The sequence below is a fragment of the Vigna unguiculata genome, chromosome 1, assembly GCF_004118075.2.
Source record: "Vigna unguiculata cultivar IT97K-499-35 chromosome 1, ASM411807v1, whole genome shotgun sequence".
Lineage (NCBI taxonomy): Eukaryota > Viridiplantae > Streptophyta > Magnoliopsida > Fabales > Fabaceae > Vigna > Vigna unguiculata.
The window spans coordinates 30692182-30762183 of record NC_040279.1 but is presented as its reverse complement, the minus strand read 5'-3'; the positions used below and the strand labels follow the sequence as shown (position 1 = coordinate 30762183).

The 70002-nt window shown below is 32.6% G+C and overlaps 8 protein-coding genes and 1 non-coding gene across 13 annotated transcripts in view; 4 read left to right on the top strand and 5 right to left on the bottom strand.

Annotated features, from left to right (window-relative positions):
- LOC114173270 (BSD domain-containing protein C22A12.14c-like) overlaps positions 1-320 on the bottom strand; it is a 1708-nt gene extending 1388 nt beyond the window's left edge. The window contains exon 1 of the mRNA XM_028057549.1: positions 1-320. This exon is cut by the window's left edge and continues 1388 nt beyond it. Coding sequence (XP_027913350.1) covers positions 1-138 — 138 coding nt within the window. The 5' untranslated portion in view covers positions 139-320.
- Positions 321-4889: 4569 nt separating this feature from the next.
- Positions 4890-6761, top strand: LOC114173623 (exosome complex component RRP4 homolog). The gene is made up of 6 exons (XM_028058114.1): positions 4890-5226; positions 5302-5347; positions 5434-5523; positions 5733-5798; positions 5893-5958; positions 6301-6761. The coding sequence occupies exons 1-6, from the start codon at positions 4970-4972 to the stop codon at positions 6751-6753; spliced, it is 978 nt and encodes a 325-aa protein (XP_027913915.1). The 5' UTR covers positions 4890-4969; the 3' UTR covers positions 6754-6761.
- Positions 6762-7723: 962 nt separating this feature from the next.
- On the bottom strand, positions 7724-9223 carry LOC114180562 (protein RESISTANCE TO PHYTOPHTHORA 1, chloroplastic). Its single transcript, XM_028066873.1, has 4 exons — positions 8789-9223; positions 8412-8622; positions 8143-8312; positions 7724-8047 (listed from the first exon to the last, which is right to left on the bottom strand). The coding sequence occupies exons 1-4, from the start codon at positions 9089-9091 to the stop codon at positions 8021-8023; spliced, it is 711 nt and encodes a 236-aa protein (XP_027922674.1). The 5' UTR covers positions 9092-9223; the 3' UTR covers positions 7724-8020.
- Positions 9224-9979: 756 nt separating this feature from the next.
- Positions 9980-10061, top strand: TRNAS-UGA. Its single transcript has one exon. It is a non-coding gene; the product is annotated as a tRNA-Ser (tRNA).
- Positions 10062-13043: 2982 nt separating this feature from the next.
- On the top strand, positions 13044-15709 carry LOC114178411. Its single transcript, XM_028064289.1, has 4 exons — positions 13044-13916; positions 14754-14961; positions 15046-15175; positions 15275-15709. Exons 1-4 carry the CDS (start codon positions 13246-13248, stop codon positions 15544-15546), a joined length of 1281 nt encoding a protein of 426 aa, XP_027920090.1. The 5' UTR covers positions 13044-13245; the 3' UTR covers positions 15547-15709.
- A 10540-nt stretch (positions 15710-26249) lies between these two features.
- Positions 26250-29105, top strand: LOC114195687 (probable indole-3-acetic acid-amido synthetase GH3.6). 2 transcript variants are annotated; one of them, XM_028086235.1, is made up of 3 exons: positions 26251-26671; positions 27428-27541; positions 27626-29105. In XM_028086235.1, the coding sequence occupies exons 1-3, from the start codon at positions 26391-26393 to the stop codon at positions 28956-28958; spliced, it is 1728 nt and encodes a 575-aa protein (XP_027942036.1). In that variant the 5' UTR covers positions 26251-26390; the 3' UTR covers positions 28959-29105. The 2 variants fall into 2 exon arrangements, with proteins under 2 accessions (XP_027942043.1, XP_027942036.1); XM_028086242.1 differs by lacking the exon at positions 27428-27541 and having other exon boundaries at positions 26250-26671.
- A 55-nt stretch (positions 29106-29160) lies between these two features.
- On the bottom strand, positions 29161-51188 carry LOC114195701 (sugar transporter ERD6-like 7). Of its 4 annotated transcripts, none has more exons than XM_028086246.1 (18): positions 33006-33275; positions 32725-32787; positions 32419-32508; positions 32278-32337; positions 32122-32187; positions 31944-32009; positions 31684-31759; positions 31490-31554; positions 31303-31395; positions 31129-31209; positions 30879-30963; positions 30622-30665; positions 30442-30504; positions 30279-30338; positions 30151-30204; positions 30004-30063; positions 29621-29735; positions 29161-29461 (listed from the first exon to the last, which is right to left on the bottom strand). In XM_028086246.1, the coding sequence occupies exons 1-18, from the start codon at positions 33168-33170 to the stop codon at positions 29346-29348; spliced, it is 1422 nt and encodes a 473-aa protein (XP_027942047.1). In that variant the 5' UTR covers positions 33171-33275; the 3' UTR covers positions 29161-29345. The 4 variants fall into 4 exon arrangements, with proteins under 4 accessions (XP_027942047.1, XP_027942048.1, XP_027942049.1 ...); XM_028086247.1 differs by lacking the exons at positions 30004-30063; positions 30151-30204; positions 30279-30338; ... (11 more) ...; positions 32725-32787; positions 33006-33275 and adding exons at positions 44034-44093; positions 44181-44234; positions 44309-44368; ... (11 more) ...; positions 50753-50815; positions 51028-51188 and having other exon boundaries at positions 29165-29461; XM_028086248.1 differs by lacking the exons at positions 30151-30204; positions 30279-30338; positions 30442-30504; ... (10 more) ...; positions 32725-32787; positions 33006-33275 and adding exons at positions 44181-44234; positions 44309-44368; positions 47243-47305; ... (10 more) ...; positions 50753-50815; positions 51028-51188 and having other exon boundaries at positions 29165-29461.
- Positions 51189-53524: 2336 nt separating this feature from the next.
- Positions 53525-57534, bottom strand: LOC114178891 (sugar transporter ERD6-like 7). Its single transcript, XM_028065037.1, has 18 exons — positions 57203-57534; positions 56986-57048; positions 56499-56588; positions 56339-56398; positions 56175-56240; positions 56008-56073; positions 55781-55856; positions 55492-55556; positions 55318-55410; positions 55131-55211; positions 54879-54963; positions 54726-54769; positions 54581-54643; positions 54418-54477; positions 54299-54352; positions 54145-54204; positions 53928-54042; positions 53525-53812 (listed from the first exon to the last, which is right to left on the bottom strand). The coding sequence occupies exons 1-18, from the start codon at positions 57341-57343 to the stop codon at positions 53697-53699; spliced, it is 1398 nt and encodes a 465-aa protein (XP_027920838.1). The 5' UTR covers positions 57344-57534; the 3' UTR covers positions 53525-53696.
- A 2535-nt stretch (positions 57535-60069) lies between these two features.
- On the bottom strand, positions 60070-62384 carry LOC114194863 (probable LRR receptor-like serine/threonine-protein kinase RKF3). The gene has a single exon (XM_028085272.1). It carries the CDS (start codon positions 62124-62126, stop codon positions 60441-60443), a length of 1686 nt encoding a protein of 561 aa, XP_027941073.1. The 5' UTR covers positions 62127-62384; the 3' UTR covers positions 60070-60440.
- Between the last annotated feature and the right edge of the window lie 7618 nt (positions 62385-70002).

The following is a 70002-nucleotide window of genomic DNA, read 5'->3' as shown; positions in this document are numbered from 1 at the left end:
ACCGCCGATTTCCCACGCACCGGCGCCGGTGGAATCAGATCGGCGCTCCAGCAGTGAGGAATCGCGATTCGCTTCCTCTTGGGATTCGTTTTGGTGTGCATTGTCGGAGTCGGAGAAAACGGATGCGAAGAAATTCATGAGGAACGCAGACACAGATGAAGAATTGGATTAGGTTACGTAACACAGTGTGGAAGATTTGAACGTTTGTGAATGTGTATATATATGAAATGGGAATGAGGTAGAGTTCGTGTGGGGTAACCAGTAACTAACACACCGTAATCGAAGGTTAAGGATAAGGCCCAATAGCACCAAACTGTTAAACTGATTTTTAAGTGTGCTTAATAAATATATTTATAACTAATGCAAACACTAAAAAGATTAAATTTTGTTTGTTAATATTGTGATTTTGGTTGCATGCATGTATAATTTTTCTTAACCAAGGAGAGAAATTCTAAACTAATCGAAGTAGAAACGGTTAAGATGATGGGAAGTTATCTCCTTTTATCACAAACGAGGATTGAAAACCAATAGAGAAATAACGGCACACGACAAGGATATGTATTGTTTAGTCACGAAGATAGACATGTGCAGTTAGTTTCTGTTTTTATTGGTTGACTTCTAAAAAAACAACCAACGACTTCTATTTTTGTTTGTTCTCTTCGAATTGTACTTGGTGTGCACAAAACTTTCTTTTCGTAATTTCACATTATCGTTGTCATTTCACGTTATTTTAAACTGCAAATTAAATAAATTGATTTATATAGACTTTCATTTAAATGTAATATTGTTCTGAGTACAAATATAAGCACCCAGAATCGATTATATAAATGCTGTAATTTAATAATATATGCAAAGTTGGACCAATATTGAAAATAAAATAGCATTACTATAACCGAACTTGAGGTAATGTTGTATTAAATAATTGTCAATTTTAATATTTCTTGCATCTTATACGTGCATCACAAAATCTAATATTAAAATATTTGAATATTTTATAATATAATAATAATTGCCTAGTGTTACAAGCCCCATAATTTTTTTTTATCTCGTTACCCACTGGAAAAATATATATATTTTTTCTTTATATTGACAGATATTTATGATACTTGTAGATATACTTGTTTCCTATCCACACTAATGTTCATGTGTAAGAAGTGTGTTTCTGATTATTATCAAATTAATGCCACACCACACCTTAGAAAAATTAGAATCGTGTTAGATACTTGCATATAAAATTATTTAAAACAATTTAATGAAAAATACATCTAAAATGATTTTAAATAACTAAGTCAAAACTACATCTAAATGTTTTATTCTAATAGTTTATATTTTACAAATGTTAACACCTTGATTTTTGAATAAAATCATATTTATATAAAAATCAAGAATTTCCAACTAGTTTTATTTTTTAATGTGTATAACATCTAGGAAAGAAATTGATTGATACAAACACATTACAAGAAAATGTCTCGTAATAACCAATTTTAGTGATCAATTATAATTTTGTATTCAAAGTAGTGACTATTTTATTTGACTAATAACTTTTGATTACTAAAATTGATTGTTAATGAAACATTTTCTTAAAGTGAAAAAAACATCATTACAAGTTTTATGATTAGCTATATTTCATATTTCACTATAGTATTATTTTAAGCTTAAATACTCTTTTGGTTTCTATTCTCATAAGGTTTGTTCAATTTGATTCTCATTTATTTCGGTATTCAATTAGATCCTAATTTTCGTATTTTTTTTGTAAATTTAGTCCTTTTTTTATTGACGTTTAAATATTGACATTTGTGAACGCTGCATGTCACATGTCACTTCCTAACTTTTAATTTTTTTTAAAAATTGTTCACATGTTAAGTCAACATCGCGTCATGTGTCATTGTAAGTGGCACATGTCAGTTCGTAATTATATTATTTGTTCTTGTTCAATTCAGTCGATATATTTGTTATTTTTATTCAATTCGGTGCCAAATTTTGTTAAAATGGAAAAAAAAATTGTTCTTTCTAGATTGAGACAAAATTTATTTATTTTTATAAATGTTATAATTATATTTTTATTAAAATTGAAATTTTTATTAATTAATTTTGAAATTCAATTATAAATTGTTAGATTCAATTATAAATTTAATATAATTCATATATTCCATTATTAAATAGAATATACTTGTTATATTAAAATATAATTATTAAATATTTATTCTAATAATTATAATCTAAATATACTAATATTTATAAAATTAACATTTAAAAATACTAGAAATATATAAATATTTTTAGAAATATTAAATTTATGTTTTACTTAACATTTAAAAATATTAAAATATTTAAAAAATATTAAATATTTAATTTACTTGGCATTTAAAAATATTAGAAACATTAGAAATATTTTAGAAATATTAAATTTATGTTTTACTAATAATTTTGTTCTGGAATCTAAAAATTATATTTAATTTATAATTAAATCTAAAATTTTATAATTGAATTTTAGAAATAAATAATTAAAATTTCAATTTGGTAGGAGAATATACATACTGATAAAAATTTGGATTGAATTGAATAAAAATAATAAATATAGAAACTAAATAAAAAAAAACATAATCACAAATATTATTATATGACACTATTTTGATTTGACATATAAATAATATCTTTTTAAATTTAAAAAAAATTAAAAAATCACAAAGTTGACATGTAATATGCATTGTTTATAAGTCTTAATTTTATTGTATTTTTACTTGAGTGATTTAAATTATTATAAGCTTTAGCTCCGAAATTGCAACATAACCAGTTGTTAATGTCCGTGGAAAATAACCATACTTCTAGTATCATGATTAATGGGAAGAAATCAATTTTATTGAACTCATTTTAGAATGAGAAGAAAAGTTTTGAAAGAAAAAAAAAAAAACTGGTGCCAATAATTTAGTGTACACTAATATACTCACTTTTTAATTTCCTTTTAGAAGAGACATAAACAAATTGAAATCATGAGATTTTTGAAAAATCACATGAATGTGAATCCTGTAGATGCTTCCAATAACGTTATTATAACACATTTAATTAAAATTATTTTTAATTTTTCTTTTAAATAGTTTGTTTAAATAATAGAGTTCAAATTTATTAAATTTGTTTTTTTTTATAAAGTACTGTTTACCATCAAACATAAAAGCACATATTAACATTTAATAATATTTAATAATAAGAGATATAAGTGATATATGAATGTTTTGTATCTTAAGTAATTCTCTTGTATTCTTTTGATTAGTTGTATTTTATGGTGTATTAGGATTTTGACATGCGTAAAGTACAATTTATTCAAAATTAAAATTTATTAAAAACTTATAAGAATTATTTTACAAAAAATAATAATAAAATGTACGTAAGATATTCAATGAGTGGCACTCTCTTACGCTCATCTTCATATTGTATAAAAACCAAGACAAAAGTATATGAAGATATTAAATGTACCACTCTATAGTAACAAAACCAATAAAATAAGATAACATACGAAGATAACATCTAAAACATATGAAGCTAAGAAAAAAACCTTCTTCCAAAACGAAGATTATGAAAAACCTACCTTGATTGAGGTTAACACAAAAGAAGGAAAAAAGCATTAAAGAATCACTAATCAGTGCAGGAAATTTTCATAACAGGGTCTTGAAGTTATATCTCTGCGGACCTAGAAGAAACTTAACTCAAACTTCAAATCAATAGGATTGAAAGCTAATGCTTGTTTTAGACTATCATACAAAACAAACAAATAATTCATCAACAAAATCCATAACAAACACAAACCAAAGCTTTTTACAACAAAATTTAACAAACCCCTAAGTATAGAACAAAAACATAAAATTATACCCAACTAATCCGACAATAACACTAGAAAAAAAATACCCAACAAACCTCCGCAAACCCAAAAGAAAGTCGACTTAAGATCTAAGAACAGCAAGGATGTCTGGATATATTTCACCGAATAAAAAGTAAAAAAATACCCGTTGATGAAGGAAACCTGCAGAGACGAAATAGAAACAAAGTTCAGTTAAAAAGAATAAGAAGAAGAACCTCTAATGAAGAAGGAGAACTCAAGCTATTAAACAATACCTAATGTTCAATCGGATGTTAACTGATTAAGAAGCAGAAAAAAAAAACTTAGAGTAAGATAAAGAAGGATAGGTTATGAGAAGAAGTAAAAAAAACCCTTTATGAAGATCGAGAAGGAGAACTCGAAAACAAAGTTAGGTTATTATAACTTACCTTCAACTGGATATGACGGCAGAAGTAGGAGGCGAAGAAGAAGAAGAAGACAACATTGAGGGTTTTCTTCTGGTTCTGTAAATTTTTGTGGAAGAAGAAGAATGAGAATAGTTTTTTCTGGGGGAAGAAAAAGAATAGTAATTATTTGTCACACGTCAATCAATATTTTAATCAAGCATTGAAAGTGGGTCATTCAAAAATTTGATAAACTATCAAGGGGGAAGAAGTAGAAAATCTTAAAGAAAAGAGAAAAAACGAAAAAAACTCTTCATTTGTGACATGTGTCAATAAATTAGAATGACTAGTTCAATAACTTCATTATACTAACATTTTCTTATATATAAAGATATGCAACTTTTAGGGATAATTGTTAAACTTGTCTATCTAAAATTAATTTTCAAAAGTACTTTCTAGAATATATTAAATAAAATGGTTCGAGGAAATCTTCTGGAGAAGAGATATTTTTAATAAAAAATGATAAAAGAGAAGCATCTTAGTAATAGTGAGAGGTGTTAATAATAATTACCCTAAATTTGTAATACTGGAAAACCAAAATTGAAAGCCTGTTTAAAGAAGGCCCATTGAATGGATGGGCTCAGAAGCCCAAATTTCAAAGTTTGAAAGAGGGAATGGTGGTGGAAGAGTCAGTGAGGTTCAGGCTTAGGGTTTCTTCTTCCATTGCTCAGTGTTTGCAGAGAGAGATATCGTAATGAGAGGAATACAGTTACCGTTAAGCCAAACTCAGAAGGTTCGTCTTCAGAAGACTCTAGAACAGTTAGAATCTCTCTCATCCAAGGTCAACTCCGATGCTTCCGTTATCATCGCTGATTCCATTCCCGTCAACCACGAAGACGGCGTACTCAAGGGACACGGAACCGCCGATCTCAACGGCGAAGTCGTCGCCACCGTCTGCGGCGTTGTCGAGCGCGTCAACAAACTTGTCTACGTCCGCTCGTTACGCTCCAGGTATAATATTTCTTCTTAACTTCTCCAACTTTTTCTGTTGATACCTTTGTTAACGGAGTGAGTGATAACTCGTAGGTATAAACCTGAGGTTGGTGACATCGTTATTGGACGTGTTGCTGAGGTAAATATCAATAATTTCTCTTGGAAATTTGTTTTTGTACTTGTTGCGCTTCTCTCACTATTTTTAATTTAATCGCTGTTATGTAGGTTGCTCAGAAGCGCTGGAGACTGGATATAAATTTCAATCAGGATGCAGTTTTGATGCTTTCTTCTATGAATATGCCTGATGGCGTCCAGGTATTTCATAACACTTTTTTTTGGGGATATATCTTGTTATGGTTTATCTGAAAAGCATCTGTAATTTGTATAGCTCGTATAACTCTCTTCACAAAATTTAACTTGTTCCTTTTTAAAAGGAAATGATGTTTTTAGTTAAGCGAAATGTGTTTAGTTATATGAATGAAGCTGGAAACTCTCTCATTTAGAATTATTCTTATCCGTGCTAGAGGCGGAGGACAGCGCTGGATGAGCTAAACATGCGTTGCATTTTTGAGGAGAATGATGTTGTTTGTGTAAGTTGTTGTGTTGTTTTTACTGAAAATTAATTTCATTGGTTGAAGCAAATGATGGTTGATTAGTGTTCCTATACTATGTTTGTGACCTCAGGCTGAAGTTCGGGGTTTCCAGCATGACGGCTTACACCTTCAAGCAAGGAGTCGGAAATATGGAAAGGTGTGCTGTCTGGAAAATCCTAATAAATCACTTCGTTTTTTTTCGCTTCTGTTTTCATCTCGAAATGTAGTAGGCTTCTAGCACGTTGTATAAAGTAGGAGACAGTAGAAAATGAAATTTTTCTATGAAATGGGCATTGTTGCTAACAGATGTAGAAGTACATAGTTAGTCTGCTTCCATGTTCCGACTATGCTTTTCTGTTTGTGATACGAGGACAAGATTTTGAACTGAGGGTAAATAGTTTTCTGGGTTCTTAGAAGGTGTTTATAGATGACTTGAAATAGATTGTAGTTGTTCTTCAGTCTTTTACTGTTACTAACGTCTCTCGGTTGTGCAACACAGCTTTATAGAGGTCAGCTGCTTACAGTCCCACCTTATCTTGTGAAGAGACAGAAACAACATTTCCATCATCTGGAGGAGTTTGGTATTGATTTGATACTTGGCTGTAATGGATTCATATGGGTTGGGGAACATATTGAAGCCAAAGATGACATGGTAGAAGATCAGGTGAGCCAATCCGATCCGCAAGTTTTACTGCATAACAGCGCAAGTCTTGAAGAACAAGAAAGAAATTATACGATATTGGAGACCAGAAAATACATTTGCAGAGCAGCTAATGCTGTTAGAGTTCTATCAATCTTAGGCTTCAATATTACATTGGAAATCATCAAGGGAATTATTGATCTAAGCCTATCTATGAATCTTGATATACATGAGATGCTTGGTTCTGAATTCTGTGTTCTGGTTGCTGAAAAAGAAGCAGAAAGGAGAAGCTCAAATAAAAAGAAGCGGTAGATTGTGAAATGGCGGCTTTTTGACCGGGAACTATTTGTAATTTGGTTTTTGCTCGGGGAGAATTAATGTTCAATTTACAAAATTGGTTTAATTATAAAAGAAAAATTCTCCCACATAGTGTAATGCGCGTTTGAGATTAGCATAGTGTAAAAGGAATTTCATATGTATGAGTTATGAAGTGAATGTTTAAAATGAATTGTCCATGGTTGTGGCTTTTCTTTTCTGAAACATTTGTTAAGAGATAGCTAGCTAACTTTTAATAATAAAAAGGACGAAAGGCAGTTGTAATCTACCAAATACAGTTTTCATATATTTTGAATTGAAGATTAAGTATGATTTGGAAAACAGGACTTGATATTTTTATCGTAGAATGTATAAAATTCGACCCTTTGGAGTTTCAAAGCTGGATCATGTGCTGTGTTTACATGGCCTTGCAAAATTAGGTATTGGTATATCTCTGATATGAGCTTGTGAAATCGAGCCCACTTTTTTAGTTGAAATGCATTTGCTAGGGAAGTCAATCATGTAGCATTGCCTTGTTGAACTTGCTGTTTGTCATTTTGGTGCTTGGTCATTGTAGTGTTTGTTTGGCTGTACAATTTTTCTTATTTGTATGATGAGTTTGTCTAATTCTATACCGATTGTACGTGGGGAATAATACCGTGACATTGAGATTGAGAACTGAAGGAAATGGCTTGATTACATTGATCAAAGGGACCTAGTTTCATGAATTTCCTTTATATCAGCCAATGCCTTGATCGGAGATCTATCTGAAATTGTGTAGTTATCTGAATGCAGTATTTACCAATACATAAGGTGTATTCCAAAGACAATTTTTCTGTTTAATTATTAAAACATAATAAATTAATGTTAAGAACATATAATTTCGCCCTTACACTTCATTCAGCAGATGCAGACCAGAATACAACTGGTTTCTAAATTTTGATTTTCGTGCAGTTAAGAAAATAAGTTAAAGCCATAGAAAATCTCTGATATAAAATCCGTGTATAATGTGGCTACATTGTATTTCATCTTTGGGAGATTACTGCTATGACATGGGAATTTCAGTTCTCTGAAATGTGAGACGCGCAACACATACAAAATGCAAAACTTTTTAAAGAACGTATAACATCCTCTTCATTTGATAAAAAAGAAGAATGCATCTGTGACAATTAATTGTTGTGTGGCATATAGAATGAAGATCCATCATGTCAAGATGCAACAAGCCTTGAAGGTATACTTTTGATGATAACCAAGTTTGAGTTCCCTAATCCGTTCTCTGAAACCATCCAAACTGCAAGAGACACGCTTTAGATAACAAGTTACAAGAAACTAAAGCTAAACAGGTAACAACAAATATGGATAACTAGAAAGTAGATGTAGGTTTACCTTCCATGCATACATTCCAAGGAAGGCAACTACATCAGCCGACCAAACAACAGCAAAGGACTTCCAAAAGAAAGGGATTACAACATTGATCAATGGTATGAGGAGAAAAAGATAGTTGAGAGCTTCTTTCTCATTCTTTGAGCAATCTCGAGCTCGTAATGAAGGAATTGCTGCACATAAAACCATGGTCGTGAAAAACAATGAAGCAGCAAGTAAGCACTAGCTCTTTCATACAACAATAAATTCAAAATTGGGAGGTAGAAACTTACTGAACATCCAAATGGACCACATTCCCATTAATCTCCAAATGTCAGGTTCATCAGAAGGAAATATGAGATTAAAAGACAAAGCTCCACCCAACAACACTGAAACATACCCTTGAACCTCAAAAACAGTGTACAATACAGTACCGGGCACTGCAGGGTTTTTGGTGGCGGTGGAAGCCCTTGGCGCAAAGGTAGCAGCAGTTTTCTGAGCAACCTGTCACATAACAAAACAAACATCAAAATCCCCATCCACTTGCCAACATGGAAACTACAAATTTTCCAAGAAAGCATAGGTTTTAACGAAATGGGCACCCTTAAAATTTGTCTTAAATTGAAATTCTTGAACGACCAGAAGTGGGAACTTAGAACTCAGAACCAACCTTTTTAAGCTCTTTGTCAATTGGAGCAGAAAAAGTGGACGTGTTCTCCTGGTTGCTTTTCTCTTCCACGTTCGTCTCCTCTGCAAGTTCCTCGGCCACTATCTGCGTGTCTACTTCATCGGAGGTGGCACGTGCGGAGAGCTTGGCATGAACGAGAGAGTGTGAGAACAAGTTGGTAGTAACTGTGCAATGCAATCTTGTAACGTTAACCACGTTTGTGTTGTTGTTTCGAACCGGAGAGACGGAAGAGTAGGGAACCCCCCAAAGGTAACGGTTCATAGAAGGTGAGATTAACGTGTTCATGTTTTTGTTTTTGAGGGGTCTGAAATTAAGTTTTCATCGGAAACTGAAACTCCACGACGATGAGAAGGAGGAAGATAAGGAATGTGAGGTGGAATTGGAACCAAGTACAGCAATGACGGTGAGACGACAACGTTTAGAAACCCGCTTAAACTCTAACGGTCTGAATTTATTTATTTCATTTATTTTTCGTCAAGTAATTGCTATTTGGGTATATATTTAATTTTTTTTATCTTTTACATTAATATTTAAACATAAAAGTAAAACAAACTACTAAATTGACTATGTAATTATTTATGAAAATAATAAACAATAAGTAAAAATAAAATAAATACACATCTCAAAATTAAACAACCTTTTTATAACTTTCTTTTGTAATAAAAAATATTACCAAAAAGGAAGTTAACAGGTTTACTTAAAATAAAGGGTTTTGGACTTAGTAATAAGAAAAAATTATACTAGTTTTAGGTAAAGGAAATTATAATTATATAATGAGAAGAAATGTGATAAAATATTTCTTTAACTTTGAAAGTGAAAAAAGAAATGAATTAATTAATAATGTAAATTCATATTGATATATGAAAAATTAACAATATGATAATCATCCTAGTTTTGTTTTTCTATTTAAAAAATGGTCCCATAAGTATTTTTTTTAGAACAAATTATAGATTTCAAATGAAGATATCACAATCCAAGCTAAATCTCACTGCTAAAGATTCTAACTCCATAGTAGGATTATGTGAAAAGGAATAATACAAAGTGTGACTTGATGCTATATAAAATATTGAGCTACCAGATCTTATTATTGGATTAGACAATCCACAATGTATGCATTCCTTTTCGTTAATAAGTAATTAACTTTAATGAATAAATTAGCATTATATATCAAGAGTCGATATGTCCGAGTGGTTAAGGAGACAGACTTGAAATCTGTTGGGCTACGCCCGCGCAGGTTCGAACCCTGCTGTCGACGATTAAAGATTTTGATTTTTTTATTTTTTATAAATAATTTTGGTTTTCTTGCAGTAATGATTGTTTATTAAAATATTTTTCATTCTTGAATTACGTTTGACTTTCTTTGGCGTCTAATTTCTTTTTCTTGTTTTTTAGATCCTTTTATTTTAATTTTATTCTAATAACATTGTCAATTTACGTAGAATGGATAAACATGTGAACAAAAATATTTTTGACATAATTGATATAACCAACTTTTTTTTTTTGGAAAAAATAATCAATCTTTTTTCGAAAACCAAATAAAAAATATTTGATTTTCAGAAGCCAAAAGTTTTTTTTTTTTTTTTACAAAACCTATTTTAGAAAAAGAAAAAAAATATTTAAACCACGATAACAACATACAAACTGAAGCTCTGCCACGGGACCCATCTAGTAAGTGTTGTCTACTAAGAAGGAAACTTGTATTAAATTTTGGAATTCTTAACACTAGTATAATAGTACAGTTTTGGTGCCTGAGGAATTAAATTAGTCTTATGCATTATTTATCCTCTTTAACAACTGTGCATTATGATCGTTTTGAGGGCACTCAACAATTAACGTAGTTAGGTGTAGCTGACCCTGATTCGGACACAGTTGGTTTATATCATGAATAATGATGTCAATTTAGGTATCATGGTTGTAGTTTTAGCCCCCACTTAAGAACAATTTAAGCTAATACTAATCTTAATATTTCCGAATGATGAGAATAAAGAAGACGACTAAATAGTGTTTCTTTTCAGAAGAATCATAATGATTGAGATCCTGAGTTGATGTAATGAATGATTCACGAAATATCAAAGAATGTTTTGTCTCTGATTCATGTCACGTTAAACTGGGATCATAACAATTATCGCCAACTTTCACCCTGGAGCTCATGAAGTGTCTGCTATAGAACAATTACAAGGAAGAAATCCTGATAGAAAAAAAAAAGATACTGAAAGCTGCAGTATTAAAATTCCTTAGCATTAAATTCAAAAACATAGTTAATTAGGTGAGGATATTAATTAATATAACTTGGACATTCTAGCATTATAGAGATATAAAATGATCTGCTATAAATAGTTACAGTGAAAGGAACTTCCACATATAAAATGTTCTCCTATGAATAGTAACAGTGAAAGGAACTTCCAGCGGCCAGACCCAGAACTTGGTTTCAAGAACAAAAAGTTTGTGAATATGCCAACAACTTTGTGAGCTTGGAAAACCAGATTTATTCATTTGGTATTTGACAGGTCAAAAACAAGCAGACCCACATATTAGTTCATAACAATAAATATATATACATTACTTTTCCAAATCTTCTTTTTGCAAACAATGATTTAAGTGGGTACCACATTTGTCGATATTTTGGTGTATTTAAAATCATTTATACTACGTTATTCTAGCTGATAAGTATTTGTACCCTAGAACTCCAGAAACCTTGTTCCTTTCGATCTTAATCCCAAGCTTCATTTTCTTAAGAAATTGACACCACGTGATTTGCATTAATTACATTTTACATGTTAGATGTTGCTGATGTTTACCTTGTCACTATTACCTTGTACCATATGTGGAACTCATGTTTACCATGTCACTACATATACAAAATCAAGAAGCTTATCTTGCATACATCATCTTCTTTAAGGAAAGGTTAGTTGTCTTTTTCTTATAAGAAGCTTCTACTTATAACTTAATGTGTTACTTGTTATCTTCTAATGAAACCAAACAAGAAAGGAAAAAAAAAAAGATCCAAGGTTAATGTAAAATACTGAAGAACGCCAAGAAGGGAAAGGTGATGTGCTGAGGCTGGGTCCCCGCTATATACAGCTAACATGACATGATGGGTTTTATGTCATAGATAATCTCACTTATATATGTTTTTGATTGTTAAGAAAATTGTTGAAAGTCTCACATCGATTAGAGATAACGTCAATTCATAATATATAAATAGGTGCAATCTTCACTTTACAAACCGATTTTGTAGGATTGAGTTAGACTTAAAGTCCATTTCTAACAAAAATCGGAAGGGTACGGGTGAAAAAATTATTAATTGTTATTATTTTCAACTATTTCCGACATTCTTTTAAAATAAGATCACCAAGAAGATAAACACCAATAAAATATAAATTCAATGTATATATAAGAGATTTATATGGATTCTAATCCAAAACTTTGTTAAAATACAAAATTTATGAATCTTCGTCTTTATAATATTTAATTTTTCTCGACATCAGATTTCAACTCATATATGTAATTTAACATTACTTTCATCGATATAAAAAGTTAATATATATTCTCTCACGTATGTTATAAAATTTAAATATTGTTCAAGATTATAATAACCTTGATTTGAACCGTATGATAATTGATGATAGAGGGTTTCCACAGGTTTCTGTTGACCTTACGTTCTAAATAAGAATGTGATTCTATGGCAATGAGCAGAGTTGTTGGCTGAGTAAAGTTATTCCTATTAGACTTTGTTTTTCCCTCATTGGTTTGTTGCATCCTTTCAACCAAAGTAGGAAAACTAGAAAATAATATATAAGAGTTGTTTTAGCTAAAAAGGCAACATATTATGATCTTGATTTTATTGGCATATAAACTATGTTGAGAAACCTTGTTTCCCTATAAGGCTTAAAGGACATTTGTTTCATTACTTAAATAAAAACAATTGAAGGAAGCCAATTATCTTTTGTGGAGCAGTTGGGGCTCACACTCTAAATATTGCATGTTTCATTCACACTGTAAAAATTATCAAAAATTAGTTATTAAAATATTATTGTAATTTTTTTATTTTTTTTTTGTAATGAAGATGGTAGCTTTTTGCATGTTAGACATGTAGCGGGCATGCAGAAAACCTGTGACCAAGAGGCATGTGTCCTAAAGATAAGTGACATTATTAGGTTTCTTGTTTTCACCAATGCATGGAGCAATTTTTGTCCATTTCTAAGTTTTCTCATTAGATAGAGCCCACGTACAATGTCACTGCAAACTCATCTCTCATCGTCACTAGCCACTCACATCCAACTCAAAAATAAATTAATGCATCATTAAATTCATTCACTCACATAATTAACCTACTTAATAAGATTTAAGATTGTCGTGTTCTATTTTATTCAATCAACCCCTTCTATACCAATCATACAACAAAACTTTGGAACCACAAAATTAAAAATTTCTCCATCATGCTTAAACTTCTCAACAAGAACCTCCGTCGCCTCAGCTCCCTCCTCAAGTCCTCACTACGGCGTCGTTCCAAGTCCAAGCCTAGCTTCGACAACCCCTCTCCCAAACCTCCCACCGAACCTCCCTCTCCTCCTTCCAAACCAATACGAATCGCTACGTTCAACGCCGCATTCTTCTCTATGGCACCGGTGCTTCTCGAACCAGACAGAAGCACCGCCTCGGACGACGACAACGTGGAGCGACCAAAGTCAACGTACGACCGACCACCACGGAGCATTTTGAAACAGTCGCAGTCTCCGCCGTTGGGGAAGTCAAAGCTGCGAGTGTCGATCAACTTACCCGACAACGAGATTTCGCTGCGGCAGACGAGTTTTTCGGAGCACGAGAGAGCAAAAGGGTCGTGGAGTTTCAGCGAGGAAGTGGAGGGAGAGAGGCAGAGGAAAACGGTGCTTGAAGTTCTGAGAGAAGTAAACGCCGACGTTTTGGGGTTGCAAGACGTGAAGGCGGAGGAAGAGAACGGGATGAAGCCTTTGTCTGATTTGGCTCGAGCTTTGGGAATGAACTACGTCTTCGCCGAAAGCTGGGCCCCTCAATACGGCAACGCCGTTCTCTCCAAGTGGCCCATTAAACGATGGAAGCTGCAGAAAATCTTCGACCACACCGATTTCAGGTCATTTTTCAATTATTTAATTACTGTAATTACAATTTACTTCATTCGATTATGCAACTGGCACTCATCAGAAACACGGAAAACCAACTGTAATGAGAGCTTTTTGAAGGAATGTATGAACTGTGTACAGCGATGCAGAATGTCCCCACCTAAGCTTTTGTGTTGTCTGTCACCTATGCAAATTCATCTATGTTCATTTCAGATTTTACATTTTCCATCAACATTCTTGTGAACACATTTATGGATTATTCATTGCTCAATTTATTTACATTTACACATGCATTAATACTTAACTTCTTCCTTTACATTAAAATTATATAGCATATACATTTTCTTCAAACGTTACATGCGTAGTTTAAAACAGTATAATTAACAAAAATACAAAATTAAAAGTGTAGAACGTTATGTACAATTTCTTTAAACGTTTTCTTTATGTTTGGAGTGAAGCAAACTATGTTATGTACGTATGAAATCATGATCACTTTGTAATATTGCAAAAACTTAGTAATGTTGCCGTTTCAAGAAATAGCTTGACGCCCAATCTGTATGATATTGAAGGAGAGTAAGAATATTACATCACTGTTGTTTCTCAATTTCGTGATGATTGAAAGCAAGAAATTTGTCTTACTTTAATCCGAAGGTACTGGTTGTCCATGCCCTTATGTCACAGAATGATTATGTTATGGTAATAATATTAGTGGAAATCCAGCCTGTGAAAGGTTGGAACATGAAAACAATTTAGCTAATTGCAGTTAAAGGAAATGTGTGTTAAATTTGGTGTGTTGGAATGAGTTAGTAACAAGTGTGAATGAATGTGACAGCAATTTTATGCAACAGGAATGTTCTGAAGGCCACTATCGATGTACCAGAAGAAGGTGAACTACACTTTTACTGCACCCACCTTGATCATCTTGATGAGAGTTTGAGAATGAAGCAGATAAATGCAATACTTCAATCTAATGATGAGCCACACATTTTAGCCGGTGGACTTAATTCTCTTGATGAATCGGATTATTCCCAAGAAAGATGGACAGATATTGTAAAGGTATATATATATATATATACATCACAACCTCAATTTTCTCAAAATGCAAAAATGAAAACTGTGAATTGGTTCATTTGTGTGTAGTACTATGAGGAGATGGGAAAGCCAACACCCAAGGTTGAAGTCATGAAATATCTGAAGAACAGACACTACAGAGATGCAAAGGACTTTTCAGGGGAATGTGAATCTGTTGTCATGATTGCCAAAGGACAAAGTACAACAACAACAACAACAACCTCTTTTATTCTTTGTCTTTATGAAGGTTCAAGTTTATTCTCGTACTAAGTTTGTCAAAATTAAAAATTTGATGCAGGTGTCCAAGGAACGTGCAAGTATGGGACTCGGGTAGATTACATATTATCTTCCTCAGATTCCACATATGAATTTGTTTCAGGGTCTTACTTAGTCCTTTCTTCCAAAGGGACTTCAGATCATCACATAGTGAAAGCTGATGTGGTAAAAGTGAATAGAAATCCTCAAGAAAATCTGACAAAGAAGCAGGAACAATCAGGACACAATGTTCAGAGAATAAAATCAACTCCATCCAAATGTATATGGAAAACACAAACTCATGATATAGATTGAAATCTTTTCATTCCTCTTTTTTTTTTTCACTAATTTTGAAGATGGAGCAGTACTTAGTTCTGTTCCTGCTTACAGCTTCCTAATTGTGTTCTGTATACTATTCAAAGAATTAGACGTATGAAATAAAGGTGATACATGATGAGTTGAACATTTTTTTTTAAAATTCCTTGAATTTGCCTGGCCTTTGATTAGCACATCATACTCACTCAATTACTCTTGCAAGAAATAATGTCGACCAGGAAATTGGGACAACTTTTTCACCTACACCGAAGTTGTTCGTTTTTTGTAAAATTCTGGTGTAATTTCATTTTGAAATTATCAAATGGGGCAAGTTTTGCAAAAAATATTTAATTTAGAAAAGTCATGTCTCAGATGATTTTACATTAACTAAAATAAAGTCATGTCAAGACAATTTTCATGAAAAAAGTTGAAATTGTTACAACTCAAGACAACTTCACTATTATACAAAATGTTGTAATGCTGCCACGACTTCAAAGTCAAATGTACTGAAGTCATATAATGTTGACGCCTTCGGTTTTTTTTGTGAAATGTCTTGAAGTTAAATGTATTGAAATTGTATGATATTGTCACGACTTCAATTTTTTTATCAACTTGTGACACAACTTATCCGAATTCAATTTTTTCTTTTTAAAGTTATTTCATTTTTGTAATTTTATAATGAAATTAAACCGTAATGATAAAAAAAAACAAAGTTGTTAGCACTCTACTTTTACATTCAGAGTTATGCATTATAAATTGATGTTTTTGATGTAACCATTATAAATTGAAGTTTTATTGAATAAATTAAATCTGTTAACTTTTTAAAAAATTTTAAGATCATTTAATAGCGTATTAAACAAATTTAATTAACATGTAATGTGTTTTTAAAAATTAAAATAAGTAAATGTTGGCTGTAAAATATACCCATTTTGTCCAAAACTTTATGATCATTGAATTAATATACAAATATTTAATAATTAAATTAATAGAATTTAATTTTTCAAATGCTATTAATAAAAATAGGCTTAAGTTTTAAGTGATTCCTAAATTTAGATATTTTTAATTGATTTTTGTTGAATTTTGCTTTTTTGTTGAGTACTTAAATATTTTTAATTTTTGACTTGAGTTTTAGAGTTTACGTTATCAACTAACATGATGAGTTCGAGTTAGCTTTCTTTATCACTTTATTTAGTTATCTTCGTGTGTTCTTTTTGTATTAATATTAAACGATTTAATTTTTATCATTTTATTTATTTATTTTTAAAAATTATATTTAATATTTATTAAAAATAATTTTTTAACATTATTAGATATTATTAATCATGTTTTGTTAATTACCCAATTTGTTTTTAAAATATAGTAATATCGTCTCGTTCGAAGATGAAGTTTATTATTTGTATAAATTATATATTAATATTTTTTATTAAAAATGATTTTTTAACGTATTATATTATTATTGTATATTATTAACCCATTTTTTTTGTTAATCATTTCTTTTAGTACTAAATTTTAATATAGATATTCATACTTAATTTTGTAAAAATAATTATACCTAATTAGTTTTAATCTTTTAACAAAACATGAATTAAAAAAACATATTTTCATTATTTTAAAAAATTAGGACATAATTGAATAAAAAAGACATAAGTAGGGATTAAATTGAATTATAGAGATATAAGTAGAGACTTAATTGAATAAGACAATGACATCTGACAGTGACAATGTCACATGACACTTGACAAGGCCACATTTCACGCCATGTACTTGAAACGTTGCAAAAAAAATTTCGAAAAAAATTATTAAAAAATTATAAAATAATGAAAGAAAATTTACAACAAAATTTTAAAAAACTACATATTAACACGTGGTATACCGTTAACAATGTTGGTAATTTTTGTTTGAAAGGGACCTAATTGAGACATTTTTTCAAATGTTGGAATTGAATTAAAACTTTTTTAAAAGCGGAGATCAAATTGACCCAATCCTAAAAATGTGAAAATCATTCGAATAATTAAGCCTATCTATTATCTATTATAATATAAAAAATAAGATATTAAAAAATTTACTCTATTACCTATTTTATTTTGCTGACAAGTATTTTAAAAGTTTAGTTTTTTAGTCATTTGATATTTTTTTTTATATTGATTTTGTTACCACAAGTGTATATGAGTTATTTTACCTTTTTATCCATTTATTTAATTGTTTAGTTTTATTTATTTTGTTGTCGTGCATATAATTTATTTATTTTTATCTATTTATTTTATTTTAAACTAATTTGCTTATACTATTTTTTTATTCTTAACTTTATCCTTTTATAGCTTCTAATTAATTTTTCATTCAATAAATTATAAAAGAATAGCTTATATTTCAATTATAAACTTTTATACTATTTTTTTTTTATTTTTAAATTTATCTTTTTAGGATTTGCAGTGCTATATAAAAAATTCTCTCTTTAAAAAGTTATTTTAATCTTTTATCCATTTGATTCGATTTTAGACCGATCTATTGTAAAAATAAGAATGTGTTTCAACTCTATCATTCAATATCTAATAAATTATTATTTTAGCTCTTAAACAGATTATTACTTTCCGAAATATATCAATTATCAAAACGTCAAATATGTATAAAGTTTAAATTATTTTATTAATCAATTTAATCCATGATATACATTTCTAAAAATTAATTTAAATTTTTTTTATTTCTAAAATAAATAAATAAATAAGTTTAATACTTAAATATACAAAATAGAATTATTTTTAATATTACAAATTTTTATATATCAAAATAGTAATTTACTTATATAATTAACGCAATTTATTTGTTTGCTTTGATTATTATTTATTTATTTATTTAGCACTCTAATCTCTTACACAACTTACTTTTTGAAATTCTTTTGTCAATCAATATAGTTTGATTATTATAAAAAATATAATATATTACGTCAACTTCTTTTAAATAATAAATTAAAAATATACACTTTAATCCATATAACATTTTTACAAATTACTTTTAAAGTAAGTTGATTTTTAAAATAAATATATTATTCTTTTAAATAATAAATTAAAAATATACACTTTAATCCATATAACATTTTTACAAATTACTTTTAAAGTAAGTTGATTTTTAAAATAAATATATTATTCTTTTAACGGGTGTCCTTACACATATTTTAATCATTATCAAAAGTGTTTTCTAACATATTCTTGAACATATTTATTATGTTAAAAAATGACTTATATTTAAAATATTGATTTTTTAAAGAATGACCTTATCAATAATAATGATAAAAAAATCATACTTCTTAATATTATAATTTTGTTTTACATTATTTTGATTATTTTTTACTATTTTTAACTTAAAAAAATGTAACAACTAATTGTCTTAAAATATATCATTTGTTATAAATTAATGAATTAATGATTGCCCATTGATTTGATACATTTACTCATATGATTCATTACTTTTTATGTAAATATTTGTATTGACTACGTTGATTTGTTTCCTTTATGGAATAAATGTTGTATCTATAAATAGGATTCTTCTTATCAGTAATAAGAGACAGATGAGTTGCTCTCTATTATATCATTCTCTATTTTCTATTGTTTCTTTTCTTCTCTATCATCTATTATTCTCTCTGTTATTCGCTTTATTTCATAACACGTTATCAGCACAATGTTCCAACCAGCTGAGGACTAGTGAAAGCTTTTTCTCTCTAATGACAGGGCTCTGCGTGTCTCAATCCAAGCTCTTTCTAATCTTTTCTCAATTTATAATTTTACCTTATATTCTTCCTCTTGTGATAAGAATTGTTTGACCTTATCAATTTTCATCTCCGTCTTATTATTTACTTTTATTATGACGATGATTATTATTAATATTATTATTTTATGTGTTAATTTTAAACACGCGAAACATTGCAAATTTTGGATTTGTGACCCTTGATATTGCAAGGAAGAATTCCTTATATTGGATTTTAAATTTTGAAATACATTTAGATGCAATGGATAATTGGATACCATTAAATCAAGAAATAAAGCATCTAAGCAACTAATTTGCTCATGCGACAAAAATATTGTGAAAAAGGATTCACAAATATTATGAATTTATTTCATGCCTATGTATGGCTGGCTGGACAAAGCAATAAAGCTTTTGATGAAAAATCATGAGATCCGCCTAATCTGCTCCATTCCCAGAAGTGAATGCAGCAATCAATATTATGAATTTATTTCATGCCTTTGTATGGCTGAAAAAAGCAATGAGCTTTTGATAGAAAATCATGAAAGCTGTCCAAATTGATTCTGCTCCATTTCCATAAGTGAATGCAGCAACATTTTATTTATATTTTCATGATCGTGATCGTGATCTTGATTATGGACATGGTTATAAAGAAAATCTCAAAGACACATTTTGTCACCAGAAGTGGCACAATAATGTGAAAAAAAAAAGGAAAAGGAAAATGTGAAAATATTGACAAAAAGATGAAAGTATTTATTACCATTACGATGGTAAAGGTCATTTGAGTTGTACTTATTGTACACCAAAGCATCTTACAAATAATGAGAAGAACATAGAAACACATTTTACTTATGAAGATGGTGATTCTGATTATGGCCATATGGATGCTACTCATCTTGATATTGTTATTTTCTTTACTAAAGCAAATGGAAGCATTGATCACCTCATTGATTATGAGAGTGTTAAAAAAAAAATCTCATATTGATATTTACGTTTATATGAAAAACGAATGTTTGCACTAGTACCAAAAGATATGCGTCTTATTGATAGTGCAAAAACTTATACAATTCTCAAGAGTAATAAATTTTTCTCTTGTTTGATAATGTGAGACATCGATGTTAGTATTATTTATAGTACTACAAATATATTTGAAGACTCTAGAAGAGCTATTATACTTCTACTAAGAAGTTGAATAGAAACTTATTAAGTTTCAATGATATTTGTCTAAATAGATATTAAATTGAGACAAACAATGAAAAAGATATGAAATATCTTTATATTTCTATGATTGAGTTGAAAAAGAAAGTGTATTGGAGAAATTATCAACATTTTCTTATAGTTTGTACTACAAGTTTATTAGTACAATTGAAATGTATGTCATGGTAAACTAGAAGTTTACAAATCAAAATGATTGCCTTGTTTGACATGATCAATTATTATGATACGAAAAAAAAAGGTTGAAAAACTCATGTGGACACGTTTGAAGCGTGGCAGACCTATTGGTTCCAAAGATAAAAACTCTTGAATGAGAAAGGGAGCTAATATGCAAAATGACCTAATCGAAAAGGTTGAAATTCCAAAAAGATTCATTTGACATAATTAATGGTTCGGTTCCAGAAGAACCTCAGGTACCTGAAATGGTTGAAAATGATGAGATCTCAATAAATTATGTCATGAATCATATAATATGGAACCAAAATAAAGTTAACATTGACAAAACTTTAACTTATAACATAGCGATGAATGCTACGAATGACAATGAGGATCAATAAGCAATGATCATTGAAGATTGTTGGCGAAGAAAAGATTGGCCAAAATGAAAATATGCAAAGAAGCATAATTGTATTTGCTTACTAAACGAAAGGTTTTTGAACGTATAGTTTGCACACCTGAAATTGTGAAACTCGTTGGGTACATATGGATTTTTGCGCAAAAATCAAATTAAGAATGATGAAATTGTTAGATACAAAGCACAATTGGTTGCTCAAGGTTGTTTACAAAACCTTGTATTGATTTGTGAAAAAACATATTCACTAGTATTGGATGCAACAACATTGCAATATTCGATTATCCTAGTTGCACAACAAGGTTTGCATTTACATCTAATGGATGATGTTACAACCTATTCGTACGATTCTTTTGAGAATCATATTTATATGAAAATCCCCGAAGGATTTTATTTACCCAACAAGACAACTTCTAAAGAGGGTTATTCAATAAAATTGAACATGCTCTTTTATTGATTAAAGAAATCAAGATGTGTGTGGCATAACCGTCTTATTGAGTACTTATTAAAAGAAGGATATAAAAATGATCCTATTTATTCTTGTATTTATATGAAAAGATCCAGATAATGAATTTGCCATAATTATTGTTTATGTAGATGACATAAACATCGTTGGAATTCCTAATGAGCTCACAAAGGCAATTGATTACTCAAAGAAATAATTTGAGATGAATGATCTTTGAAGGGCAAAGTCTTATTTGAAATTAGAAATTGAGTATTTAAATAAAGGTGTTTTTATATGTCAAGAATCTTATATAATTAAGGTGCTTAAAATGTTCTAAATGGAAAGTCATGTCCATTATGCACTCCAATAGTTGTGAGGTCGTTAGATGTTGATAAAGACTCTTCTTAGATCTCAAGAAAATGATGAAGATCTTCTTGGTCTAGAAGCACCATATCTTAGTGTCATAGAAACACTAATGTATCTTGCTAATTATACTCGATCTAATATTGCATTTGCTGTAAATTTGTTAAGCAAGATATAGTTTTTCAACTACAAGAAGAAAATGGTTTGGAGTAAAACATATATTTCGTTACTTTAAGGGTACTACGAATGTGAGCTTATTCCATCCAAATGACTCTGATTCAGACCAATGGGTTATGGATATGCATGTTATTTTACATATTCTTACAATGTCACAATGGTTGATCACAAACAAGATGTTTGTTCACATGTGGTAGCACAATGGTTTCATGAAGGTATATGAAACAAACCATAGTAGCAACATCGTCTAATCATACAAAATTATGAGGAAAGTTGTGAATATGTTTGGTTAAGGTTTATAATTCAACATGTGCAAGAAACTTGTGACTATCCCCGAGAAAGATGGAATCAACAACCATATATGAAGACAATAATGTATTGTTCAATTGAAAGGATGATATAGATATCCAAAAATTCATTCATGTGAAAATATGGCAGGTCATTTATGAAGTTTTTGCCAAGGACAACTTGTGAGCAAATGATTCACAAGTTCGGACTCCGTCACCTTAATGATGTAATTTTACATGAGGGGGAGAAATAGAATATGTGATGAACAATATTGTATTATAGAATACAGAATGTTGTACTCTTTTTCCTTCACTAGGTTTTTTTTATCCCAAAGGGTTTTTCCTAGTAAGGTTTTAACGAGGCACATTCTTTTATCAATGGACACTCAAGGGGGAGTGTTATGAATTAATGAATTAATGATTGTCCATTGATTTGATACATTTACTCATATGATTGATACTCATATGATTCATTACTCTTTATGTAAATATTTGTATTGACTACTTTGATTTGTTTCCTTTATGGAATAAATGTTGTATCTATAAATAGGATTCTTCCTATCAGTAATAAGAGACAGATGAGTTGCTCCCTATTCTCTCATTTTCTATTCTCTATTGTTTCTTCTCTTTTCTATTATCTATTATTCTCTTTGTTATTCGTTTTATTTCATAACATCATTCATGTATTTACATTGCCAATAAATGAGTTTTTAAAAATATACATTAAAGATACATCGAAATGTGAGTCTAGAAAAACACACCATATGAGTATAAAAAACTTATGCTAATTTAATTGGATAATTTTGTCCATGCACTTATTAAATGAGTATAAAAAAATTTAGATAAGTCTACTTCTATATATATACTAATTAGATTATCATAACAAAAATATTAGATGAGCCATTATGTTCATTAATTAGACAAGTCTAACAATACACATTATACAAGTTTTTTCATATACTAATTAAATGAGCATAAAAAAAATTAAACAAGTCATTTGATTCACTGTGATAAAACAAATATAACAAAAAAAATTAAACAAGTTTGTCAATGCACCGACTAAATAAGTTTAACAATACACATTAGATAAGTTTATCCATACAATCAATAGACAAATATAACAAAAAACATTAAACGAAACATTTCATATTGATTACACGAGTTTAAAAATACTCATTGGAAGAGTTTGTCCAAATACTACTTAAAAAAGTATACCAATAACATACATTAAAAAGATTACCTTATCTGACATGTATCAAAATAAAAGACCAGCTAAATCATTTCATTTAATATATTATTTAATTCAATTGCTTTTTAATCATTTATACATTAGTAGTCACTTATTTAGCTAAATCATTTATAAGTTACTGGTAAGTTATTTTGTAATTTTATAATTTAGCACAAATAAATTCAAATCCGATGTTATTTTTCTAATCTTGATATTTATCGGTAAAAAAAAATATATTCATGATTTCATATGCTAATATATATATATATATATATATATATATATATATATATATATATATATATATATATATTTTGAAAGTGCTTTTATTTATAACTTTTAACGTTAATTTCATGTTACATTTATTTTGGACGGAATCATATATTATAATATTCATGTATTTTACTTTAACATCAATCCATACATATACATTTCATTTTAATATAATATATAATTAAAAAATTTAATTATAAATTTTAATCATATATTATTTGACTATAATTCCCTAATAAATTATTTTATCAATTTTATAATTTAACATAAATAAATTCATATCCAACTATTATTTTATAATCTTATTATTATTAATAGATTAATTATTATTTTTATTATTATTGATATTATTATTATTATTATAACTTTTAACAATATAGACATTATATTATTATTAACATAAACATAGACATTATCAATTTATGTATATTATTTTTAAATAAATATTATTATATTAGTAGGTGATAATATTGAAATGTTATTAAATTAATATTTATTAAAAATAAAGTAATATGAATGAAAAAAGATAAGTAAATAATTGTTGACAAATAAAAAAGATAAATAAAAAAAAGGAACAATATATAAACAATTTTAAGAAGAACTTGAATAAAAATATTCAAATTTGTTTTATATCTAAATTAACGTTCAAATATTTCAACTTAAATTTGAAAATTTAAATTTTAATAAACCAAGTCACGGTGAAGTACTTTTTTAAGATAAACTTAAATTTAATAAATATTAATTTTAATTTTAATTTTAAATATTAACATGCCATATTTAATATTTGCTCAGACTTTAGTTGAATTAACCTTTCAAATAAAATTATCATTTTAGTCTCCTCCAAAAAGTATGTAAAACTGTTACGATAATTTATTAAATTAAAACATTAATTATGAAATTAAGAAATCTGAATTAATTATTTGACATTTAATTGTTTTATTGAAGTTTCTGACTTCAACTTTTTCATTCTTAAAAAAAAAAAACACACACTCAAACGCACATTATATCAATGTTTATCTATACAAATTATTACAACAACTAAATGTTTATCTAATAAATAAATAAATTAACACAATAAAAATTGGAGTCTCCTCCAAAAAGTATGTAAAACTGTTAGGATAATTTATTAAATTAAAACATTAATTATGAAATTAAGAAATCAAAATTAATTATTTGACATTTAATTATTTTATTGAAGTTTCTGACTTCAACTTTTTCATTCTTAAAAAAAAACACACACACAAACGCACACATTATATCAATGTTTATCTATACAAATTATTACAACAACCAAATCTTAATATAATAAATAAATAAAATAACACAATAAAAATTGGAGTGTTTTCAAATATAAATTTTATACTTAATTAAATTTGAAGTTTTTGATAAACTTTTTTAATTAAATTCCGTCAACTTCTTTTATCTACTAGATATTTAAATTTTTATATTTTTTAATTAAATGTTTATGAGTAAAGAGATCATAAATGATGATAATAATTTCTTATCGAGTATGTTTTCTATAAAAAAATTACTTATTATTTTTCATTAATATATTACACGATTTTATAATTCTTAACCCATAAAACTAAATAAATAATTAAAACGATAAATCAAGACAACATTAATAAAAAAAATTAAACGATAAAAATAAAATATTTAATATTTAATAAATTAACAAAATCTAATATAAATTAATTACAAACATTTAAATTCATAGTGTAGTTGAAATTTAATCACGTCGTAATTGTATCATAGGTATGTGTTTGGGTTCTTGGTTCAAATGTCAACCCTGTCTCTATTTTTCTTTCATCAATTGTTCCCAACTTTAAAGCCATTTGAGCTTCTTCTAAAGAATTAAAACCTTTGTAAGTATATCAAAATTCGTCTTGTTTTGCCTCAGAGAGGTCTTTGAAGGAAGTATAAACTCCTTTATTTGGCCCTGTAATTAGGGCATAATGTGTAAATCCTTTTCCAGAGGGAGAGGCTGGTGAAGTTAACAGAACTCCTTTGTTATCTGCATTGCAGAAATTGTATTGTCTCTACCAGACAAATGATAGGTATTTATGAGTATTAGCAACTCTTAAATATTTTGTGTTTTTACCCTTCAATCTATTATTCAATTATGAGTAAAATTAATATATCACTGTTAAGAACATTTTAGTGTCCTCTTTTATGATCTAATATCAAACCATCATAGAATAATATGGTTGCTTTCCTAGTATATTAAATTTATTTATTTATTTTTAAAAAAATTTACCCTATAATATGATTGGACTGATAAAGTTGCCAGCAAATTACACCTCAGCTTGAACACGCTTTGGGTCTGTCACTATCATCGTTTGCGTAACAGCACAAAAGCTCACAAACAATTAAATAAATAAATAAAACCTTTTAAAAAACCGTGTCACGATTGCCCAAAGTCAAAACTCGACGACGACCTATAAACGGTTCAAGAACTCAAGAACCCTACAAAGGGTTGATTCTTGAAGTGTTGTAATCTCCAACCTTAACCCATCAAACATCATAGCAGAAACCAAACCAAAGCAAAACATGATGACAGACGAAGAACTGATGCAGAAACTTGAAGACTTAACTATCAACGCCCAACATCACCAGTTGGAGACTCTCCGTTCGATCCTTCTTCACAATGCCACCGTGCGATATCTTCAACCCTTCTTCAACAACTCTCCTCTTCCTCTTGATCACTCCACTTTCACACGTCTCGTGCCTCTCTCTTCCCATGGAGATTACGTTGACTACATTAACCTTATGGCAGACGGAAAAGATGACCCCTTTCTCTCCGTCGACCCTCTCCGCTGCTTCTTTTACAGGTTTCTTTCTTTCTTCCTTCAGATCTCATCATCAATCATCTTCTGTCACTCTTCCATTTTCGTTCTTTGTTTTCGCATTCTTGGAAATGGAGATGTCTCTTTATATTAATCATCGGCAGTATCACATATCGTTCAAAACGTTGTGCATCCAAGACGAGTGAAGGTTTTTTATTCCTCGGTTTTACTGATGATAACAGATTTTCTTTGAAATATTCACCGATTTAATTAAACTTTTTTCTATTCACGAGATTAAAGTCTGTCACCTTCCACTTACATCAATCAAATATATATTAGGATATGTTGGTATTGACGTTTGTTTTTATAAGATGTTTCAGTTTGTATTCTTAATTTTAAGAGGGAGAACTTTCTGACATTTGGGATCTTTTTATAAATTTTTATTTTTATTTAAATTGAACTTTATTTACTGAAAGAGAGTTGGATAAAATGTTTTCAATTTTGTGTGTGGAATGTCATATGTTGGTACCACTCTTCTCTCAAAAAATGTCAAATTTTCATGGTTTGAATAACACATTATTTTTCATTTTCTCTTAAAGATGATATTTTTGTAATTAAAAATAAAAACAAACCTAAAAACGTTTGCTTTTAACTACTCAGAATTTTCTCATACTGAACAAACAAACTTAGGATTCACCCTTGAGCATTCCTTACACCAACTTTTGTGTGGTTCTTGTACTTTTTAATGCTTTTGGGGCACTTAAATTTGTTGGTCTTCGTGGTCTTAATTTTCTTCCTCAGTTCGGGAACAAGTTCGAGCACCATGAGACCGAAATTGATCCCTTACTTCGATTCGAGCCTTTGTAAAGCTGCCTCCTTTATCGGTCACCGAGGCAGTATTGCTGTTCTACAAAGGTGAATCGATCAAATAATTTTAATTTCTGCCAAAATTCGAAGAATATAAGTTTGTTCGACACTGAGTTTCAAAATTCCTTGCAGGGTATTCCCTCCTAGACCTGAAGTGAACAAGATCCTATTCTTTCTCTATGCTGACAATACAACTACTACTAAATGTGGCTTGAAAGTCATGCCTGCTTCCACATACCCTTTGCAAAGTGGTAATGCTACCCCTCAGCAACTTGCTACTTTTTCCAGTCCCCTAGAAGTGATTCTTGGATCTCATGTTGAGCATCAAATGTACTGCCACCTTCTATGTGGCCTTAGGAATCTTGATGTTATAGATGGAATCGCAACCCCTTATGCCATAGGTTTGATCAAAGCATTTGGTCTACTGGAGTCCAAGTGGGGGCAACTGTGTGATGATCTTGACCATGGATTTCCGTGTAATGAAATTTCTGAGGGGGCAATGAGGGAAGCTGTGACTAAGACACTTGGTGGACCTCAGCCAGATTTGGCAGATAGAATAAGATTAATCTGTGAAGGTAACAACTGGGGTGGAATTGTGTGTAGATTGTGGCCAAACAGTCGTTATATCAGGTGTGTTACCACTGGAAGCATGAAGCAATACTACCAAAAGCTCAAATACTATGCAGGGGAGGTACCTATTTTAGGAGGAGATTACTTAGCTTCTGAATGCTGTATTGGTTTAAATTTGGACATGATGCAGCCCCCTGAGACAACACGGTTTGTGATACTTCCAACTTTTGCCTACTTCGAGTTTCTTCCATTTGACATGAATGAGGACAATGTTAGCAAAGAAACAGTGGAACTTTGCAGTGTGGAGGTTGGGAAGATGTATGAAGTGGTTGTCACTACTTACAGAGGACTTTATCGCTACCGTTTGGGTGATATAGTGAGAGTTGTTGGTTTCCATAACTCATCTCCAGAAGTTGATTATGTGATGAGAGCACCTAAAAATCCTGCTGAGATTGTGACTGAGAAGGACTTGATTTCAGCTGTAGAGGATTTTCAACTTGCACTTAGAGATGCTATGAAAATTGAGATTGTTGAGTATGCAAGTTTCTTGGACCAGGGATCACTGCAGAAACAGTTGAAGGTATTTGTGGAAGTTCAAGATGAATCTAATTTTCTGGAGGATAAGCTAGAGGAATCAGTTAAAGTGTTTAGAAGTTGTATGTCCACTCTCGAGAGTGGTTTGGGAGCTATATACAAGGTGCAGAGGGATAAAGGTCAACTAAGAAACTTACTGTTGTTCATAGTAAGGCCTGGAGCTTTTGATCAATTATCAGACATAGCCATTCAGAATGGAACATCAGCTAGTCAATATAAACCACCCAAGATTATAAGGAATCATGAAGTTGTCAAACTCTTGGAAAATTTAGCCATTGTGATAGTGTCGTTTGATGGTTAATAATATTTAGTGAATGGAATGAATTTCTACCAATACCTAGTTGATTTCAATCTGATTACGTACAGATTGGTGTAATTGAAAGATTAGTTAATGCATCTTTTCAAGAGGTTAACAGTAATAGATTTGAGTTCTTAGTTTTGAATGCAATACTAAAATCGTTTAGTTTTCCTCCTTTTGGAGCTAAACTGCAACTGCCTTTGGATACATTTCATGAATTAATGACATTAAGATAAACAATGAGAATTATACATCATGAGAACGAACTCAATCAGCAATACAGAAGCAAACCAACGACAAATTATATGACTTAGTGATTATTCAATCATCAAATTATCGATCTTCTTCGTTCTTTACCGTACACTGTTCAGCCAATCACAAAACTGCTTCTTATGAGTTAATGGCTGCTTGTAGTTGTTCCAAGCTTTTCCCCTTGGTTTCTGGCACCGCCAAAATTATAAATAATATAGCCAATGCATTAATCGCTGCATAAAGAATGAAGGTACCTGCAAATCGTACACAAGTGAATTTACTAGTTATACCAGTTACCTGATCTTCAATCTTCCCCAATTATTCCCAAGTGGTAAACCAATTATCATATAATAATAGTGATCATCACGCCTTTGAATGAAATAAAACTAAAATTAGTGACTTGTATTTATTACCATAGGAACTCCAGCTCATGAGAAAGTTGAAAGTATAAGAACATAACCATGCACCAAACCAGTTCGTTAATGTGGCCAAACTTCCAGCTTGCCCTTTAATATTGACAGGAAATATCTGTAACCAAAAGGTGATATCATAGTAACAGAGATAATGTTTTATAAGGGGAGGATTTATAAGTAGATTTTGGCTATTAACAGGCACAACTAGCTTCTCCCCGAATCAGGAAAATACATGCAACTAGAGCAGGGTATCAACCATTTCTTGCTCTGAAGTACCACAGTTATTATTGAAATTCCACAGTGTATCTTCAATTAATTTGTATCTCTTTTGTAGCAGGCTTAGTGCCATTAAAACTTGAAAGAAGAGAAAGGGAGGCAAGTACCTCGGACATCACAACCCATGGAATTGCTCCCATTCCTATTGAGAATGATCCTATGTAGACCTAATATCACCAAAGGAAAGATTAATGTGAAATGGAGAATGAGTTCATATTTATGAGACATTGAGAATGGAATACTAATGGCCATACCAGAATGCCTATTACGGCAAGTGCTGGGACAGCTGCAACACCCACCTCGTAGACCTGTTTCAACAAGGATATCACTTTCACATTATTATCAAAACCAAAAGCTACAGGGTTCTTAGTTTTGAATATACCTTGAGATAGAATGCAACTGCTAAAAATGTACACCCTGCGACCAATCCCGTTCCGGATAACTAAAATGAAACAGGAACCAACAATAAGAAAATGATACAGAAAAGGGATCTTTACAAACAAAGGAAAGTTTAATGATAAACTGTTTTTGGGCTTTGAATTTACTAGAAGTAGGGGCTTCCTCCCAGTTTTATCGATTAAGACAGCTCCAAGACCTGTTACAACAACCTGCAAGAAAAAAAATGAAAAACCATAAATCGGTTTGGGACTACGAAGTTAGATATCAATCCTTTGGCATAAACAAATACCAGATTTTCAAAGAGCAACTAGGTTAAAACTAAGAACCTGAAGGCAGGCATATGATATAGTTCCGATGGCGGGAGAAAATCCTGACATAAAATGCACAAAAAAAATTAAAATGCCTATTGAAATTTATTCAATTTTTTAAATATAGTTTCAATGGGAATTGTGATAATGAGTTATGGATCAGATGGAAATTGTGATGTGCAAGAACGGATGATGGTGTCATGAACTGGAATGCTGATACTGAACAAAATGTACTACTGTGATGATTGCAGCAATTCCAGTAAGTGCATACTTACCTGCTAGTTCAAAAATACTGCTGGTATAAAAGCAAATTGCATTGATTCCTCCAAACTGCTGGCAGACCATTAGGCCTATTCCTATCTGGTCAATGATGTATAAAAAATAGTTATGAAAAATAATTTTTTACTTTCATTTATTTTTCACCCCTAGACCTCGTCTATCAAAAGTTAAATTATAGTGACATTGGCCAAAAGAGAAAAAGAAGAAACTTCAATCAAAAGTTAGAATGATAAAAGGTATAGTTACAGTGACTGAGCGCAAATATCTTCTGTGAAACAATTCCAGTAGCCTAGATTTTGGGAGCTGCTCCAAAGTAGTTATATAGTCCTGTGTGCCAATGACAGACACACCCACTTAAACACGGTATCTTAAGAATGCTTTGTCTCAAAGTTGAAACAAAGGGACAGAGTTATATCTAACCTGAACTTCCTCTGCCTCCTCAGATATATCAGCTTCTTTGCCACGAAGTATTTGCAGTGCTGCCTCAAAATCTTTTTGACGTCCTCTCTTTGCCTGCAACAATTGTTTGGTTATAACTCATGATGTTGTGAAAACCACCACGCGTTTTCCTCTTACAAAAGCATGAATTTGTATGTTGGTTTCTTACTAGCCATCTCGGAGACTCTGGAATTAAAAACAAACCCAGTAGCAATACAGAAGTGGGAATGAGGCCTACAATTTCAAACACTCACATAGTTAGTTTTCCAGCAAAGTATATCAGTTCATTTCTAATTTTATTATTTTTTTCTCTTCTGCCCATACCCATATCAGTAAAAATATATTTAAATAGGGAAAACTCACCAGTTAAAGCCAAAGCCCTCCACGAAAGTACATTTCCAATGGTGAATGCCACTGACACAGCAGCAGTGATCATGAACTGCAGGGCCAAATGAAAAACAAAACTTAGGTTCCTTGTTAACTTTATTGCATACTGTTTAGTACAGATTCAATCAGTTCACTGTGAAGATACAGGAGTACACAGAAACATGCGCACAAAAAAACACAAACATGTATATAAATCGAATGTTTCCAAATTTACAAAAGTTGCTGCTGAGATCTACCTGATTTAAGGTAGTCAGTGTCCCTCGGAGTTCTTTTGGTGCTATTTCTGCTATAAAGACAGGAACCTTGTACAATCCATCCCATATATGGTAAAATTTTAATATTTTGAACATGCAAGTGTATGAAACGAAATCTTATGCATTAAGTTGTTTTTTGGAGAGTAGAACTATAACCAACCACATATGAAAAAACCCCCATTCCATATCCTGTTGCTAGCCTCCCAATGTCCAGAGGCACGGGCCCCTGTAAAGAAAAAGAAAAAAAGTTCTGGTGGGTTATAATTCTTGGACAATAGTTATGGCAAAACATGGTACTAGGTTTTGTGGTAAGCACCTCAGAAAAGTAAATAGCAAGCCACCCCCCAACACAGAAAGCACTTGACACTCTCATTGCCTGCAGATGTTCCAAAATCAACCTTTTCGCACCTGAACTGGTTAATCCCAAACAAAAGCATAATAATTTCCCTCAACTTACCCCTTTTCGTCCAAGAAAATCAGCAATAGGCCCACTTGTTATTGCGCCTACCATCGCACCAAAAGTCAAGATTGAGCCAAACAAGGAGTACTGCATATAAAATATCGATAAGGTTCTTGTAGAAACTAAAAAAATTGCTGAACTTTTTCTTTGAAGCCAATCAAAGATTTTAACATATTCATTTTAGTTCTAGTTAGATGAGTTCGATGCTCTCAGAAAGTTGTACATATTTGGCTATTGAACATTTTCAAAATTTGTTCCCATGATTCCACTAATCCTAGAAAAGGGTGAATAAAGCAGGCTTACCTCTGCCAAAGACAGATTGAATTCCTTCCTGATAGCATCTTGAGTGGGAGATGAATATCCAGCCTGAAAACACACACATAATCATTCCACATGGAAACATAGCAGTCAATCAAACTATAACTTTTCAGTTCTCAGATTTTTTTTTTTTTAATTTTTTCCTTGTAGAGAAAGCCACAAAAGTGCTTCCATTTTGGATTTCAACTTTACAACATCCTCTTTAATGGGAATGACAAGTGTTATTTGTGTTACATAGAGTTTTCAACTACAAACTAAACACTTACACAAGTGCCAAATTCATAAGAACCACACACTGCAACGAATGTACAAAAATAAAGCATCCATGGATGCCCTTTGCCTGCTGCATGGACCAATTGGTGGTCCGGTTTCTCCACCAGTGGCTCTCTGATTCCTTTCTCCACGCCTTCCTCCACATTTTTTATCTCCATGCTCACTTCTATACATAATCAATCACTAATTCCCCAGTATATATATTGAAGGAGTATGTATAGCAGAAAAAGTATGTTTTTAGTCTTATCTCATTGATATAATTGTGTCATGTCATGTGACCTTCATTTTATTTTTATGAATAAATGACCAAAAGATATGGACAAGGATGATTTCATTTTCACGAATGAGACTAAAACATAATTTTTTTTTTTGGACTAGAATCCAAAGGGTATCTTAAAATACAGAAGGAAGATGAAGTAGTATACCACACTAGGCTGGCACTTAAATGGCATTAATATTCAAACTACTGAATCTAGATCTCATGTTTTTGGATGGACGTGGGAGCTTCACTTACCCATCTAACTTGTGGACACAACAATGTACAAAGTTCATAATAAAATATCTTCAAAATTGATTGCTTTAAGATGTCTTTGTCTTGGGACATGATTGCGTAGGCGTCTTCAACTTGTCTAAGGTTTGGTGACTGCGAAAGAGGCTATGATATGATTTACCCAATTAACTTCATCTGTTCATGAGTTAAAAACGAGATGTCTCAGTATCAATGATAAGTGTTGATGACACTTAAAAATATTTTTAATATATTTTTCATCAATGTATTTCAAAGACATAATAGAGGATCAACACAGGAAAAATACATTAGAGAATAATCTAAATTTAGTGAGTTATGGTTCATCATGTGATAATTTAGGCTATTTTTTGATAAAAGTTCAGAAAATATTTGTGTGAATAACCTCATTTGTGAATTCCAGTACACAAAACAGAGAGAAAAAATGTTTTGAAAGTAGAAATAGTTTTCAATTCTCTGAAATTCAAAGATGTACTTCAACTTAAAAATTTTGCGTTTGAAATAATGGCTCAATAATTTTGTAGTAAAACCAGTCTCCTGAAACTGTAATCTGTTATTACTTTAGTTTCTAGAAATTGGTTTTTGTAAAAAGTCCATAAGACTATGATCGAATACGTGAAAGAGAATAGTAAAAACAACGACATGATGTCTAAAAACAACGACATTGCAACATACCATTTTTCATGTAAGATTTTTTCTCAAAATAAAAATAATAAGTGAGGTAAATTAGTAGCATTTGGTATTATAAAAATAATCAGAATCACTAGTGGTCCTTGCTAGTTGTCCACATGCATGAAGCTTGTTTCATTGACTTCCTTCCCAGAGGCTTAAGTAGTGAGAAGAAAAAGCTGGGATAGAAACTTACATTACTTTTGTTGGCAATTTTTTACCCGAAAAGATTGTTGGATTTATCACTTTTGAATATGAGTTATTTGGTACAAGAAATTTTACACCACTTTCCACTTGAGATATTTTTTTTTATAATAATATTTTAACCTGCCTTTTTACTAACTTTAATTCATTGTTCTAATCACCTTTAAATTATCACATTATATCATAAAAATCAAAATAAATAATTAAAAAATAATTAAAATAATAATTTATAAGTAAATAAAAAATAAATTAAAATATTATTAATTTTTTTATATGTGACTCAACTTTTTATATTTTAACTTAAAGTTTTCAACTCATATTTAAATTTCTAATTCATCTAATATTTATCTAATATTGAAATAAAAAATAAAATATGCAAAGTTACGTCAACACTTCACCACTGTCGAGTTCTAAACATTTTTCTCACACCTTGTATATCATGGCTAAAAATAATTTAAGAGATATATTATTGGGATAACTTTGCGAATTATTATTTACAATGTAATATAATATCAAATATTAATAATATCTCGACTTTAACTTTTTCTTTAATCTAAATAATAATTAACTATATTTTTATATATTTATAAAAAATTAAAAAAAGTAAAATAATTTTTTAAATTAATTTTTTAAAAAAATTGCCGCAAATATTCTTAACATTTATCTTTACTTTCTTAATATATGTTTATTGGAATTTCAAATTTAATTATGATTTCCTCTTCCTTTATTGTAACTTTCATTTTTCTTTTAATAACATCTTTATTTAATTTAGTATTTTTCTTTATATTTTCTTTATCATTTTTGTCAACCATGATTCTATGATTTTAACATTGAATTATGTTAGAATGTAGTTATTTATCTATTTTATCCTTTTATGCATCTTCCTTTTTTTGTCATTCTTTTATATCCTTTATTTTTCAAATCCTTTCTCTTGAAATTTTATGGTCAACGCCTTTCTCTTCAAATTTAAAGCACAAACTTTATTTTTTTTATGTAAACTTTGAGTACTAGGTTATTTGCATTTTAAATTACATACATTTTTTAAGACAACTTATAACCTTTTTTTATTCAACAATTGAACGACACTTAACCAATTTTCACCAATCTTAATAATATAAAAGACATGAAAATTTAATTTGACACCTAATGAATTTTAGTAATAATAATAGGTCTTCTTCTAATAGTCTTCTACAATGGAATGTTGGGATTTACATATCTTTTACATATATTTCTGTCGTTCATGTTTGTGATATTTTATATGTGGTATCTACCAACACTTGTTGTCTTGATGATTATTTTCATTGCAATAAGGATAAGATATAAAGATACATAAATTTTTTTTTGGTTATATTGAATATTTTATAATTTTTGACTTTGAAAGTACCTCCGATGATATAAAACAAAGTACTTTTAACAATATGATCTTCTTTCGTTATGATCTTCTTTCATTAATTGTTGTTTTTGTGCCAACAAGACATATATCCCTTTTATCAAAGTAATTGTAGATCGATTTTGTATTTTTCAACAAAGGAATAAAAAATTTGTATCTCTTTGACATGTTACTAGAACTTTCTTAACTATTTTGGAATCACAAAACTCCTTACCTTGTACTTTTCTTTGTCATATTCTGCTTTCAAATAATCTTACTTTTCTCTAAATGATTTGAGTTATGATTAAGATAATTTGTGAAATACTAACAAATAAACATGACTTTGACTTTATTTTTTTATTTTTTTGCATTTTTTTGTACTTGGAAATTTTTATTTGAATCATCTATAGCTTATCATAAATCTATCTCTTAGATAAGTTTTCATTATTATAATCTATAAATCACAACTTTCACATCTAAGAATGAAATAGTCTTGTAAGAAAAGCACCATCCATTCAAACAAGAGACATGTAAGAAAAATCTAAGAGCATGTTTAGTTATGCGTTTGCATAATTGATTTTAAATGACGTAAACAAATTGATTTTGTTGATGGAGAATATGTAATTGATAGCTCCTCTCATGACTGTGAATTTTTCTTCTTCAAAATTAAGTTTGAAAAACAACCAAATATGATTTGAATAATTTTATATGCTTTAAAATCGATTTTGGATGGTTGGGACGTGAAACCAAAAACACTAATACTACTTTTGCATCTTAGATTTTGAAAATATATTTTAGAAATATAAATAATAAATTCTATGGAGTAACCTATGATTTATTTTTATATATAAAGAAAAATATAAAAAATATTAAATATTAACATTATCTCAAATTTAATTTTCTAAATTTAAACCGTAATTAAATATGTTTTGATCTTTAAATAAAAAGTTAATTTTTTTCTAAAAAGTAATATAAAAGAAAGATATTGAGTAAATATTTTCTTCACTTCTGTCAAATTGGTGTAAAGAAAAAAAAAAGGTATACATTTTTTTTAGGGGATTAACTTTATCTTGTAAAATAATAACCATTGAGTCATTTCTTTTTAATAAATTTTACTTTTCTTTGATGTTTCACCGTTTCACTAACTCACACTAAAGAAAATCGTAGTTAATGGGTTATTTATGAAGGGTTAATATAACCTTTGTAATATTAATGGCGACTTTTGTAACCTTCGTTGAGTTCCAAAGGTTTATTGTTGAATCCCAGGGAAATACTCTAGGTTTGTTTCAAATCCTGGTTAACAAATAACTTTAATAAATTTTATTTACTTTTTCCTTCTTATTCTTTTAATGTTTTTTCCTACCTTCTATTTCTTTTTTATTCTAAACAAGTCCTCTTTTCTGGTTAACAAACCTTAATACTGTGTTTACTTGAACGTATTTTTTGTTCACAGAAAAGTGAGAAAAATGATTTAAAAGTTGATATAATTGTTCATTTATGTGGATTTGAGGGAGAGGGAAAGGAAGGATGAGCAAGATTACTCTATTTTTCAATCCTCTCTCCTATGTGATGATTTGAAAGGGATATCAGTCATATTACATTTATGCTCTCAGTTTATTTTTTGCTTTCTTAATTGAAAAGATCATTCACGTGAAATTTTTCATGCCAGCAACAACACTTGTATCCGGTTCCAATGGGCGATTATCCGGATCTATGCGTGCGAGAGAGGGAAATGTATCTAGATCCTTCTGTATCTGTATCTATTTAAAAGTAATTTTTAATTTTTTTATTAAAATGCTTTTTATAAGTATTTGTTTATTAAAATATGTTATTTTAATTTATTCATTTTAATACTTTTTATAAAATAAATCTAACTCATCTAATTATAATTTTAAATTACTTTTAATATTAAGGGCAATTTGGTAATTTTATTTTCTTTCCATTAAACTTAATTTTTAATCTATCACATCAATCAAATCACTCACCTACTTTTACAAATTTACTTTTAAATCTACTCACTTTCATCTCTAAATCTCTTAAAGTGAAAATATAAACTTCACCATTTAATCCACTCAAATTCATCCTCTCCCACTCTCTTAAACCAATTTTCACAAGTGAACACACCCTATAGGTGTTGGTGTGTTATTTTGGGAGGAATGATTTGAGGGAAAAGAATTTTGGTGGATTTGAGGATGAAGTTTATGTTGTTCTTTATAAGAAATTTGGAAGTGATAGTAAAGTTGATTTGAGAGTAAATTTTATGAAAGTTTGTGAAATATTTTACAAATGTGACTAATAAAAAATAAAATTTAATAAATGAAAAACTAAGATTATCAAATTGTCCTTGGTGTTAAAAGTAATAAAAATTAATATTTACATAAGTTGTAATTAATTTTGAATATTTTTATGATGAATAAAATTTTAAAATTTTGAAAAAGTAAAATTACCAAATTGTGCTTTATTTTTCTTTAATAAATTTAATATCATAAGAGATATTCACTCATTTGAAGTCATATTTTCTAAGCTTCCTAAGAAGTTTCTTATATATTGTTTTGGTATAGTAATATTCTATCTCCCTTATGATTCTAACTTCTAAAATCACACTGACTTCACTTAAAAACAACTTATATTTCAAAATTAGATCCTAAAAACAACTTAATTTTAGAAACTATCTCATTGCATATATCAATCATCAGCATGCACATATAAATATATAATATAAATATATAATGACATATTCTTATTCTCAAATTTAGAGTACTATCAATATCATCATGTGAAAAGTCATCACAAATCATTATTTTCTTTTTCTTTAAAAATGAAGGTTAGATTCACTCAAAAAAAATATATAATTTTTTTCCGAGTAATTGAGTAAAACTACCTACATCCCTATAATCTTAAATACTCCTACAATTTTAAATATTTAATATTGGTAAATGGACAAATACCTGATCGTGATCCTCTCAGTTAAGCTCCACTTTATCATTCGCCAATGTCAACTTCATCCTTGAAGATCAGCTATGGTCTATTCCCACTCTATTTCTCGTTCCTCCAAATAAGGAGCAATTTATTCAAAGCTCAAGAGAGTATTTTTTTTTTTTTTTAATTTGGATAAAGAGGTGTTGAAATTAAATGAAGGGGTGAATGAAGTAAGTGAGGCCCAAACATTCGGCCCATATTATTACTTTCTCAAAATAAAGAAACCCAAAAAGCGTTTCCTCCTTAATCATCTCATGCAATGCAAGGGGTTATGGAAGCCTACTCCTAACTCATCCTATGCCATGCCAGGACAGCCACCGCCAGCCGGAGTGGGTCCTCTTCAAAGGGAGATACCCCGCAGCCTCCGCGCTAGTCGCCGCAGCCATCTCGTGGTTCCACACCATTGCACACAACCCCTGCATCACTGGTCTCATCGTCGGACTCCATGCGCAGCCTCCAAGATCGCCCCTGGAAACCTCTGTCGTAGTCGCCTCACACGCGACTCACATCTCCTGGACGCTGATTAAGATCCGGCGGCCTTCTTCCAGCAGCTACGTCAAGACGCTCACGCACGTCAGGCCTTCGATCCTGCCCTCTCACCGCCGGGGAACACCGCATCGTCGCATGGAAGGAGAAAGAAGTTGATCGGAAGCAGCCTCCTTGAAGGTGATAAGAAGCGTGTACTCCACGCCCATGAAGAAAAGGAGCCCCAAGGCGAAAAAACACGGCATCCAACGGTGTATCGCCACGTGGACAGCATCGACCGCCGACCATTTCATGAACGAGGAGGCGTTGGAGAAGTGCTTAAAAACGGTTTTGGCCATGGCGTCATTTGCCACTCTAAAGCCGTTGGCCGGACCCATATCGTCATGTACGTGTAAATCTCCAATATACAACAAATTTCTCCAAAGATACAAAACTGACAAGAATATCTCTTTTAATAGTGTATAAAATAAACCGGGGATATAAAAAAAATGTAGCAAGTAAATGTGTAACTCTACGTTTTATTTTGAGTATTTTGATATATATAAACCTAACACAAATCTAACACAAGATTATGTACTTAATAGCGTACTAAAGTCAACATAAAAATTTGAAAATTCGTATCTTTAGGCTATTATATATCTTGACGATAATCGAGTGAGCACTTTAACTTGATGTTATGTTTAATTTTCTTGTTGAAAGAGACAGTGACTTGGGAACTAAACTCTTTCATTCGTGAGAAAAGAAATGTCATGGCTTCATGTGAATTCATGACGACAACTGTCGACGCGATGTCACTGTCAATTTCGGTTCGCCAGCAATCATTTAAGTTCTTTGGATATTGCTTTTGGCATTGAAGAAAAAGTTACAGGAACACAACCTCGTGAAAAGGAATAACAAATAGACTAAAAATATAAATTATGAAAGAAAAATATATCTTTCCAGTTTATTAGATTTTTTGTCACAAATTTATAACTTTAATTGATTGAATATACATTTCTATCTTTAAAAAGTTTTATTTTTACTCTCTCATATTCAAAATATATCTTTATAAATAATGGTTGAAATTCATTCCCCCAAAGGTTGCTCGGTATTTTACATCAATGTAAAATACGGTTAATATTGATTATATTTATTATTACTTGTGTGTTTGATTTTTTAATTTTTTTTAAAAAATTGAGTTGATATTAATAAAAATAAATAAATAATGTTGTTAAATATAAAATTAGAAAAATAAAATATATATACAAAAGAAAGTTTTAAAATAAAAGTTAAAGATAAAAGGGGTTTTTAAAATAACAGTTAAGAATAAATTTTTAAAATAAAGTTTATAAGTAAATTATTTATAAAATAATTCATTTTTAAAATAATAATTAAAGATAAAAATGAAAAAAACAAAATGTGAACATAAAAAATTGTATTTTTTTATATATGGTTATAGATTAAATATTAATAATAAATAGAAAAATAATATTAATTACTCAAAAATAAACATTACCGATTAATTATTACCATTAATAAAAAATATAAATTGTGACTTAATTGTACTAAATTGTTAATTGAAATTAGGTTTGAATTGTATTGAACTATTGAATATATTTTTTCAAATATACATTTAAGAAAAAAAAAAACCTGTTTCGGGTACAGGGATTGAGCGCCTATCTAAAACACTCGCTTGACTCCTTCTGTTCCTCTTCTCCTCTTCAACTTTCTTTCTCATGTTCGGTTGTCTAGACGATCGAGATACCTATCAATTAGGCTCTGATGCTTAAGTTAGTTCAAGTTCCTTCGAGAGTAGTAATTAATGTTGTAATAAATGCGAAGTAAAAGTCTTTATCAACTTACCTTGGGTCATTTTTATAGTTTTTTATATGGTATGTGATTAAAGTTTATTTAATTAAAGCGCAATTGCTTTTTAAATTTGATTACTGACCTGTTTTATTTTAACTACAGATCTTATCTTCTAGCTCTGCTCGACTGACGCTGACCGAACGTGCGTGCTCTGATGGTCGTGTCTTTGCACCCCAATAGTCGGATGAGAATGGCAAATCATAGCCGGTGTTGTAGACGCTCACGTTAAAAAGGATCTTAATATGATTTTCAATTAGTTGTTGATAAAGCAAATGTGGTGTTAGGCCGACCGACAGTTGCGACGGCCTTTGACTGCTTATCCTTGGGTCATCCGACCGACGCGCTCTTTTAATAACTCTAGATAAATTATCACATCAACATGTCACGACTTCAAATCCCAACTGTCAGATTGTCCGGTCATGTTAATCGGTCCTACGGAACAAAATCCTGTATAAACATAACCACACTTTATTTATTTACCTTAGTAGACATTCATTAATCATGATCAGAATTCAGATCCAGATCTAGATCCAAATGCAGTACACAGAACCTGATGTGATGTGATATGATAGAATAAGATTAATCTGTGAAGGTAATAACTGGGGTGGAATTGTTTGTAGATTGTGGCCATACACTCGTTATATTAGGTGTGTTAATTTGCTTTTGAATCAGTGGTAGAACTTGCTCGATATTTATGAGGGTGTCAAAATATACTTAAAATTTATATATTTAATTTATATATTTAATTAGGGATCCGTAAGATTATTTAACTTAATAATAATTGAATCAATACTAAAATTTTTAGTTATATTTTGTTTTTAATGTAAATAATCATATCGTCAGCAAAAAAAGTTCATCTTCCGTTTTATTTTGTAGTCTTATTTTGATAATTTTTATTGTAGAAAATTATCTTTTTGATATAGTTGTAGAAACAAGAAGAGTTAAAATAAGATGAGACGGATTAAAAAATCAATCAAGTAGATGTAATTGACTTTCTATTTTTGTCAAAGATTGATTTTTTCTATTTTCTTCCTCACAGTAGCTTCCATTTTATCACTTTTAAATAATTAATTTATTCTTTTATTTCTTCATCAATATACTTATGTTTTAAAAAAAATACTAAAAGATAATTTATCATAATCTAAATAAAAATTGTGATATGTAATTAATAAAAGAAAAATATATGATAATCAAGTCACAATTAAAAATCAGTTATTAAAAAACACTTAGTGCATTATTTTTTCTTCGATATTTATAAAAATGAATATACCAAATGCTCGTGAGATAAAAAATAATATTAATTATTAAACTAATATTTTACTATCAATTGAGAAAAAAAAGAATTACTTTTCTCTTCAATAATAGAAGAAAGCATACAAAAATGAGAGTACAAAATAATGAATTTGTGTTCAACTTTTTTTTTTCTTCATAAACAAAAGAAAACAAAACAAGTAAAAGTCTAAAGTGGATACAATATGTGAGAAACTCAAAAAACAGTGAGAGAGAAAATAAAAAATATCTTAATAAATTTATTTATTTTTTATTAAATTTAATTTTAATCTTTATTATTTATTAACATTAAATGTTATATTTTATAAAATAAATAAAAAGATACCTATTTTAATTCTTATCAATTCCCAATATATACTTTTATTATTTAAAAAATTCAAAAACATTAAATTTCTTATACATAATTTAAAAAATTAAAAACAAAAAAAAAAATTCATATAACATAAATAAATTAAAAAATCAAAAACGTTGGGGGCCACGGCTACCCTATCCCTTCCTTGGTCCGCCTCTGTTCTGAATGCTTTGTTGGTTTAAATTTGGACATGATGCAACCCCGAGACAACACAGTTTGCGATTCTTCCAACTTTTGCCTGCTTTGACATTCTTCCCTTTGCATGAATGAGGACAATGTTAGCAAAGAAACAGTGGATCTTCGCGTACAGATAGGTGTAATTGAAAGATTAGTGAATGCATCTTTTCAAGAGGTTAACAGTAATAGATTGGAGTTCTTAGCTTTGAATGCCATAATAAAATCGTTTTTTTTCCTCCTTTTGGAGCTAAAGTGCAACTGCAAATTTTACATTACTACCTTTGGATACATTTCATGAATTAATGACATTAAGACAAACAATGTACACCATGAGAACGAATTCAAACAGCAATACAGAAGCAAACCAACGACAAATTATATGACTAATGATTATTCAATCATCAAATTATCGATCTTCTTTGTTCTCTACCATACACTGTTCTGCAAATCAGAAAACTCAAGCTTCTTATGAGTTAATGGCTGCTTGTAATTGTTCCAAGCTTTTCCCCTTGGTTTCTGGCACCGCAAAAATTATAAATAATATAGCCAATGCATTAATTGCTGCATAAAGAACGAAGGTACCTGCAAATCATACACAAATGAATTTACTAGTTATACCGGTTACCTGAACTTAATCTTGTACAGTTATTCCCAAGTGGTAAACCAATTATCACATAACAATAGTGATCATCAGGCCTTTGAATGAAATAAAACTTAGACTAATGACTTATATTTATTACCATAGGAACTCCAGCTCATGAGAAAGTTGAAAGTATAGGTACATAACCATGCACAAAACCAGTTCGTAAATGTGGCCAAACTTCCAGCTTGCCCTTTAATATTGTCAGGAAATACCTGTAACAAAAAGGTGATATCACAGTAACAGAGATCATGTCTTATAAGGGGAGAATTTATAAGTTGATTTTGGCTATTAACAGGCACAACTAGCTTCTCCCAAAATCAGGAAAAATACATCAGAGCAGGGTATCAACAATTTCTTGTTCTTAAGTGCCACAGTTATCATATAAATTCCATTCAGTGTATCTATAATTAATTTGCATCTCTTTTGGGATAGGCTTAGTGCCATTAAAATTTGAAAGAAGAGAGAGGGAGACAAGTACCTCGGACATCACAACCCATGGAATTGCTCCCATTCCTATTGAAAATGATGCTACGTAGAGCTAATATCACCAAAGGACAGATTAATGTGAAATGGAGAATGAGTTCATATTTATGAGACATTGAGAATGGAATACTAATGGCCATACCAGTATGCCTATTACGGCAAGTGCTGGGACAGCTGCAACACCCACCTCGTAGACCTGTTTCAACAAGGATACCACTTTCACATTATTATCAAAACCAAAAGCTATAGGGTTCTTGATTTGGAATATACCTTGAGAAAGAATGCAACTGCTAAAAATGTACACGCTGCGACCAATCCCGTTCCAGATAACTAAAGTGAAACAAAAATGAACAATAAGAATATGATATGTATTGCTCATTGTAAAATACAACGAGTTTTTATACACAGAGTATTTATCTAAAAAGACTTATTTGACAACAAATTGACATCAAAGCTTGAGTGTCTAAGTGCTTAAGAAAGAGTGTTTGAGAGTTAGAGAGTTTAATTGAGATGGATAACTTAGCAAATAACATGCCGTGTTGAAGTTATAAAAAGGCATCAACTGTAACAATTAGAGTCTGCAGATGAAAGCCCTCCTTGGTTTCCAAGAAGTATGGGAAGTAGTTGAAAATGGACACCAAAGAACATACGATTGCCCAACTTGCTGCATTGACAACGCGAGTAAAGGACAAAACAACTTTGTATGTGCTACACCGAGCTGTCAATGAGTTTGACTTTGAGAAGATAGCTAATGCTAAATCTTCAAAATAAGTGTTGGGATATATTGGGGAAGACATATAAAGGGGATAATTGTGTGAAGCAAAACAAGCTTCAAACTCTCAGAGGTGAGCTTGAACCATGAGGACGAAAGAGGCTGAAAGGGTTGTTGAGTACGTCTCTCATGTTAAGACCCTAATGAATCAACTTAGAAGGAATGGAGAAAAGCTACTCACTTGCTGAGTGGTGGAGCAAACCTTACGGTCGTTGACTAGCAACTTTGAGAAAATTGTTTGTGCAATTGAGGAGTTCAAGGACTTGTCAATGGTCTCGATGGAAGAGCTTGTCAAGTCGCTTGAGGCACATGATCAATGGAGAAGGAAGAAGAAAGAAGATTCTCTTGATCAAACATTTCAAGTAAAGGCAACCATCAAGGAGAAGAAAACTCCTTATACTCAGAACACTCAAGGTCGTGTGATAGAGTCATAAAGGGTAGAGGTTGAGGAGGTCAGACAAGCAACTCAAGAGTTGAGTGCTTCAAATGTGGAAAGTATAGTCACTTTGCCAAGGACTGCAACTCAGGAGTCAAATGTTATAATTGTGGGAAGGTTAGTCATTTCGCGAAGGATTGTTGATCTAAGAGCAAGAAGGAAACAAACTTTCTCTCTGAAGATGCTGAGGAAGAAAAATTATTGATGATGTCAAGAATTTCGGGTGCCGAGCTAAGTCTGAGCTATTCTGATAACTCGGTTTGGTACATTGATACAAGAACAAGTAATCACATATGTGGGGACGAGAACCTTTTTAAAGGAGCTCACTAAAGTTGAGGTCGGGCACATGTCGTTTGGAGATGCATCCAAAGTAGCGGTTAAGGGTTGAGGAACAATATGGTACCTGCAGAAGAATAGCCGAATATGAGAAATTAGAGACATGTACTATGTACCCGATCTCAAAAGCAACATATTGAGCATGGACCAACTAATGGAGAAAGGTTATTCAATTATGATGAAAGATCGAGTACTACACTTGAGAGATAAATTTGTTGCTTGATTGCTCGAGTAGAAATGAATAAGAACAAGATGTACATGTTGGACTTGAAGATAGTCCATGAGAGGTGCTTGAAACTTAACGTGAAGGATGAAGCTATGATGTGACACTTTCAATTTGACCATTTGAATTTTGGTAAGCTAACTAAGTTGGTAAAGAAAGATATGGTGCAAGGACTACCGAGTATGGAGTTTTAAAAGAAGTTTTATGAATAGTGTGTGCTCAGGAAGCATCCAAGGACCTCGTTTGTAAGGATTATCGAGTATGATGCAAAGGAACAACTCGGATTGATTCATATAGATCCATGTGGATCAATTACCCTTGAGTCTTTTAGTGGAAAAAGGTATTTTTATTTCCTTCATCGATGATTTTTAAGGGAAAACCTGTGTGTATTTTTTAAATGAGAAATTTGAGGTGTTTGAGGTATTCAAAAGATTTAAAGCGATGGTTGAGAAAGAGATGAGCATGCCAATCAACTCTGTTAGGTCTGAATGAGGAAGCAAGTTCATTTCAGCTGATATAGATCGGAAACCAAGGTTGTAGATCACAAAAACAGTAAAGTATCCTATTATGATTTATGTATGTTAAATTTATGATTCTCTTATTACGATGTTTCTCCCAATTTTAATTTTTTCCAAATTTTTATGAATCCTAATTATGATATTTGGGATTCTTTTATAAAATTGGTATGAAGCCTAATTATATTTTTATTTCTAAATTAGTATAATCCTAAATTATGAAATTTAAGAATTTTTTGTTTTCCGCTGTGTATGGTTAATTTTTTAAGTTTTGAATTTATATAGTGTTGCTTATTTAATTAAAGTAGTAAGATTTTTGTTATGTTTTGCAATGAGATAATCGTGATTTGTGAAGATAAATTTTATTTTTTTTTTCTAAATAGGCAAGAGGTCATAAATCTATACTAGAAAAATTATGATAGAGTAAATGATATTCTGTTTTTAAGAAGAAGGCTTGTAATAAAGATGAAAAAAAAATGTATCTACATCAACTAAACTTGAGAAATTTCACGAGAATCAAATAATTGAAGAAAATGAAAAATAAATCTATAAAGTTCTTAAAGTTACATATACTGAACTTGAAAATTGAACATGATCCAAGAAAGTGTCCTCAAATTTGACATCAACCCACCATATGAAATTGATGAGGTACGAAGGGTTTATCTAAAATGAGTCCATAACGAATGCATTTAGAAAATTATTCTTGGTATTATGATATGAGAGTGAAAGATAATCATCCTTTTTTTTATTCTACTATCATGTGTGCTTGTTTTGAGTAGAGAAAATGAAGAGTTTTTTTTTTATCAAAAAAAAAATATTATATATAAAAAATCCAATTTGATATCTCTAAATTTTTTTGTTTAAGCAATAATTTATAAGCAAAGGAAAATTTAATGAAAAATTGTTTGTGCTTTGAATTTACTAGAAGTAGGGGCTTCCTCCCAGTATTATCGATTAAGACAGCTCCAAGACCTGTTACAACAATCTGCAAAAGAAATAACAACAACCATGAATTGGTTTAGGACTACGGAGTTAGTACATTAATCCTTTCGCAAAAACAAATATCATATTTTCAAATAGCAACTGGGTTAAAACTAAGAACCTGAAGGCAGGCATCTGATATAGTTCCAATGCTGGTAGGAAATCCTGACAAAATCCACAAATAAAATTAAATTGCCTTTTGAAATTTATTCAAAATTTATAAATATACTTTCAATGGGAATTATGATAATGAGTCATGGATCAAATGGAAATTGTGATATACAAGAATTGATGATGGTGTCATCAACTGGTAGAGTCGTCAATTTGGCCCAGTCCACAAGGTTTGGCCCTGACCAATGTGGGTTATGGCCAAAAAATCGCACAAGGCGAAAAAGTCCCCAATTAAAAAAGCCCACATGGCCAAAAAGCTCACAAAAGCGTTGTGGGTCAGGGTCAGCCCATGGGTTTCCTTTTTAAACATGAAAAATATATTATTATTTTTTAAATATATCATTAAACTTTCGATTTAGATAAGTTAGACACGATAATCAACCTTCGACCATCCATCTCGTTAATTGGCCCAACCCGACAAATATGGTCGTCAGGTAAGCCTGTCTTAGTCGTCGGCCTAGCCCGACCCGTCAAGGTCGTGGGCACGACTCATCACAATAGTGGGCCTAGGCTGACCCATCTTGAACGTGGGCTTAGGCCGACCAGTCTCGAATATCAACCTAGGATGAACCATCTTAATGGTGGGCCCTGGATGGCCCGCCTTTACTGTCAACTCGGGCTATCCTGTCATGGGAGTCGGGCTCGGGTAGGGCCTTCTAGGTTTGGGCACAAGCCGAACTGTCTCTAGCATCGACACAGGCCAACCGTCTCAGCCATTGGCACAAGCCGGGTTGTCGACCAGAGTCGGCCTGTCTTAACCGTGCAAATGGCTGGCTCGTCTCGGTTATGGGCTCAGTCTTACCCGTCTCAACCATCGACCCGGTCCGACCGTCTCGTCAGTATGCCCGTGTTGGCCTGTCTCGGTTGTGGGCCCAAGTTAGCATGTCTTGGTCATGGGCTCGTGTTGGCCCGTCTTAGTCGTCGGGCTAGGTCGTGCCATTTTAGTTGTCGGCCCATGCCAACCTATCTCGGTCATCAGCCCTTGCTAGAACGTCTCGATCGTTGGCCCCTCCCGACCGTCAGCCTGAGCTAGACTGTCTAGACTGTTAGCCCGTGTCGACCATTGGCTAGGGTTAGCCTGTCTTGATCTTTGGTCCGACCTGATCCGGTCGTCCAATCTTAACCTTTGATCTGAGTTGGCCTGAGACTACTTGACTCCATCTTTAATTAAAACTCAAAATATTGTTTTAAAGAATTAGTTAAAGTATTTTAATTGATCAAACCCACTTTAATCCCGACCTTAACCCACTTGAATGGGGGACTTCTGGAGCTACAACTTTATTTTTTGTCCCCTCATTTAAAGACCCCCTCAATGAGAACTTAACAAGAAGTAGGTTAGGATAGGCCCATAGACCATTGGCCAAATGAATGCCTATATCAACCAAATTGGCGATACTGAACAAAGTGTACTACTCTGATAATTACAACAATTCTAGTAAGTGCATACTTACCTGCTAGTTCAAAAATACTGTTGGTATAAAAGACAATTCCATTGACTCCTCCAAGCTGCTGGCAGACCATTAGGCCTATTCCAATCTGGTCAATGATGTATACAAAATAGTTATAAAAAATAATTTTTTACTTCATTTATCAAAAGTTAAATTTTAGTGACACTGTCCAAAAAGGAAAAAGAAAGAAAATTTCAATGAAAAGTTAGAATGATAAAGGTATAGTTACAGTGAGTGAGCGCAAATATCTTCTGTGAAACAATTCCAGTAGCCCAGATTTTGGGAGCTGTTCCAAAGTAGTTATGTAGTCCTGTGTGCCAATGACAGATACAACCATGTAAACACGGTATCTTAAGAATGCTTTGTTTTCAACATTGAAACAAAGGCACAGAGTTATATCTAAAAGTATATGAACCTGAACTTCCTCTGCCTCCTCAGATATATCAGCATCTTTGCCACGAAGTATTTGCAGTGCTGCCTCAAAATCTCTTTGACGTCCTCTCTTTGCCTGCAACAATTGTTTGGTTATAACTCATGATGTTGTGAAATCCACCACACCTCGCGTTTTCCTCTTACAAAAGCATGAATTCGTAAATTTGTTTCTTACTAGCCATCTCGGAGACTCTGGAATTAAAAACAGACCCAGTAGTATTACAGAAGTGGGAATGAGACCTACAATTGCAAACACTAACATTTTAGTTTTCCAGCAAAGTACATCAGTTAATTTCTAATTTTATAATTTTTTCTGTTCTGCCCATACCCATATCATTAGAAGTGTATTTAAATAGGGAAAACTCACCGGTTAGAGCTAAAGCCCTCCACGAAAGTACATTTCCAATGGTGAATGCCACTGACACAGCAGCAGCGATCATGAACTGCAAGGCCAAATGAAAAACAAAACTTAGGTTCCTTGTTAACCTTATTGCATACTGTTTAGTACAGAGTCAATAAGTTCACTCTGAAGATACACGAGTACAAAGAGACATGCGTGCACTAAAACACACACGTGCAAACGCGCACACACATATATCCGATGTTTCCAAATTTACCTGATTTAAGGTAGTCAGTGTCCCTCGGAGTTCTTTTGGTGCTATTTCTGCTACAAAGACAGGAACCTTGTACAAAGTACAATCCACCCCAGATATTGTAAAATTTAAATATTTTGAGCATGCAAGTATCTGAAACAAAATCTTATGCATTAAGTTGTGTTTTGGAGAGTAGAACTATAACCAACCACATATGAAAAAACTCCCATTCCATATCCTGTTGCTAGCCTTCCAATGTCCAGAGGCACGGGACCCTGTAAAGAAAAAAAAAAAGTTCTTGTGGGTTATTTTTGGACAATAGTTATGGAAAAACATGGTACTAAGTTCTGTGGTAAGAACCTTGGAAAAGTAAATAGCAAGCCACCCGCCGACACAGAAAGCACTCGACACTCTCATTGCCTGCAGATGTTCCAAAATCAACCTTTTCGCATCTGAACTGGGTAATCCCAAACAAAAGCATAATAATTTCCCTGAACTTACCCCTTTTCGTCCAAGAAAATCAGCAATAGGCCCACTTGTTATTGCGCCTAACATCGCACCAAAAGTCAAGATTGAGCCAAACAAGGAGTACTGCATATAAAATATCGATAAGTTTCTTGTACAAACTAAAAAAACTGCTGAACTTTTTCTTTGAAGCCAATCAAAAATTTTAACATATTAATTTTAGTTCTAGTTAGATGAGTTCGATGCTCTCAGAAAGTTGTACATATTTGGCTATTGAAAATTTTCAAAATTTGTTCCCATGATTCCACTTATCCTAAAAAATGGTGAATAAAGCAGGCTTACCTCTGCCAAAGACAGATTGAATTCCTTCCTGATAGCATCTTGAGTGGGAGATGAATATCCAGCCTGAAAACACACACATAACCATTCCACATGGAAACATAGCAGTCCATCAAACTATAATTTTTCTGTTCTCAGATTTTTTTCATTTTTGCCTTGTACAGAAAGCCATAAAAGTGCTTCCGTTTTGGATTTCAACTTTACAACATCCTCTTTACTGGGAATGAGGAGTGTTATTTGTGTTACATTGAGTTTTCAACTACAAACTAAACACTTACACAAGCGCCAAATTCATAAGAACCACACACTGCAACGAATGTACAAAAATAAAGCATCCATGGATGCCCTTTGCCTGCATGGACCAACTGGTGGTCCGGTTTCTCCACCAGTGGCTCTCTCATTCCTTCCTCCACATCTTTCACCTCCATGCTCACTTCTATGCGTAATCAATTACTGATGCACAAGTATATATATTGAAGGAGTATTTATAGCAGAAAAAAGCTTTTTAAAAGTAGTATACCACACTAGGCTGGCACTTAAATGGCATTAATATTCAAATTACTTAATCTCGGTCTCATGTTTTTTATGGATATACGTATACCCATATAACTTGTGGACACAACAATGTACAAAGTTCTTAATAAAATATCTTCAAAATTTATTGCTTTAAGATATCTTTCTTGGAACAGTGATTCTGTAGGCGTCTTCGACTCTTCTAAGGTTTGGTGACCTGCGAAAAAGGCTATGACATACCTGATGAACTTCATCTGTTCATGGGTTACAAACAAGATGTCTCAGTATCGTGATAAGTGTTGATGAGACACTTTAAGAGTGAATTATGGTTCATCATGTGACAATTTTCACTTGTGAATAAACTGATTTGCGAATTCCAGTACACAAAACAGAGAAAAAAAATTGTTTTGAAAGTAGGAGTAGTTTTCAATTCTCTGAAATTCAAAGATATACTTCAATTTAAAGATTTTGCGTTTACATGTTGGTATGGCTTTTGAATGCCTCGATAATTTTGTTGTAAAACCATTTTCATGAAATTGGTTTTTCTGAAAAGTCTATAAGACTATGATCGAAATACGTGACAGAAAACTACGTGGAAGAGAAAACGAACACAGTAACTACACATGATGTCTAAAAACAACGACATTGCAACATACGATTTTTCATTTAAGATTTTTTCTCAAAATAGATTAGTAAAACTGAGGTAAATCAGTAGCATTTAGTATTATAAAAATAATCAGAATCACTAGTGGTCCGTGCTAGTTGTCTTCCACGTGCATAAGCTTGTTTCATTGACTTTCTTCCCAGAGGCTTAAGTAGCGAGAGAAAAAAGCTGGGATAGAAACTTAAATTTAATGTCGGCAATCTCTTACATATTGTGATAAATTTTTTTGTTGACAAAGTTTGATAAAATATCTTTTTCAACCCACACTAAACTTTTTTTTTTCTAAGTCGCATCAAATTTTTTTTATCTATCAAGGTGTTATGTGTGCAATGTTAAAAATTTATCAACTAAACTTTGCAATGTTAAAAATTTATCGGATTAAACTTTGTTAAAAAATAATTAACTTTATCCAATAATATTGGAAAGATTTATCATATTTGAGACATAAGTTATCCATATAAAAAATTTTGATACCACTTTTTACTAAATATATTTTTTTTGTCACCCAACTTTTTTATTTTAACTTTCAACTCATATTTAAATTTTTAAACAATCTAAATCTAATGTTAAAATAAAATATGCAAGTTACGTCGACACTTCATAACCATATCGAGGTTTAAAAGCATTTTTCTCACACCTTGTGACACTATATATCATACAATGGCTAAAAATAATTTAAGAGATATATTATTTGGATAACTTTGTGAATTATTATTTATAATGTAATATAATATTAAATATTAATAATATCTTAATTTTAATTTTTTAAATCTAATAATGATTAAATATATTTTTATATTTATATAAAATATATTAAAAAAGTTAAAAAAGAATCTTAAAATTAATTTTAAGAAAATATTATGCAACTATTCTCGACATTTCTCTTTACTTTCTTAATATATATATATATATATATATATATATATATATATTTGAAATTTCAAATTTGATTATCTTTTAATATTTGATTTTTTATTCCTTTATTGTATGTAACTCTCATTTTTCTTTTTTAATTACGTCTTTATTTAATTTAATATTTTTTCTTTTATCAACCTTAACATTTTTGTCAACGGGGATTCCATGATTCTAACATTGAACTGTTTCTTTACTTTGAAATTTTTATTTGGGTCAAGATTTTCCTTCAGCGTATTTATCATACTTATTATAAGTCTATCTCTTAAATAACTTTGCATTATTGTTATCCATATCATAACTTTCACATCTAAGAATGAAATAGTGTTGTACGAAATTTCCTTCACCTTCCACTCAATATATATGTAAGAAAAGTCCGATACTCCTTTTGGATCTTGGATTTTGAAAATATATTTTATATAAAAAAATAAATTATATGAAGGACCTTGGGATTTATTTTTTAACTTTATAAATCTAAATGTTAAATGTGTTTTGATCTTCATATAAAAACTTCAAAAAATCTAAAAAAGGTAATTTATACGAGAAAGATATTGAGTAAATATTTTCTTAACTTTATCTTGTAAATTAATTATTACTGACCCAAGTCTTTAAAATAAATTTGACATGTTATTTTTAATGCTAGATTTTGCTGTGTTCCTTGCGGAGCTAAAATGCAACGGGAAAACTTTAACTAATGTCTGGAATTTATTTTCTGAATCACTGGCATTAAGAACCAATAATGAGAACAAATTCAATCGTCATTACAGAATGAAACATACCCACAAATAATATATGCCTAGTGATGATTCAATCGTTAAACTTTTCACACTGTTTTGCAAATCACCAAACTCCTGCTTCCTATGAATTAATGGCTGCTTGTAATTGTTCCAAGCTCTTGCCCTTCGTTTCCGGCACCACAACAATAATAAATAATATAGCCAATACATTAATTGCTGCAAAAAGAATGAATGTACCTGCAAATCGTACACAGAAGGGAATTCTTCAAATTCATTGGTTCTATAATTCTCATGAACTTCAATATTTGAACTAAATCTGAAAAAAAGAAAAAAAGGACTTGTATTTATTTACCATAGGAGCTCCAGCTGATGAGGAAGTTGAAAGTGTAGGAGCATAACCATGAACCAAACCAGTTCGTCAATGTGGCCACGCTTCCTGCCACCCCTTTAATATTCACCGGAAATATCTGTAACCGAAGGTAACATTTGAGTAAGTTTTTGCTAAAAATTAAGTCTTGCTGATTCCAGAAACAAAAATGAATTTTTATAAGTAGAGAATAGGTAAGCACCTCAGACATCAAAACCCATGGAATTGCTCCCATTCCTATGGAAAATGATCCTATGTAGACCTAATATCAACAAAAGAAACAATAATGTGAAATGGAGAATATGAGTTCATATATATCTCAGACACATATACAATATTATAGCAGCATCTCATACCAGTACGCCTGTGACTGCAAGTGCTGGAACTGCTGCAACACCCACCTCGTGAACCTATAATTTACATAATTATCAGATTAAAAACCAGAAGTTTTAGGGTTCCATGTTGAAAGGTATACCTTGAGATAGAATGCAACTGCTGCAAATATGCATCCTGCCACCAATCCTGATCCGGATAACTAAAATGTGACCAAGAAAAAACAATAAGAATGTTATGCACAAAAGAACCTTAAAAAGAAAAAGTTTGAAGATAAATTAAATTGTTTGGTCGTTGAATTTAACCAGAAGTAGGGGCTTCCTTCCAGCTTTATCTATGAAGGCTGCTCCAAGACCTGTGACCACAACCTACAAGAGGAAAAATTGAGTTGATTTTCGGAAAACAATATCTGATTTTACATGAGCTAGTGATTGAGTTGAAATTACGAACCTGAAGGCAGGCATATGATATTGTCCCAATGGCAGGAGAAAATCCTGACATAAAATCCAGAAATACTCATTGCCAAAATATTATAAAGTTGAATGTTTCATGGGAAATGTGGAAGTGAGTTATAGGTTAATGGAAATGGTGATTAGCACGTACCTGCTTGCTCAAAAATACTGCTGACATAAAAGCTAACACCATTGATGCCGCCAAGCTGCTGGCAGATCATAAGGCCTATTCCAATCTGTGTTGCATAGGTTCATAAAAATGAGAAGATGAAAATTTTGAATGAGCTCATTTTCAAACACATCCTTAAAGAAAGTGAAGTGACATTTTAGAGGAGTTATCCAAAACGAAAAAGAAATCAATCATGTTTCATTCAAAAGTTAGAATGATGAGAGTTATACTTACAGTTAAAGAACGCAAATATCTTCTATGAAACAATTCTAGCAGATTGGATTTTGGAAGCTGCTCCAATGTAGTTATATAGTCCTGTGTGGCAATGACCAATGCATTACGAATGCTTTGTCTTTAAGATCTCACTTTGAAGCAAAGTCACAGAATCATTTATATCTAAAACCAGCAACAGTAAAGGAACCTGAATTTCTTCTGCCTCCTCAGATATATCAGTATCTTTTCCACGAAGAACTTGCAGTGCTGACATAAAATCTTTTTGACGTCCTCTCTTGGCCTGCAATAATTGTTTGGCTTTTACTCTTGATGTTATGCAAACCACTCTTAAAGAACATGCATAGTTAAAATAATTTCTTACCAGCCATCTCGGAGACTCCGGAATAAAAAACAGACCCAAAAGCAATATAGCAGCGGGAACGATGCCTTCAAGTACAAACACTTGATTAGTTATCCAGAAAAGTTTATTTAATTTCTAATTTTATGATTCCTTGAATTTGGATTTGGCATAACTTGATGCCACAAAATTAGCTTGTAAGGAGGGTACTTTCAAAGTCTCATGCACTACTTAAGTCATATAGTGTCATAGTGGCTCCACACTATGATGCTTTACTCAACCTTTTTCTGTTCCTCAAATAGGGAAGACTCACCAGTTAAAGCTAAAATCCTCCATGGAAGTACATTTCCAATTATGAATGACGCTGACACACCAGAAACAATCATGAACTGCAAGGGGCAATTTAAACAGAACTTAGATGTCTTTGTTACTTTTATTTCATAATGTGTAAAACAGATTCAATCAGTTCATTATGTTGTGAAGAGAAATATATGTGGAAGCAATGATTCCAAAGTCACAACTATTGTCTAAGAAATCCACCTGATTTAAGGTAGTCAGAGTCCCACGGAGTTCTTTTGGTGCAATTTCTGCTATAAAGACAGGAACCTTGACAATACATCACGTATATGGTCAGTTTTTAATAATTTGAACATGCAAGTGTCTGAAATGAAATTCTGTGAATTAAGTTTTGGGTGAGTAGAACCAACCACATACGAAAAAACTCCCATTCCATACCCTGTTGCTATCCTCGCAATGTCCAAAGGCACTGGTCCCTGTATAAAAGGAAAAAATCAAAGTTGTGTTAGGGTTATAAATTATAATCCTCGTAGAACAGTTATGGCAAAACATGGTACAAGTTTAGTGTAAGAACCTCGGCAAAGTAAATCATAAGCCACCCTCCAACACAGAAAACACTTGACACTCTCATTGCCTGCATATTCGGAAATCAACCTTTTCACACCTTGGAAACCCGAAATAAAAATAGTTAACAAGTTAATCCCAAACAACTATCACAATTTCTCTGAACTTACCCCTTTACGTCCAATATAATCAGCAATAGGTCCAGAAGTTATTGCACCAACCATTGCCCCAAAAGACAAGATGGAACCAAACAAGGAGTACTGCATACGGTCAATGAACAAAAATCCAAAGAAAACAAGATCAAATCCAGGTTCAGTTTGCTACCATAGACATCAAAATCCATCAAGCAAAGGGAGTATATTTGAGTACATTATAATGATAAGTTTCTTGTTGCAACTACAAAATTTTCCGAACTTTTCGGCCAGTCAAAGATTTTAGATCACTGACATAGCTTGATAGAAAATTGTACATATTTATGAGTACATGAGTACAGATTTTTTTTCTTTGAAACCAGTCATTATATCAGTGACACATTCAAGACATTTGATCATCTACTGTTTTTAAATATTCATTCCTTGGCCATCCTTAAGCATATCATTAGTTTATCACTCTCAATTTATTTCACTAATCCTAAAGTGTGAATAACTACAGATATACCTCTGCCAAAGACAGATTGAGATCCCTTGTGATAGCATTTTGAGTGGGAGATGAATATCCAACCTGAAAAAAGAATAGTAATCATTACACAGAGAAACACAGTGAGTTAAACTTTAAGTGCTTCCTCTCTGTATTTCAACTTTACAACATCCTCGTTACTGGTAATGAGAAATGTTATTTGTGCCACAGAGAGTTCAACTATAAACCAAACACCTACACATGTCCCGAATTCATAAGATCCCCAGACAGCAACAAATGTACTGAAGTAAACCATCCATGGATGCCCTTTGGTTGCTTCAACAAGTGGCTCTCTTATTCCCCTCTGCGTACCATCCTCCACATCTTCTTTAATCGCCATGTTCACTTCTGTCCCTGATCACTTCCTAGTTCAACTCCTTGGTTCATATATAGGGAAAGAAAACACGCATGTGATCATTCTGTTATGGAACTTTTTCCCCTTATTAACATGAGGGGTAGAAGTTAAATGACAGCAAGCACTGTCCCACACAAAAATGGCACTTAAATCGAAGAACTTGAATTAAGATGTGGTGTCTCTTTTGGAGGTACGTGGGAGTTAAACCTACCGATCAAGCGTACGAAATTCATCATAAAAATTTGGAAAATCGTATCTTTAGGCTGTATACATCTTGACAATAATTGAGTGCCGCTTTAACTTGATGTTTTGTTTAATTTTCTCGTTGAAAGAGACGGTGACTTGGGAAACTAACTTCATTCATTCATGAGAAAAGAAATGTCATGTCTTCATCTGAATTCTTGAGGACAAGTGTGACGCGATGTCACAGTCGATTACGGTTTTCCAGTAATCATTTAAGTTCTTTGGATATTTTTGGCAGTCAAGAAAAAGTTACGGGAGTACATAGCCACGTGAAAAAGAATTACAAATAGGATATTTCCAGTCTATTTGATTTTTCTCACAAATTTATAATTTTATTTTAGACTTTAATTGGTTGAATATACATTTTTATCTTTAAAAAGTTTTACTTTTACTCTCTCAAATTAAAAATATATCTTTATAAGCAATGGGTATTTTACATCAATGTAAAATACGGCTAATATGGATTATATTTATTATTATTAAATATTAATAAAAAATAAAAATATATTAATTACTCAAAATTAAACATTACCAATTACTTATTTATTACCTTTGATAAAAAAAAATAATGTAAAATACGGCTAATATGGATTATATTTATTATTATTAAATATTAATAAAAAATAAAAATATATTAATTACTCAAAATTAAACATTACCAATTACTTATTTATTACCTTTGATAAAAAAAAATATAAATTGCGACTTAATTGTATTAAATTATTCATTATTAATGGAAATTAGGTTTGAATTGTATTAAATGATTGAACCATATCTTTTCTCAAATATACCGTTTTGAAAACAAATCCTAAAAAACCATAACCAAGCTTTATTTATTTACTTAATAGACACACTTATCATCAATCATGATCAGAATTCAGATCCAGATCTAAATGCAGTCACAGAACCGATGCTTACATGATTTCTATTATTCTTTGTAAAATAAAAAAGAAAACAAAAATAGAAGAGCATAAATAAATAATTAATACAAATTGAAAATATATATATATATATTAAAATATTTTTATTTTTGATTTTTTTAAATTTAAATAACAAATTAAACTAAAAATATTTTAAACAATAAAATAAAAAATTATCTAAAGGACATTTTCTTTTTGTTTTATATATATAGGGCTTGGCCTTTTGAGTTGTGTCTAATGCCCACTTAGTACCCTAAACCCCTTCCACTCATTTTCACTTACCATTTTATTATGTTTTCTTTTTAGCAAGACAATTCCTCTCCTTTACTCTCTCTTTTTCTCCAATAGAGGTTCTGCTAGGATTTGAGCAAGTTCATTCTCCAAGCTAGCAAAACGTCCTTATTTGAGCTGTCTGAGCTCATTTCTTCCACATAAGTTGAACCTCAACCCTTTCTTTGCTCCTTTCCAGCTCTGTTGTCATGGTTCTGTCTAGGGTTCATCTTCGTAACCTTGTTTTCGTTCTGGTGTCAATATTTTTAGCTCACAATTTGTTCCTAGAGTTGTGGTGCTCATTTCTTTGGTGCTTGTTTTTGTTTGCTAGCATCTATCCAAGTAAGGGAAGCTACAGTTTCATGTTTTTAAGATATTTTATTCGTTCTTTTGTATGTTTTATTTTCTTGGTGCTTGAATGATGCTAGAGTGGGTGTGAAAATATCTTGTGGTGTTTCTGGGTTGGTGTTTGAGGCTGCATGCGTGAGCAAGGAGAGGAACCTGTTGTTTTCGTCCAAGCGAGCAAGTCTTGCCTGGGTGAGAATAGCATAAACTCTCCCAAGTTCCTGCTTGAGTTGTCGTTCAGGCGACGGGCTCCAGTTTTGAGTGAGGGGAAGTCTTGCTCAGGAGAGGAGGTCTCGCTTAAGCGAACACTCTAGAAACATGCAGTGCTCCCTATTTGCAATCTCGCCCAAAGCGAGAGCTTTTAAAGCTTAAAGTATTTGAGTGAGATTGACAGCAGATTGATTTTGAATTATTTGGTTACTTCCATGATTGATTGATTTACTTTTAAAGCTTAAAGTATAATATTATGCATGTTTTAAAGGATGTAATGAGACTGAAATTGATGTATTGGTATAAAATGATGCATGACTCGATTGGTTGGTTGTGCATTGGCATGAGATAAATTTTAGCTTAAAAAGAATACTATAATTAGAGTATCATAGTATTCGTACCCGCCTCGTTAACATGTGAGTATAAAAAATACCCGTTCCTGTTGAAGTGTAAAACAGCTTAAAAAGAATACAACAAATTTTAGCTTACAAGTTTTTCTATAACATTATTTTTTTTCTCATCAATTAGTTCTTCCATGCCTAAATTACAGAAAAGGGAAAGCAGGTGAAATACGACCGTAAAATAAAAGAAAAATAAATTCATCGTTATTTAAACCTTTTTGCATATATCATTTGTCAGTTAATATTTTCTGACAATTCACATCATCACTTAATAATTATTCTTAAGAAAAAAAAGCTAAAATCATAATTAATGAGGCAATAATTGAATTAAGATAGATTTCAAACTTGCTCAGAAGTAAATACCCCACAACTTTAGATCCCAAAGGATCAAGACCAAAAACATCCTAAGAACTCAAATTTTCTAATCCATCCCCCTTTCATCCAAATTCAGAGGATGAAAAATGTTACTAAACAACAGTATTGAATGATGATGTTCCATCATATTCTATATTCTTTTCTGCATATCTAAATAATAGAACACAGTCCCCTCTATGCTATTACACCATTTACAATAGAAATCAACTCAGATTAACCAGGTCTCAATGGCCACTTCCTTGCTTAAAATAGGAATGTGAAAACTTTACAATGTGCTGCTAAGCTAACTGGTTGAATCAGCTCTGAATCTCCCATTTACTACACAGATTTCTCAGTATGAATCCTCCCAGCAATACAAGACAGTGGCTGTTCAATTAATGAGGACACTGATTCCTCCGTCTCTAACATTTTAACAACCTGGTCCATCGTTGGCCTAGCATATAGTTGTGGATGACAACATAGTACAGCAACAAAAACATACTTCTCAAGAATGTCTACTGGACCAAGTTCTGGCATAGCATCTTCAATAACATCCAAAGCTCTACCATTCCTAACCAATGACCAAGCAAAGTCAGTGACTGCAGAGGGTTTCCCATCAGTGTCAATTTGAAGAGCCCTTTTCCCACTCAAAAGCTCAAGAAGCACAACCCCAAAACTGAACACATCACTTCTCTCAGTTAACTGTCCATACAAAGCATACTCAGGTGCAACATACCCCATGGTTCCAGCCACTCTAGTGCTCATATGCGTCATTCCCTCAGGTTTGAACTTCGCTAACCCAAAATCTGCTACTTTCGCTTCAAATTTGCGGTCCAGAAGTATGTTACTAGCTTTAATATCCCTATGGATGATGGAAGGTTGAGCCCCGTAGTGCAAATAAGCCAACCCCCTAGCAGTGCCTAGAGCAATCTTTTGACGAATTGGCCAACTCAGTTTCTGCTTAGCAGAACCAAATAAATGATCATGAACGCTCCCATTCTCCATCAAATCAGTGACGATAATCCTCTGGTGGCCCTCTAAATTAGTAGTGGCAGTACAATATCCTCTTAAGGCAACAAGGTTCACATGCCTAACGCTCGCAATAACCTCAACTTCATGAGTGAAGCTAGGATCCCCAGCAACAGAACAATTCTTAAACCTTTTCAATGCAACCTGAGTCCCATCAAACAGAACCCCTCTATAAACATTCCCATAAGCCCCCTTCCCAATTATGTTATCGCCGGAGAAATTCCTTGTAGCCTTTTTAATCTCATCAAAACTGAACCTAATCAAAGTAGTACTCTGGTTCATAGAATCCAACCCAGAACCCAAACCCATCTCAGTTTTACAAATATCCTTCTTCTTCTGCTTCAATCTAAAGTAAGCCCAGACAACACCAAAGACCAACAAGAAGAAGGCCAGCGTACAAAAAACCGCAATAAGAATGGTTCGACGACGCTTACCAGAAGGAAAACCAACGTTGAACAGACACTCAGCAGTTCCGGGGTGTTGCAGGTCGGAGAAGGAAGCAGCATAGATAGAAGCAATAGTCTTGCAATCAGTGGTATTGTCCGGGAGGAGGGAATCCAAGTTGGACAAAGCGTTGGTGCAGAGAGTACAAGATGCGGCACTGTTGAGAGATTGGTTACAAGTATTCCGTATGGGTTGAAGAGCTGAGAGAGGAAAATGGTGTTCGAATTGGGATTGGTTGGTGATGTTGTTGCAGGAGAGGGAAAGGGAAGAGGAATGGAGGTTGCAGGAGGAACGAATGTCGTATTGGCGGGTGTGATTCTGGAGAGCGATCCAGCAGGAGAAGGAGGCGTTGGAAGGAGGGAAGAAACCGGTGCGGTGGAGGTAATCGGATTGAAGAATACGAAGGGATTTGAAGATGTAACCGCACCACCGTGCCTTGGAGTCCGATGAGGATCTCGAATGGAGGAGGCTGATGTTGAGAGGACAGGAATCGGAGAGGGAAAGCGCAGGGAGAGCGAGGAAGATTGTGACAAGGATCGGGAACAGTGGCATTGAGAACTTGTGTCTGTGTAACAGCAACCTTTGAGTTTTAGAGCATGATACAGTGTTGTTTGTTGCTTCTGTTGTACTATGATATACACGAGTGAAGAGGTTGTTTAGTTCACAAATGGTGAGTTTCTTCCTAATTCCTTTTCTCCAACCAAGAAGAAAAGGAACATTGAAAAACCCCAGTTTCACAACACTTTCCAAGAACTCGAGCTACCTTTTCAGTCAACAATGTATTTCCGAGGTGGGACCATATTTAAACTAGTTCTCTCTTCGTAGCTTCTGTTTTTCTCAAACATATGCTTCTCTTTTCCACGCGTGATAATGTGAACCATGTAACCCATTTCTTTGTTTTGAATTCCACACTACTGAGAAAAGGAAGTGACGTTATTTAATTTAAATAAATCAGAGTAAAAAATTAATAGAGATAGATGAAAATTTTGTGGTATAATTAATTAATATATTATATACATATTGATAGATATAGACAAAATTGTTGTTATTTTTTGTGTGGTTACTAACATCCTTCTTTTATACGAATAATTTAATAAAAATATAGAAAAGTAGTATAATGACAATTTAGTTTTATATAAACTAAACTTGTGATGAAAATGCTGAATATATTACGAGAATAGTAATTTGAATTTTTCAAGATTAAAATATTTTTTACTCAAGTTAATTTTAAAATAAACATGATAGTGACTAACAAATTATCAATGTATTATCTCATTTAAGAAAATATTATATTTGAATATTCAAACTAATAATATATTAAAATAAATGATAGTATTAATATGTACCATTATAGAACATAAATACAATAACTAAAAATTAGTCCTATTCATATTAATATGATGACAATGCTCCTTTACTGGGCCGGTCCTAAGATAGGTAGATTATCTACTCCAACATTGGATGGGCAGTTTAATACCAAGTGTTAATCAATGTCATACTAAAGGCAATGTTTAATCTCTAATTTGAAAAAATAAAAGAAAACTATTTGGTCGACAATTTTTTTTTCTGCTATTTTGTTATTATTTTTGTTGCTGTACAGTTCCAGTTCCGTACCATCATCTTGATTATAAATCATAAATCATACCCAGGATAACAAAAAATTGCGAATTTGGTAATATTACAAATCATTATAAATCATACTTCGGAATAACCCAAAAATGGTAAATTTAGTAATATTACAATACACGAGCAATAATAAACAAAAAGACTTAAGCAGTGTTTCTTTGATGGGATAGCAATTTGTGAAGGGATTTGGAAGCGTGGATTTCGTTGGTTCAATGCGTTCTTTTGGTGTGATTTCAAGTGAAATGAGAAAACAGATATGAGAGATGGATAATTTAATTCATTCCTGCAAAAGTGGAGTGATACTCGTATTATATACGACAGATTACGAAAATATCCTTCTCTTTTCTCGTATCTCGTGCAAAATTTATGCCATGTCGTGGTGGAGAAGAACATGAGGTACTTGGGTGTGGTGGGGGAGGAAGAGGATGGAGGTGGTGGGCTGTGGTGGCCGACTTAGGGGAAGGAGGTGGTGGGGGACTTAGATGAAGGAGGTGGTGGCGTGTGGTGGGGATGAAGTCCTGTAATGCATAGGATATGTGCACCGATTAGCTAACTCGTGCGGTGCAAGTGTGTGTATGCCACCGGTTAAGTAACTGGTGCCTTGGCATAAAGGGGTTTGACACCGGTTACGACACCGGTGTCGTGTGTTTATGTTTTTTTTTTAACTTGTTTTAAACTTTATTTGTATAACTTTTGTTTATAATTTGATTGTATAATTTAAAAAAAAATTGTATAATTTCTTTTTGCATTCATAATTTTTTTTTATTTTAAAATTTCATATAATTTTAATATTTTTTTATTTGTATAAATTAATTATAATTATTTTTATAACATCAAATTATAAAATCATTCTCTTTTTCCATCAAGTGTATTTTGGTAACTTCCTAATTCTATCTATCTTACAATTTATTTTATATATCACATCAATCAATTCTTTTACTAATTTTCGTCAAACTTATCCAAATGGACTCATTTTACCTTCTAAATCCACTAAAAAAAACACACAAATTCATCTATCCAAATCAACATAAATTCATCTTCACACTCTCTTCCATATTTACCCCCCGAAGGAACACACCCTTGAAATGTACGAGGTTCTTTATATTGTTGAAGGTGCGTGCTATAATTACAATATCGAAGCCAGCTCAAGCATCCACGGTGGCTCTAATATTCATCGCCTGCAGATTTTATGAACATTTTCCCGATCAATAATTGAAATTAGGGTTTATAGGAAATTGAAACTTCAAAAAATAACAAATTTGAATCGAAAAATGATGTATTAGAAGAAACGTAAATGAAAAAAACACTTTAAAAAAAATTGCGAGAGAAGAAGGCATCTTACAAGAATGGCTTCCATTGGAAGAGAGAATAACTTGGAAGATACTTCTCAGCAAAAGAGAAGAAGTGAATAAGCTTTGTAAAACATTCTACGTGTGAAAAAATTATCTAGACATACTATACGGTTTATTATTGTACTGGAATAGGACTAGTTCGGACTCCGACCTAGCTCTGTTGTGTACTAGGATAGGACTAGCTCGAACTCCGACCTAGCTCCGTTGTGTACTAGGATAGGACTAGCTCGGACTCCGACCTAGCTCTGGGTGTAATCATTAGCTCGAAGGACGAAGTTGGATATCTCTCTCTCTCTCTCAGTCATGGGTTAGAGTAGAGTTTTAGGCCCAACAGGCCCACTATGTCGTGGTCCTGAAAGACAGGAAGTAGTTCCCCAAATCTAGGCTCGAATCCAGAGACTATGCGAAATGCACATACGGTTACTTGGATAGTTCCCTGAATAAACGCCAAAAGATAGGCAGTTCCTTATCAGTCGGGATTGGAAGTTATTAGAAGGGGTATAAAGAGACAGAAAGAGATGACGAAGGAAACGTGAGTGAAGAGAGAAAAAGAGAGTGAGAAGAACTAGAAATTTGTCTGGTAGCGAATTGTATCTGAATTTGCACACCGGAACATTGGCGCCCACCGTGGGACCCGGTAAAACTTGAAACCGGCACCACAAAACAATAACAAAGCGAAAGCAAGTAACAATGGCGATAACGGCAACGGAAAGCAACAACAATGATCAGGCCACGTTGGAACAGGTCATGTGGCAAATTGAAACCTTGAGACAAGAGAACGAAATTGTTTGAAAAGAAGCAGAAAGGGAACGAGCTCAATGGCTAGCTGACCATGAGCAGAGACGGTTAGAGATGCAAGTTGAACATTAGAGGTTACAAAAAGAATCAGAAGAAGTCAGGCAACGATTAGAGGAATCTATACGTCAGCAAGAACAGTTGAGAAAGAGTAATGACGAATTGCGGGCTTGGATGAGAGAATGCAGCCATTTCCGAGATGCCGAGCAAGACGAAAACCATCCATTGGCTAGAGCGATCGTGGAGGAAACCATTCTGCCCCATTTCATCATCCCAAAAATGCCACCCTTTACTGGTGAAGGCGACCTAGAGGCACATTTAAAGGCCTTCCGAGCACAAATGCTAATATCAGGAGGAAGCGACGTGGTACAGTGCAAAATGTTTGTAGGCACTTTGTCAAGCACAGTGTTAAAATGGTTTGGCAAAATACCCCACGCCACCATCACTTCTTTCAACGTTTTTGCTCGCCTATTTATGGAGAGATTCGCAGTAAATCGCCTAAGCAGTTACAGATAGCAAACATGTTCGATATCAAGCAACGTCAGGAGGAGACTTTGAAACAATTTCTCAACAGGTTTTGTGATGTCAGTATGGGACTCACAAACCCTAGCGAGGAGATGTTAGTCGGAGCGTTCGTGAAGGGTTTGCGAGCTAATTCTTTTAGCGAATCTCTTATTCGAACACCCGTCGTAACTTTAGCGGAAATAAGGAGCAGGGCAGCCATTTACATCGAGACAGAAGAAGCCATGCAGAGGAAGATATTAGAGGAGAGACGACCTCAACCCGAGCACAAAAGTAGGGATGTCCGACGTCAAATTATGGAAACCTCCTCCCCATACAAAAAAGCTAGTCGCAAGTTTGCTCCCTACAGTCCGCGTCACAATTCAGATAAAAGGGGCACAAAACCTTTGTGTCCTCATTTTTTTGAATCCAAAACTCGAATCTTGCAAGATGAAGGAGTAAGCAAATATTTGCGCTTCCCATTGGAGACTGGTCGACTCCTCGGAAAAGAAACCTCAGCCTGGTGTGAATTTCACAGGACTCACGGTCACGATACAGAGGATTGTTTTCCCCTGATAGGACAGCTAGCAAGTCTGTGAACTCGACGGGATACCTACAGTCTAACTTAGATCCCTAGCTTAGTAGATCGGTCAGATTCCGAACTCGATCCATGACCACCAATCGATCAAGGCCCACAACCCATTGGTGAGCTCAAAGAAATGGAAATACTCCCGGGAAAGAAAATAAGAATCGGAGCCGACCTCGATCAGACCACGGAGACAGCGATACGACAAGTCCTGTAGGCGAATATGTCCTCATTCGCATGGTCAGCCCGAGATATGCCTGGGATTGATCCAGACATACTTTGTCATCGTTTGAATATTAACCCACAGATAAAGCCGCAAGTTCAAAGACGTAGGAGGCTCAATGATGAAAAAGGTAAAGTCGCGACGAAGGAAATAAAAAAATTGATGGAAGCCGGACACATTAGGGAAATACAGTATCCGGAATGGCTCGCCAATGTGGTCATGGTAAAGAAAGCAAATGGAAAGTGGAGGATGTGTGTCGATTTCACCAACCTAAACCTGGCATGCCCCAAAGACTCTTACCCCTTACCGAACATAGATGTTCTAGTAGATCGTGTTTCCGGCTACGGTCTGCTGAGCTTCATGGATGCATACTCAGGGTATAATCAAATCTGCATGCATCCAGCAAATGAAGACAAAATCGCCTTTATGGGAGTGAAGGCCAATTTTTGTTACCGAGTGATGCCCTTTGGCCTTAAAAACGCTGGGGCGACCTATCAGAGGATGATGGATAGGATACTCCAACCCCTACTAGGTCGGAATGTAGAATCCTACGTAGATGACATGGTGGTTACCTCCACGGGAAACGAGGTTCATGCCCTTGACATACAAGAACTCTTTGACACCATTAACAGGTACCAATTGAAGCTAAACCCAGAAAAATGTGTGTTTGGAGTTAAGGCAGGAAAGTTCTTAGGTTTTATGTTGACAGAACGAGGTATTGAAGCTAACCCGGATAAATGCCAAGCAATCATTAACATGAAGAGTCCGAGTTGCATGAAAGAAGTCCAACGATTAACAGGAAGGATGGCTGCCTTGTCCAGGTTCCTTGCTCGGAGCGGAGACAAGGGTCACCCCTATTTTCAGTGCCTAAAGAAAAATGAAAAGTTTCAGTGGACACCAGAATGTGAAGATTCTTTCCTTCGACTCAAGGAATATCTAAGCCAACCACCAGTGCTCAATCGACTAGAGAAGGGGCGTCCTTTGCAATTATATATTACAGTAACTGAACATGCCATAAGTTTCGTATTAGTACAAGACCGAGAAGATAAACAATGCCCAGTCTATTTCGTTAGCCGATTGCTGCATGGCGCGAAAAAACGGTACCCAACCCTAGAGAAGGTAGCCCTAGCTGTTGTCATCTCCGCCAGGAAACTTAGGCATTATTTCCAGAGTTTTAGCATTCAAATAAAAATCGACCTTCCCGTAAAACAAATTCTCAAGCGGCCAGACATGACGGGGCGTTTAGTGAAGTGGGTCATAGAGCTGGTGAAATACGACATAACCTACGAGCTGCGAGGACCGATCAAAGCTCAAGCGTTGGTTGATTTCCTGGCTGAACTCACTTTACCTACACCATCAAATTCGGATGAAGTTCCCATCAACTCAACCTCGTCCGAGTGGATCCTATCCGTAGACGATGCATCTAATCAAAAGGGAAGCGGGCTGGAGTCGTCCTCGAGGGACCAGGTGGAGTCCTGATTGAACAGTCCCTGAGGTTCTCCTTCAAAGCCAATAATAACCAGGCCGAATATGAAGCTATAATCGCGGGCATGTTGTTAGCCAAGGAGATCGGAGCGAAAAGGTTATCAGCTCGAAGTGACTCACTATTAGTCACAGGTCAATTTAACGGAGAATTCTCGACAAAAGATCCACAATTAGCCAAGTACTTGGACTACGTAAAATTGTTAGCAAAGGCTTTTGAGACGTTTCGTCTGGATCACGTTCCTCGCCAAGACAATAGCAGAGCAGACCTCTTGTCCAAACTCGCCAGTTTCACTAAACTTGGCCAGCACAGGTCGGTGATTAAGGAAACACTAACCTCGCCTAGAGTAGATTCATCCAGTGAAATCAGAGTAATGAGTCTAGACAGAGCTTCTCAGTCCGAATCATGGATAAATCCTATCAGATCCTACATAGCTGATGGAACCCTGCTTGTTAACTCAAATGAAGCTCAACGCGTGAAGAGAAGTTCATCTCGTTACACCCTCGTGGATGGACATCTTTTTCGTTTTGGGTTCAAAGGCCAATATTAACATGTGTGGAGAATGCAGAATCTCGAAGGATCATGTCGGAGCTACATGAAGGGATTTACGACAGCCATATTGGAGGGCGAGCCTTATTGCTGAGAATCCTAAGAGCCGGTTACTTTTGGCCACTATGAAGAGAGATTGCATAGAACACGTCAAGCATTGTGATCCATGCCAAAGATAGGGAGATGTCCATCGAGCTCCTCCGGAAGTACTACATTCCATACATGCTCCCTGGCCTTTCCATACATGGGGGATAGATATCCTTGGACCCTTCCCACTAGCGAAATGTCAACTAAAATACCTCATTGTAGTAGTAGAATACTTGACGAAATGGATAGAGGCAGAACCGGTGGCCACCATAGCGGCACCTAGAGTGGAAAAATTTATATGGAAGAACATCGTATGTCGATTTGGTGTACCTCGTCGTCTCATATCCGACAACGGAACTCAATTCTCTAGCTCTCAAGTACGACGCACATGCCAGCAGCTAGCGATAACCCAATGTTTTTCTTCCATAGAGCATCCACAGACTAATGGGCAGGCTGAGGCGGCCAACAAGGTGATACTCAAAGCTCTTAAGAGAAGGGTATTGGCAAGTAGATCACCTTGGCCCAAGGAGATCACCGTAATCAACTACCCACGAGACCCCATTTAGCCTGGTATATGGAACAGATGCACTGCTGCCAATTGAGATCGGGAACCCAGCAGAAAACAGAAGAGAACTGACATCAGAGTCAAATGAACAAGGAGTCCGGGCCAATTTGGACACCTTCGAAGAAGTCCGAGAGCTAGCAAGGATTACCGGAGAAGCTACGAAATAGCGTGTAGAGCGGAGATATCGAACCAAGGTAATTCCTCGGGACTTCAAAGTTAATGATTTAGTCTTGAGAAGAGCACACCTGACTGAGGTCGAACACAAGCTGTCACCTAAGTGGATCGGACCTTTTCGAGTCAAAGAAGTCCTACCTGGGGGAGCATACATAGTAGAAAAGTTGGATGGAACCACCATACCTAGGACATGGAACACCGCGAACCTGCGCTTCTATTTTAGTTAGTTAGCATTTCTTATTTTTTCAATTTCGTCTTGTAAATCGTCAGATTCTTTTTTTCAAATAAGAACCCCACACTCTTTTTCCCTACCTCATCAGAGGGTTTTTTAACAAGGTGGGTGTTAAAATTTTGTATAAACTTTTTCCTTTTTGTTTTTTCTAAATTCGATCTGACCTAGCTACGAGTTAGATATAAAACCTCAGCACGCTGAGGGCTAACTCGGTCCGACCTAGCTACAAGCTAGATATAAAACCTCAGCATGCTA

Bases quoted from the DNA above. Each gene is read 5' to 3' on its own strand.
- LOC114173623 (XM_028058114.1), top strand. From the start codon at position 4,970: ATGAGAGGAATACAGTTACCGTTAAGCCAAACTCAGAAGGTTCGTCTT. The intron at 5,799-5,892 runs GTAAGTTGTTGT...TTGTGACCTCAG, and splicing joins AGGAGAATGATGTTGTTTGT to GCTGAAGTTCGGGGTTTCCA. The intron at 5,959-6,300 runs GTGTGCTGTCTG...TGTGCAACACAG, and splicing joins GGAGTCGGAAATATGGAAAG to CTTTATAGAGGTCAGCTGCT.
- LOC114180562 (XM_028066873.1), bottom strand. From the start codon at position 9,091: ATGAACACGTTAATCTCACCTTCTATGAACCGTTACCTTTGGGGGGTT. The intron at 8,313-8,411 runs GTAAGTTTCTAC...TTTTATGTGCAG, and splicing joins GTGGTCCATTTGGATGTTCA to CAATTCCTTCATTACGAGCT. The intron at 8,048-8,142 runs GTAAACCTACAT...TGTCTCTTGCAG, and splicing joins TTGGAATGTATGCATGGAAG to TTTGGATGGTTTCAGAGAAC.
- LOC114178411 (XM_028064289.1), top strand. From the start codon at position 13,246: ATGCTTAAACTTCTCAACAAGAACCTCCGTCGCCTCAGCTCCCTCCTC. The intron at 13,917-14,753 runs GTCATTTTTCAA...TTTATGCAACAG, and splicing joins TTCGACCACACCGATTTCAG to GAATGTTCTGAAGGCCACTA. The intron at 15,176-15,274 runs GTACAACAACAA...AATTTGATGCAG, and splicing joins CATGATTGCCAAAGGACAAA to GTGTCCAAGGAACGTGCAAG.
- LOC114195687 (XM_028086235.1), top strand. From the start codon at position 26,391: ATGATGACAGACGAAGAACTGATGCAGAAACTTGAAGACTTAACTATC. The intron at 26,672-27,427 runs GTTTCTTTCTTT...TTTCTTCCTCAG, and splicing joins CTCCGCTGCTTCTTTTACAG to TTCGGGAACAAGTTCGAGCA. The intron at 27,542-27,625 runs GTGAATCGATCA...AATTCCTTGCAG, and splicing joins AGTATTGCTGTTCTACAAAG to GGTATTCCCTCCTAGACCTG.
- LOC114195701 (XM_028086246.1), bottom strand. From the start codon at position 33,170: ATGGAGATAAAAAATGTGGAGGAAGGCGTGGAGAAAGGAATCAGAGAG. The intron at 31,555-31,683 runs GTGAGTTTTCCC...TTGAAATTGTAG, and splicing joins GAGGGCTTTGGCTTTAACTG to GCCTCATTCCCACTTCTGTA. The intron at 29,736-30,003 runs GTACTTGCCTCC...TTTTGGTTACAG, and splicing joins CATGGGTTGTGATGTCCGAG to ATATTTCCTGTCAATATTAA.
- LOC114178891 (XM_028065037.1), bottom strand. From the start codon at position 57,343: ATGGCGATTAAAGAAGATGTGGAGGATGGTACGCAGAGGGGAATAAGA. The intron at 56,241-56,338 runs GTTCTTACACTA...CCTTTTATACAG, and splicing joins TTATGATTTACTTTGCCGAG to GGACCAGTGCCTTTGGACAT. The intron at 55,857-56,007 runs GTGGATTTCTTA...TGCCCCTTGCAG, and splicing joins CTCTGACTACCTTAAATCAG to TTCATGATTGTTTCTGGTGT.
- LOC114194863 (XM_028085272.1), bottom strand. From the start codon at position 62,126: ATGCCACTGTTCCCGATCCTTGTCACAATCTTCCTCGCTCTCCCTGCG.